We start from the raw sequence: 72,089 nt of genomic DNA on the forward strand, positions 1-72,089 counted from the left end.
GTTGTCTAACAACATGATTTCCATCACAGGGTTGCCATACCACTCTTGTGCGGAACGTACCCTTGTGGATCTTCGTGGTTCAGTAGCAACTTGATCCGAAGCTTCATGATCATCATCATTAAATTCCTCTTCAGTTGGCGTAGGCGCCACAGGAACAATTTCCCGCACTGCGCTACTCTCCGGTTCGAGAGGGGGTACAATTATCTCATCAAGTTCTACTTTCCTCCCACTTAATTCTTTCGAGAGAAAATCTTTCTCTAGAAAGGATCCGTTCTTGGCAACAACGGATTTACCTTCGGATCTAAGATAGAAGGTATACCCAATAGTTTCCTTAGGGTATCCTATGAATACGCATTTCTCCGCTTTTGGTTCGAGTTTTTCTGGTTGAAGTTTCTTCACATAAGCATCGCAGCCCCAAACTTTTACAAACGACAACTTAGGTTTATTGCCAAACCATAATTCATACGGTGTCATCTCAACGGATTTAGACGGTGCCCTATTTAAAGTGAATGCTGCAGTTTCCAATGCGTATCCCCAAAATGATAGTGGTAAGTCAGTAAGAGACATCATAGATCGTACCATATCTAATAAAGTGTGATTACAACGTTCAGACACTCCGTTACATTGCGGTGTGCTAGGCGGCGTCAGTTGTGAAACAATTCCACATTTCCTTAGGTGTGTGCCAAACTCGTGACTTAAATATTCTCCTCCACGATCAAATTGTAGACACTTTATTTTATTGTCACGTTGATTCTCAACCTCACTCTGAAATTCCTTGAACTTTTCAAATGTTTCAGATTTGTGCTTCATCAAGTAGATATATCCATACCTACTCAAGTTGTTGGTGAGAGTGAGAACATAACGATAGCCACCGCGAGCCTCAACGTTCATTGGACAACACACATCAGTATGTATTATTTCCAATAAGTCGGTTGCTCTCTCCATTATCCCTGAGAATGGAGTCTTAGTCATCTTGCCCATGAGGCACGGTTCGCATGTGTTAAATGATTCAAAGTCAAGATACTCTAACAGTCCATCAGTATGGAGTTTCTTCATGCGCTTAACACCGATATGATCAAGGCGGCAGTGCCACAAGTATGTGGGACTATCATTATCAACTTTACATCTTTTGGTATTCACACTATGAATATGTGTAACATCACGATCGAGATTCATCAAGAATAAACCATTCACCAGTGGAGCATGACCATAAAACATATCACTCACATAAATAGAGCAACCATTATTCTCTGACTTAAATGAGTAGTCGTCTCACATTAAACAAGACCCTGATACAATGTTCATGCTCAAAGCTGGTACTAAATAACAATTATTAAGGTTTAAAACTAATCCCGAAGGTAGATGTAGAGGCAGCGTGCCGACAGCGATCACATCGACCTTGGAGCCATTCCCGACGCGCATCGTCACCTCATCCTTAGCCAACCTCTGTTTATTCCACAGTTCCTACTTTGAGTTGCAAATGTGAGCAACAGCACCGGTATCAAATACCCAGGAGCTACTACGAGCGCTGGTAAGGTACACATCAATAACATGTATATCACATATACCTTTGACGTTGTCGGCCTTCTTATCCGCTAAGTACTTGGGGCAGTTCCGCTTCCAGTGACCTTTTTCCCTTGCAATAGAAGCACTCAGTCTAAGGCCTGGGTCCATTCTTTTTTCTTCTTCCTGGCATCTGGCTTACCTGGCACGGCAACAGCTTTGCCGTCTTTCTTGAAGTTCTTCTTACCCTTGCCCTTCTTGAAATTGGTGGTCTTGTCGACCATCAACACTTGATGCTCTTTCTTGACTTCTACTTCTGCAGATTTCAGCATCGACTACAACTCGGGAATGGTCTTCTCCATCCATTGCATGTTGTATTTCAGCACAAAACCCTTGTAGCTTGGTGGGAGAGACTGGAGGATTCTGTCAATTACAGCGCCATCCGGAAGTTTGACTCCAAGCTGAGTCAGACGACTCTGCAACCCAGACATTCTGAGAATGTGCTCACTAACAAAACTGTTCTCCTCCATCTTGCAGCTAAAGGACTTGTCGGAGACTTCATATCTCTCGACCCGGGCATGAGCTTGAAAAACTAGCTTCAGCTCGTGGAACATCTCATATGCTCCGTGTTGCTCAAAACGCCTTTGGAGCCCCGGTTCTAAACTGTATAGCATGCCACACCTAACCAGAGAGTAGTCATCACTCCGTGCTAGCCAGACGTTCTGAACATCTTGGGCTGCCGCGTGAACGGGGGGGGGGGGTCACCTAGCGGCGCATCAAGAACATAAGCCTTCTTGGATGCAATGAGGATGAGCTTCAAGTTGCGGACCCAGTCCGCATAGTTGCTACCATCATCTTTCAGCTTGTTTTTCTCTAGGAACGCATTGAAATTGAGGTTGACAGGTGCGTTGTCCATTGGATCTACAATATTTGTAAAGACAACTTTTAGACTAAGTTCATGAAAATTAAGTTCATCTAATCAAATTAAGTATGAACTCCCACTTAAATCAACATCCCTCTAGTCATCTAAGTGATACATGATCCATATCGGCTAACCCGTGTCCGATCATCACGTGAGACGGACTAGTCGTCGATGGTGAGCAACTTCATGCTGATTGTATTCAACCATACGACTCATGTTTGACCTTTCGGTCTCTCGTATTCGAGGTCATGTCTGTACATGGTAAGCTCGTCGAGTCAACCTAAGTGTTTCGTGTGTGTAAATCTGGCTTACACCCGTTGTATGCGAACGTTAGAATCTATCACACCCGATCATCACGTGGTGCTTCGAGACAATGATCCTTCGCAATGGTGCACACTTAGGGGAATACATTCTCGAAATTTTTATGAGGGATCATCTTATTATGCTACCGTCGTTCTAAGCAATAAGATGAAAAACATGATAAACGTCACATGCAATCATATAGTGACATGATATAGCCATTATCATCTTTGCTCCTTCGATCTCCATCTTCGGGCATTGCATGATCATCATCGTCACCGGCGTGACACCATGATCTCCATCATCTTGTCTCCGTGAAGTTGTCACGCAAACTACTACTACTACTACTATAGCTAAGCGTTAGCAATGAAGTAAAAGTAGTAAAAACATGGCGTTGCATCTCATGCAATAAATTAAGACAACTCCTATGGCTCCTGGCGGTTGTCATACTCATCAACATGCAAGTCGTGAATCCTATTACAAGAACATGATCATCTCATACATCACACATGTAACATCACATCCTTTGGTCATATCACATCACATGTCAAACCCTGCAAAAACAAGTTAGACGTCCTCTAATTGTTGTTGCAAGTTTTACGTGGCTGATTTGGGTTTCTAGCAAGAATACCCTCTTACCTACGTGACAGCCACAACGATGATATGCCAAAGATACTTACCCTTCATAAGGACCCTTTTCATCAAATCCAATCCGACTAGAGTGGGAGAGACAGACACACGCTAGCCACCTTATGCACCTAGTGCATGTTAGCCGGTGGAACCTGTCTCACGTAAACGTACGTGTAAGGTCGGTCCGGGCCGCTTCATCCCACTATACCGCCGAAAAAGAGTAAGGCTAGTAGCGGCAAGCAATTGACAAAATCAGCGCCCACAACCTTTTGTGTTCTACTCGTGCAAAGAATCTACGCATAGAAAACCTGGCTCGGATGTCATTTTTGGGGTAACGTAACAAAAATTCAAAATTTTCCTACGCCATATTCAGAACTTCCTATGGAGAAACCAGCAACGATAGAGCGGTGAGTGCATCTTCATACATTTGAAGATCGCTAAGCGGAAGCGTTGCTAGAACGCGATTGATGGAGTCGTACTCGCTGCGATTCAGATCGCGGTGTGATTCCGATCTAGTGCCAAACCATGGCACCTCCGCGTTCAACACACGTGCAGCCCGGTGACGTCTCCCACACCTTGATCCAGCAAGGAGGAGGGAGAGGTTAGGGGAAGAGCTCCGGCAGCACGACGGCACGGTGGCGATGGAGCGACGAGGTATCCCGACAGGGCTTCACCAAGCACCATGGGAGAGGAGGAAGAATAGAAGCAGGGCTGCGGCGAGAGAGAGAAATTGTCGTGTCTCCAATGGCCAAAAACCCCACTATATATAGGGGGAAGGGGAGGGTGGCGCCCCCTTTAGGGTTCCCACCCCTAAGGGGTGCGATAGCCCTAGATGGGGGGACAGGGCGGCGGCCAGGAGGGGAGGAGGGGTGGCGCACCCCCTAGTGGGCCTAAGGCCCACCTGACTTAGGGTTTGCCCCCATCCCTCACCCTTGCGCCTTGGGCCCCTGGTGGGAGGCGCACCAGCCCACTTTGGGCTGGTTCTCTTCCACCTTTTGGACCATGTCACCTTTTGGGGTTGGTGGCCCCTCCAGGTGGACCTCCGGAACCCTTCCGGTGGCCCCGACACTTTCCGGTGGTGCCCGAAACATTTCCGGCATCCAAACCCATCCATCCTATATATATCAATCTTTACCTCCGGACCATTCTGGAGCTCCTCATGATGTCCGGGATCTCATCCGGGACTCCGAACAACCTTCGGTAACCTCGTATAACAATTCCCTATAACCCTAGCGTCATTGAGCCTTAAGTGTGTAGACCCTACGGGTTCGGGAGGCATGCAGACATGACCGAGACACCTCTCCGACCAATAACCATCAGCGGGGTCTGGATACCCATGGTGGCTCCCACATGTTCCACGATGATCTCATCGGATGAACCACGATGTCAAGGATTCAATCAATCTCGTATACAATTCCCTTTGTTTGTCGGTATAGAACTTGCCCGAGATTCGATCGTCGGTATCCCTATACCGTGTTCAATCTCGTTATCGGTAAGTCTCTTTACTCGTTCCGTAGCACATCATCCGGTGACTAACTCCTTAGTCACATTGAGCTCATTATGATGATGTTCTACCGAGTGGGCCCAGAGATACCTCTCCGTCACACAGAGTGACAAATCCCGATCTCGATTCGTGCCAACCCAATAGATACTTTCGGAGATACCCGTAGTGCACCTTTATAATCACCCAGATACGTTGTGACGTTTGATACACCCAAAGCACTCCTACAGTATCCGGGAGTTGCACAATCTCACGGTCGAAGGAAAAGATACTTGACATTAGAAAAGCTTTAGCATACGAACAGCACGACCTAGTGCTATGCTTAGGATTGGGTCTTGTCCATCACATCATTCTCCTAATGATGTGATCCCATTATCAATGGCATCCAATGTCCATGATCAGGAAACCATGATCATCTATAGATCAACGAGCTAGCCAACTAGAGGCTTGCTAGGGACACATTGTGATCTATTTATTCACACATGTATTACTGTTTCCTGTTAATACAATTATAGCATGAACAATAGACGATTATCATGAACAAGGAAATATGATAATAACCATTTTATTATTGCCTCTAGGGCATATTTCCAACAAAGCAAACCTTGCAAAAACAAGTTAGACATCCTCTAATTTGTTGTTGCATGTTTTACGTGGCTGCTATGGGTATCTAGTACGATCGCATCTTACTTACGCAAAAACCACAACGGAGATGTGCAAATTTCTATTTAACCTCTCCAAGGACCGCCACGGTCAAAACCAATTCAACTAAAGTTGAATAAACCGACACCCGCCAGTCATCTTTATGTAACGAGGTTGCATGTCAATCGATGAAACCAGTCTCTCGTAAGCGTACGAGTTATGTCGGTCCGGGCCGCTTCAATCCAACAACACCGCCGAATCGAGAAAAGACTAAGGAGGGCAGCAAATCGAACATCACCGTCCACAAAACCTTTTGTGTTCTACTCGATATAACATATACGCATTAACCTAGCTCATGATGCCACTGTAGGGGAACGTTGCATGTCAATCGATGAAACTTTCCTATGCACACGAAGACCTATCATGGTTATGTCCATCTACGAGAGGAGATTTGGATCTACGTACCCTTGTAGATCGCACAGCGGGAAGCGTTAAGAAACGTGGTTGATGTAGTGGAAGATCTTCACGTCCCTCGAACCGTCCCACGAACCGTCCCGCGATCCGTCCCATGATCCGTTCCGATCTAGTGCCGAACGGATGGCACCTCCGCGTTCAGCACACGTACAGCTCGATGATGATCTCGGCCTTCTTGATCCAGCAAGCAAGACGGAGAAGTAGATGAGTTCTCCGGCAGCGTGACGTCGCTCCGGTGGTGGTGATGATCTACTCATGCAGGGCTCCGCCCGAGCTCCGCAGAATTCTGATCTAGAGGTAGAACTATGTGGTCTAGGGTTGAGATGCACGTGGCAAAAGTTGTCTCAAATCAGCCCTAAAACACCACTATATATAGGAGGGAAGGGGAGGGGCTTGCCTTGAGGGACAAGCCCTCAAGGGGTGCGCCGGCGCTAGGGAGGAGGAGGACTCCTCCTCCAATTCGGTTTGGGGAAGGAGGAGTCCTCCTCTTCCTTCCCACCTCCCTCTTTCCCTTTTTCTTTTTCTTTTCTTTTGGTATTTCCTTATGTGGCGCCATGGCCCCTTGGGCTGACTCCACCAGCCCACTAGGGACTTGTGGCGCCACCCTAGTGCCTTGGGCTCACTCCCGGGTGGGTGGGCCCCACCCGGTGAACTCCCGGAACCCATTTGTCACTCCCGGTACACTTCCGGAATTGCCCGAAACTTTCCGGTGACCAAATGAAACCATCCAATATACCAATCTTCGTTTTTGGACCATTCCGGAAACCCTCGTGACGTCCATGATCTCATCCGGGACTCTGAACAACATTTGGTAACCACACATATAACTCAACGATACTAAAACATCATCGAACCTTAAGTGTGCAGACCCTGTGGGTTCGAGAACTATGTAGACATGCCCCAAGGCACTCCTCGGTCCATATCCAATAGCGGGACTTGGATGCCCATATTGGATCCTACATCTTCTCCGAAGATCTTATCGGTTGAACCTCAGTGTCAAGGATTCATATAATCCCGTATGTCATTCCCTTTGTCCTTCGGTATGTTACTTGCCCGAGATTTGATCGTCGGTATTCGCATACCTATTTCAATCTCATTACCGGCAAGTCTATTTACTTGTTCCGTAATACAACATCCCGTGACTTACACTTAGTCACATTGCTTGCAAGGCTTGTGTGTGATGTTGTATTACCGAGTGGGCCCCGAGATACCTCTCCGTCACACGGAGTAAAAAATCCCAGTCTTGATCCATACTAACTCAACAGACACCTTCAGAGATACCTTTATAACACCTTTATAGTCACCCAGTTACGTTGTGACGTTTGATGCACACAAGGTATTCCTCCGGTGCCAGTGAGTTATATGATCTCATGGTCATAGGAACAAATACTTGACACGTAGAAAACAATTGCAATAGAACTACACGATCAATATGCTACGTTCATAGTTTGGGTCTAGTCCATCACTTGATTCTCCTAATGATGTGATCCAGTTATCAAGTGACAACACTTGCACATAGCCAGAAAACCTTGACTATCATTGATCAACTCGCTAGCCAACTAGAGGCTTGCTAGGGACATTGTTTCGTCCATGTATCCACACATGTATCTATGTTTTCATTCAATACAATTATAGCATGGATAATAAACGAGTATCTTTAAACAGGAAATATCATCATAACTATTTATCATTGCCTCTAGGGCATATTTCCAACAACGTTTTTCTTTTCTTTTGATTTTTAAAACAGATCTGACCAGAACTTTGATTGCATATAACTTTTTATAGAAAACTCCAAATGAGTTGATTCTTTTTCTCACCTCTTTCAAATTCTGCCTAGTTTATTTTAGTATTTATTTGAAAAATTTCTATGATAGTTTTATGTGCTGTTTTTAAATCGTGTGTTAATTAGCATATATTTTTAATTAGCCTTGAAGAGAGGAGTTATAACTTGCAAAAGTTGGTGATGAACCCCACCTCTCTAAAAACCCACTTTAACTTGGTTGCATAAGCTTGCTTGGTGAAAGTATTATAGGGATATATTTTGTTTGTGGTGATATTTCATGTGGTAAAACATGCATATGGTTTCATGATTTTGAAAGTAAAGGTTTCTATGATTGTGGTGCATGGACAGTGGTCACTCTTTCCTAACCTACGTGCCTACCGGACGGGATTCGGTGAGAGTCGGTGTCTTGTGGAGATACGACCCTGGGATTGACACCTCATGGACGAGAGTGGTCAACAAGGCATGTTAGGTAGGTAGAGACCCTGTTTGCACATGGTATGTGCTGATCATAGAGGTAATACTTGAACCTCCTAAGTCGACCATAGATCAAGTCTTGTCAGTATGTCTCCTTATTTGTGTACTACCGTAGTTTCCTAGATAATGGATTCGGCATAGTCAGTTGCAGACCTATAATCACTCACACACTAGTAGAGGGGCCGGGATGAAGGTATCCACGACCGTGGTATAATTCTAGTCATCCGATCAGGGGGCATGGGTGTTTCCGGTCTGGGATCGAAAGGGAGGGCACTCCCCATAACGCGTGATATAAATATTGTTGATCCTATGCTAGTCAAGGTCGGAGCCTCCCCGTCTTATGGTTTTACCTTGGCAGCGTAGTCCGGGTGAATCCGGGCTTCGCGGAGGTAAAGTGGGTGTGTGATGATTCTGAGTGTCCACTTCTAAAATGTCGTACGCAGAATTTGTCATAGTGACTATTGAAAACCGCGGGCTATGGGTAAAGAGTACACCCTCTGCAGAGTCAAATCTATTCGAGTAGTCGTGTCCACGGTCAAGGATGTTGGTTGACTAGTCAAGTGTCGGTCTAAGTGTCGGTCTTCGGAGGTAGTTAACGGAGTATGAGACTAATCAGGAAATATGATGGATGATTTAAAACATTATTTTCTGTGAACTAACCATTATGATTTTTATTGTGAATATCCCTGGGACGGTTCTACCTCCTCGATATTCTCTATTATTTCATATAAGCCCTTTATGTGGTGTCGCTAAGACGCCCGACTGTGGCATGTTTGTTATTATTTCATATAAGCCCTTTATGAGGTGTCGCTGAGACGCTCGACTGTGGCATCTTTGTTATTATTTCATATAAGCCCTTTTTGTGGTGTCGTTGAGACACCGACTGCGGCATGCTTTATTTTGCCCCCCATGTTAATATTCCTAATTATGGCTTAATAACTTTTAGTATGATTATTGCTTCACTACTAATGCTTGAGTAGTAAACTGAGCTAAGGTAGTATTACGATATCAATATGTGTGCATGAATAACCCTGCAAGTTATATGTTTGCTTCATGATGTTTGCGAGTACATTCAAAGTACTCACTGGCTTGTCCCTGGCTATTGTCTTGGCCAGATTGCTAGCTTGGAGAGGAGGTGCTTGACGATAAGCTTGAAGGCTTCAAGAGTGAGCGAGATAGGAGTTAACCCGGTCAGTTGTTCTTCTGGGAAATGGAGTCCCAGAGGGGTTGGAGATCCCAGTAACGCTTCTGCCATCAACCACTAGAAACCTTTTTGATGTACTCATTAGACCACTTTGGTCATGTACTTCAATGTGTATTTTGCTTGGACATTTGTATCAAGGAAAGGTGTGCCCCCTAGCAGTATTCCTAGGGCTGGTATACTCAAGGGCCGTTTGAAGGGAAATTATAATCCCCGAAAATCCGGTCCCTACAACCTTGGTATCAGAGCGAGGTTGACCGTTGGCTAATCCTATCTTAGTCGGGTCAATGAGCACTAGAAGACCACCCATCAAACCAGTGCCATAGCCACCAGTCAAGTTTGCCCTAACCAGTAGCCGAACAGTGTTCGCCAACACTTTTAGGCAAGGCGGTGCCCAACCTCTCAGACTAGCCCTATGGTCACATGCAAGTGACCACGACCCTTTTATCCTTCTCGCAATCTTGCGAGAGAAGACTTCGTTCTCCTTTCTATAAAGGGAGCGATTGTTATGCACAGCACAGCACGACCACAGCCACCCAAGATGTCAGGCCCCATTGTCCACAATGAAACCACTGCTACGGACCAAGGAGGTTTCATAGCCATTCTGGCCAGCCTAACCCATCGCGCCTTTGCCATGGAAGAGCCTCCGGAGTATGTTGTGTACCAACAGCGCACAAGTGGTGACATTCGTCACTTCTGGGCCACAATACATGTCTACGGCAGGAGTATCACCCAAGAGCGTCCCCATCGGTTCACCGGAAGGTCAACTTCCTATGAGCCCGAAGCCATCCAGCTGGCAACTCGAGAGGCAATAGTTCAACTCCGGCACCTGTCGCTAGGAGTTAACTGCCGCTCGTTCTACTACTACCCTAGCCGTGAAGGTTATGGTAGGCCGATCCAGGTTGCCAGCACAGACCATGAGACCGACCCTGCCTTGTTGCACCTTGTGCGCTATGTAAGGGCATAAGAGGCATTATACGATCAGGTCACCCTCGACCTGATTGCAGCTCGTGCAGAGCTGGCTCGTCTAAGGAGGAGAGAAGTGGAGCCCAAAGCCAGTAACCGTGTAGTGTTGTTTGGGAGACCGATTGAGCTCCAACGGTCTGTCCCAGCTGCCGACCCAAGTCACGCGCCTATCTTCCCCGAGGAGCTTCGCCGCATTTTGGGGATTTCCTCCAATGGAACGGTAGCTACAACACCCCGCAATGGACACCCCCGCTACCCCGATCTTGTAGCTCCACCCCCTTCCCCGAGCAACCGTGACACCGTAGTTCCAGCAGACTCGACGTCCGCAAGACCTGCTCACCTAGATGTAAACGAAGTAGACTAAGCCGTGACCCGATTGTGGAATTCGCTTGCATGTAATATATGAGCTAGTATGGGCAACTGTTTTTTGTTTTATTATTTTTAAGCACTGTAGGTAATCACCTGTATATGCTTTTAGGCAGCATAGCTATAGTTGGACATGACCATGACAGTCTATCTTAGAAAAGTGTCACGTTTCGTAAACTTTTAACGGTAGGTCTTGACCAAACCCTCTTGAATGAAGACAAACACCGAGACCAGCCCAACCTACAGTTGTGTCCCCAACCCCACCTATATAAGGATCACCCGTGATCTTCCCAACAACACTCACCTTGTGCACTACCTTCACAGCCTTCCGCCATGCTACCCCAAGGGAGTTACCTCAGAACTCCGGATGCAACTCCGGGCTGTTTTGTTAAAGAATTGTGGGATTTTACCCGCAGTACCATGGGTTCTTCCTTCCCACCCTGATACGAGCTATTTAAATCGAGGATCACTCCCACTACCTCGAAATATTGGGCAGTTGTGCACATTTTCCCAGTAGAACCTAACCAGGACCCCACGGAAATCTGCTTCAGCGGAAAATTTATCCCTACCCTAGAAATGGCCATAGAGGTTGCTGCCTACGAAGCGGTTACTCGCCTCCGTTATGCAGTACCATATGCCAGTGAAAGGGGGTACTGTTATTTTCCGAGTCGTGCAGAACCCGGAGGAGCAGCATCTTTTCCAGGGACCCGTTCGGAGAGAGACCCCGTGTTGGTCAGGCTCGTGCAATTTGTCATCGCTCAAGAGCATTTGACACAGCACGTGATGGAGTTTCTCCAGAACCTCGCCATCCAAAACCCTCAGATCGCCATTGGCGAACCCGTGAGGACAAGCCCAGCAGGACGCATTCTACGAGTCCTCCAGCCTCTCGCCCCCAAAGACGAAGTGGATATTCCCCTGCCAGGAATATTTCCCATGACCATTAGGACTTTACTTTGCGTGCGTTGTAAATACCTTGCCATATAGTCATGTGGTGTAATGTGATGATTGTGCCATGTATTTTTATTACTACATGCATGTGTTTTATTTTGGGTGATCTTGCCTTCAACTGTTTTCTTGCAATGACCTTTGCATGATCAATTTTTCCTACTGCAGTAAATAGATCACTTGACAGAGATTTTATTCGCATGCCAGGTAGCTCTCAACCACACGCACTCTGCCAATGCACTAAGAGCAGAACCACACACACCGGACCCTAGCTAGCTACCTTCCTAACATCGCAGTTCCTCCGAGAGGAATGCGCTATTTATTTTTGCGGGAGTGCTACCAACAGTGGCAGCCACCCCCGCATTTTTGCTCGCGCTTAGTCTTCGTGTTCCTCGCCCTTGCAGAGAGCCGCCACCCGTGCAACAGTGTCACGACAATCATCTTGGATCATCGCGCACATCAGCGCGGAGAAATCGATCAGCGTCGCCACCCCTCCGACCAGCACGATGATCAGCCACCCCGGGTACTCCTCCGCCATTGGAGCCTCGTTTTGAGCTCCTGCAAGCGGAAAGGAGGAAGAGAAGGAGGCAGGAAGAGTGAGTTTGAGAGTGAGGTAGAGGAGAGAACGACGCAGCCGTTTTATACCCCGAAGTCAGTGCGCAATGGACGCAGTCCACCGATCGCCGATGTTCGGAAATGAATCCGCGAGCAGTGCCGACAATGCACTGGCCCGCGATGTGAGTGCTCGTTGCGCCGGCAACTAGTACGCCGCGCGCTAGCACGGTACGGCCCTAGACGCCTACGAGCTAGACGCCACACGTGGAGAAAGCGGCGCAAAGCACGGGAGAGAGAGGAAAGAGGAGAGACGGAGGAAGAAGAAGAGACTGACCGTGGGTCCTGGGCCCACATGTCAGCGAGAGAGAACACTATGCACTCGGGTACGACAAGCAAATTCGGAATTGGGGTATTTTCCTTTTTCGAAAAAAATTTATCGTAGACATTTATGGCAACGCCTCGTTTTGCCAAACCATAGCTTTTGCATGTATCACCAATGCCGCAATGTAGCTGCACCGATTATTGTTTTTACTGTGATTCCCTTGCTCTGTTTAAAATACCACTTGAGGTTGTTTCCAACAAATCTCGAGGACGAGATTTTTCCTTAAGGAGGGTAGAGTTTGTAACACCCCAAATATTTTCCAAGATTTCTATTTAATAAATTTGGCCTGAATATTGTTAAATTTTTATTTTTGGGTTTTCTGTTAACTTCAAAACTTCTCTTATTCTTTGTTTTGGGAATAATTCCTCTATGAGCTAAAGCTTTTGACGACTCTTATGTGACTTGAGGGTTTACTCAAATACTTTTTCTCCACTGATTATTTCAGAAAAGAACTTTTTGTTAAATATTACCTCCTAACTCAATTATTCAAAACTGGTTTTTATTTTCTTTGTGTCCAATTTTGAACTGCAGCTACTTGCTAAACTCTTGTAAAAATTCCACCATAAGCTTGACAATTTCCTACTATGTTTCTGGATCAACTTTCTCTAATGATATAGCCAATTGTTTTGCCAGGATTAAGCAAATTAATTAATCTTGCTTTCTGGTCCAATTGTAGATTTGCACTACAACCCCTTAAATTAATTCCCCAAAAATTATGTAAAAATTTATAGCATCCAAGGAGTTCATACAAATGAGTTTTATGCAAAAACCCAGCTGAGCGTTTTGGAAAAATATTGCTTTTTGCTATCTTTTCTGTTCTGGTCCAAATAGGTGCTTTACACTATAACCTCTTCATTAAAGTCTATAATAATTATGTAAAAATTTGGAGAGGTCCAGATGTTTATATGAATAAGTTTTATGCAAAAATATATGTTGGTCTTTTGAAATATTTGAGCATCACTTCTTGTTTTGTGTTCTGGACAAAATTGGCCTTTTAAACTACATCCCCACTTTTTCCTTCTCCAATGCTCTTGAAAAAATTTGTGCTTGTAGTCCACCCTGAGAAACCCTTAAGTATAAATTTTCAACCCAGTGGAATTGTTTTGACCCCTGTTGCATCATCTTCTTGTTTATGTCCAGGACTGAACTTTTGCTATAATTGCATTGTGAAGTTGTTGATTTGTTAAATCAAACCATGCCATGTTTTTGGCCACCCAATGAGGCTTATGTCTGGAAATTTTCATGGCTAGCAAGTGCCCCTAGAGGCCATTGGCATTCTGTCAAACACCTTGGTGTCCTTGACCAAGATTGGCATGGAGTTTGGTTTATATGGTGAAGTTGAGCCCCAGGCTGGAAGAGTATGTCTAGCAGACCCGTAGTAATGCCATTAGTCGATCTGGAGCGTTTCACCACCAACCCAAGTCCCTAGCTAGACATGGCATTTCGTCGAGCATCTGGCAGGCATGCCAGAGCATGCTCTGGAGCGCGCGTATTGCAGCTAGCAGACCGAGCCGCCGCATCGCAACCCCTGCCGCCCCCTCGTCACCCGCAACATCCTCAGCACGTAGGCACACTCGCACGAGCTCCTCGTGCGCCCCTGTTGCTCCTGCTGCCCGTGCTTCGTCGTAGCTACGCCGCCCATCGATAGCTGCAGCGTCGGCACGGTGCCGCGGAACCGCCCAAACACCCCCCAGCACGCCACCTACACCTTGGACCACCCCTTCATCGAGCGAGAGCCTCCCCTTGACCCGTCGCTGCATCGGCCCCGTCCATGTGCCCTCGACAGAGACTGTCCCCGGCAAGCTTATCCTCCGTCGCGGGAACCGACAACCCCGGCTATAAATAGGAGCCCCGAGGTCGTGCGTCGACTCAAGCCACTCCCCCGAAGCCTTAGCTGACGTCCCAAGCCCCAATTTGAGCCAAGACGCCCTTTGTCCCCAACTCTAGTGATCTTCGGCCACCGTAGCCCCTCGGGTCGATTCGGTCCTATCAGTGAGCTTTTCCCCTGCCTGAGCCTACCTCTCGAACCTCCTAGACCTAGCGGAGCTGCCCTAACCCTCGTCGTGCACCTAGGACCCCTCCTAGCCAGTGCCCCGTCGGAGCCGAAGCTCCCTCCACCGTGGAGGAAGGGCTGCTCGGTTCCGGCAGCCGCCGCAGCCCCAAGGCAGTGAAATTGATGCGCCTCGTTCCTCGAATGGTGGCTCCTGTCGTCGATGAGCCTCGTCGGAGTTTCCCCTTCCTTCGGCCAGAGGAGGAATAAGGAGACCCGAGTCAAACCTGCTCGTGGGGCCCGCGCATCAGAGTCTCTGTCCCAGCCAGAGCTCCGCGCTGGTGAAAACGTCTTCGGTCAAGTACGTTTTCTCTATTGCGCTAGCGTGTTTTCATCCGAAGCGTTTTTCTTTTCTTTTGATTTTTAAAACAGATTCTGACCACAACTTTGACTGGATATAACTTTTTTATAGAAAACTCCAAATGAGTTGATTCTTTTTCTCACCTCTTTCAAATTCTGCCTAGTTTATTTTAGTATTTATTTGAAAATTTTCTAGGACAGTTTTTTGTGTTGTTTCTAAATCGTGTGTTAATTAGCATATATTTTTATTAGGCCTTGAAGAGAGGAGTTATAACTTGCAAAAGTTGGTGATGAACCCCACCTCTCTACACTTGGGAGGCAAGCATCCTGAACCCACTTTAACTTGGTTGCATAAGCTTGCTTGGTGAAAGTATTATAGGGATATGTTTTGTTTGTGGTGATATTTCATGTGGTAAAACATGCATATGGTTTCATGATTTTGAAAGTAAAGGTTTCTATGATTGTGGTGCATGGACAGTGGTCACTCTTTCCTAACCTACGTGCCTACCAGACGGGATTCGGTGAGAGTCGGTGTCTTATGGAGATACGACCGTGGGATTGACACCTCGTGGACTAGAGTGGTCAATAAGGCATGTTAGGTAGGTAGAGACCCTGTTTGCACATGGTCTGTGCTGATCATACACGTAATACTTGAACCTCCTAAGTCGACCATAGATCGAGTCTTGTCAGTATGCCTTCTTATTTGCGTACTATCGTAGTTTCCTGGATAATGGATTCGGTATAGTAAGTTGCAGACCTATTATCATTCACACACCAGTAGAGGGGTCGGGATGAAGGTATCCACGACCTTGGTATAATTCCAGTCATCCGGTCAGGGGGCATGGGTGTTTCCGGTCTAGGATCGGAAGGGAGGGCACTCCCCGTAACGCGTGATATGAATATTGTTGATCCCATGCTAGTCGAGGTCGGAGCCTCCCCGTCTTATGGTTTTACCTTGGCAGCGTAGTTCGGGTGAATCCGGGCTTCGCGGAGGTAAAGTGGGTGTGTGATGATACTGAGTGTCTACTTATAAAATGTCATACGCGGAATTTGTCATAGTGACTATTGAAAACCGCAGGCTATGGGTAAAGAGTACACCCTTTGCAGAGTCAAATCTATTCGAGTAGTCGTGTCCACGGTCAAGGACGTTGGTTGACTAGTCAAGTGTCGGTCTAAGTGTCGGTCTTCGAAGGTAGTTAACGGAGTATGAGCCTAATCAGGAAATATGGTGGATGATTTTAAACATTATTTTCTGTGAACTAACCATTATGATTTTTATTGTGAATATCCCTGGGACGGCTCTACCTCCTCGATATTCTCTATTATTTTATATAAGCCCTTTATGTGGTGTCGCTGAGATGCCCGACTGTGGCATGTTTGTTATTATTTCATATAAGCCATTTATGTGGTGTCGCTGGGACGCCCGAATGTGGCATTTTTGTTATTATTTCATATAAGCCCTTTTTGTGGTGTCGCTGACACGTCCGACTACGACATGCTTTATTTTGCACCCCATGTTAATATTCCTAATTATGGCTTAATAACTTTCAGTATGATTATTGATTCACTACTGATGCTTGAGTAGTAAATTGAGCTGAGGTAGTATTACGATATCAATATGTGTGCATGGATAACGCTGCAAGTTATATGTTTGCTTCATGATGTTTGCGAGTACATTCAAAGTATTCACTGGCTTGTCCCTGGCTATTGTCTTGGCCAGATTGCTAGCTTGGAGAGGAGGTGCTTGACAATAAGCTTGAAGCGTAGGCTTCAAGAGTGAGCGAGATAGGAGTTAACCCGGTCAGTTGCTCCTGTGGAAAATGGAGTCCCAGAGGGGTTGGAGATCCCAGTAATGCTTCCTCCATCAACCACTAGAAACCTTTTCGATGTACTCATTAGACCACTTTGGTCATATACTTCAATGTGTATTTTGCTTGGACATTTGTATCAAGGAAAGGTGTGCCAGCTAGCAGTATTCCTGGGGCTGGTATACTCAAGGGCCATTTGAAGGGAAGTTATAATCCTCGAAAATCCGGTTCCTACACCACGCCGCCGGTCAGCTTCCCCGACCCCAATCCACCGTCGCCGGTCAGCTTCGTAGACCACACCCACAAGTTGTTCGACAGTTTGCCTCAAGGTACAAATGGACTGCGCCGACGAGTTCATTTTCCACAATGTTCTATGCGACTTCGACGATTCCTCATCCGATGATGAGGAGATGTTGCTTGCCATGTTGGTCCATGACCACATTAATAAGCAGCGGCCATTGTTCCGGGGCATGTTCCGGCGTTGAATCGCAACCAGGAGAGCGGTTATTTCCTTCTATGGAATGACTACTTTGACACAAGCAATCCGTTGTTCAAACATCAGAAATTCCGGCGCCGTTTCCGTATGGCTAGACATGTTTTCAACCGGATTTGAGAGGGGGTGGTCGGATACGATGACTACTTCGAGTGCAAAGAGGATGTCATTGTAAAGATTGGCTTCTCATCTTATCAGAAATGCATTGCATCCATCTGGATGCTTCCTTATGGAAGTACTCGGTGATCTTATCGATGAGTGCATCCGTTTGAGTAGGTCTACGTACCTAGAGTCGTTGTACAGATTCTGCAAGGTTGTGATTGAAGTGTTTGGCCCTGAGTACTTAAGAGAGTTGACTGCTACACACACAACCCGCTTGTTGGCGACCAATGCCAATCGGGACTTTTCAGTGATGCTTGGCAGCATAGACTGCATGCACTGGGTGTGGAAGAACTGTCCTTCTGCTTGGCAAGGCCACACAGACAAATATGGGTCGACGCGTTGGACGCGCTGCCGACCCAAATCATAAACCGGGCGAACACTGGGCCGGTGAATGACCCAAACGGACGAAAAGCGGACGAAATCGCCGTTCGTTTGGGTCAGACGGTTGGAGTTGCTCTTAGATCATAGAAGGCTAGCCATACACCACAGTCATCCCCATAGTCAGCGTGTGCACACATGATAGAATAGGAATCAAAAGCGTATTAGGGAAACTGTAGGAAACCTCACGTCGAGATATATGGCTAACAGTAATTAAGAAAACCTAGTTGTAGAGATAGGCAAAAATTAGTTTGTAATAGTTTATGGGCTACTCCTACGGATTGCGAAAGAAGTTGTACCTTGATCGATTAAGAATTGGTTTTTTCTATGTTACAACATTTAAAAAACCAACCGATGTAAACTTGTTTTCATGTTCGATTGTAAATCCAATTCGATAGTTGCAGGCTATGCCACTCTTGTTCGTAAAATGGGGATTAACATTATTGTGTCAAATTGCCGGCAAAATGCATATCGTGTGTGAACACGATTTTATTTGGGATTTCATTATAAATCTGGCATCGGAATTTTAGGGTCAAAAAACTGAGAACCTCGGGTACGTGGGATCCCGATGAAACACATAGCAATTAGTCATTGGGCATGACAATTTTTCGTTGATTCTTTTACGTTGCATGGCAATGTTCACCGTAGAACATGGCAAAGTTTTATACGGAGGCATGCAAATTTTATCCGTTTTCGCACGGCAAATATTGTTAGCGCTAAAAATCTGATGTCAAATTTTCAACATATCCGTTTATTTGTAGTTTTGTCCCATTTCTGAAACTTGTTTAACAAAAAATTAAAACCAAAACTTTTAAAATAAAAATTCTTTTTTAGAAACTTAAAATACAGTTTCTGAAAGGAAAAAAAAAGGTTACTGGGCTGTGGGCGCCCGGTAGGCGTGTATTTGACGCTCAGGGTGGCATTAACCGCCTGAGACCGCGTGCGCGTAATTATTAAGCAGCGCTGCGCTTACATGCCAAGCTAAAAAAAAAACACCTCACGCAGCACCAATATAATCAATCCCCTCCCAAATCGGGAGGAACCCGCAAAAACGCGAACCGACTCTAGCTGAAGCAGCTCTCGTCGCCGTCGATCCTTCTCGATCTGCTCCGATGGCCGACGCCGGCGCCGCCAAGCCCGAGCCGGAGAAGAAGTCCTGGGCCGACGTCGAGGAGGAGGAGGAGGCCAAGGCCAAGGCGGAGGCCGAGGCCGAGCTCGCCGCCGCCTCCGCTTCCTCCTCCTCCTCCGCCCCCATCGAGCCGGTGGTTGAGGCGCAGGCGAAGCAGATCGAGGCGCTCTCGCTCTCCGTGCCCGAGGACGACGGAGGCCCCGACGGCCCGCCCCTGCTCGATGACTCCGACGACTCCCAAATCCAAGCCGTACGCGCCCCGCTCTGCTCCCGCCGCCGCCCCTGTCCGGTGGTCCAGATGCTGGCCGGCTGATCCTGTGCGCTTTGCTTCTCCAGGTGACCTCGGGCGGCACGGTGTACGAGTCGGCGACGACCTTCGAGGACGTCAAGCTCACCCCCGAGCTGCTCAAGGGGCTGCACGACGAGATGGGCTTCAGCCGCCCCAGCAAGATCCAGGCCATCACGCTCCCCATGATCCTCACGCCGCCCTACAAGGACCTCGTCGCGCAGGCGCACAACGGCTCCGGCAAGACCACCTGCTTCGTCCTCGGCATGCTCAGCCGCGTCGACCCCAACCGCAAGGTCCCCCAGGCCATCTGCATCTGCCCCACCAGGGAGCTCGCGCAGCAGGTAGCTCTCTTGACTTGATCCTCTACACTCCCACGCTCTGCTATGTGCTCTCATCTGCTTATTCTATTGGATATAATAACAAACTGCAGCGCGGACCCTGATTCTGCTACTTTTATACCCTGTAATGTACTGATTTTAATTGGTTGGCCTGTGCAGAATAAATCTGTGCTCATGAGGATGGGCAAGTTTACCGGCATTACCTGTGCCTGTGCGATCCCGTCGTCTCAGAAAGAGTATATGCCCATCAGCAAAATGGCTCCGGTGACCGATCAGGTAGTGATTGGCACTTCTGGGACGCTCACCAAGTGGATTACCCATAAGAAGCTTGCGACCAGGGAGATCAAGATTCTTGTGTTCGACGAGGCAGACCATATGCTTGCCGAGGTACAGTTTAGTTATCTTGCCGTCGATCTCTTTCTGTCCTTGATACACCCAGTGTTTTCCGGACTACTTGCCGTAAGTTGAGTGTAAGACAAATGCTAACAGTGAAGCAAGAAGGATAATAAGGCGCATACTCATTACACCCAGTGTTTTCCGGGTGACTTACTGTTAGTTTAGTGTAAGACACATGCTAATAGTAAGGGAGAAGGATAATAAGGTCCATACTCGTTACAGGAGTTATTTCTCAGCTGCAAACAATAATTGCATTGACAGCGGTATTCATGAGTCTATATGTCCTTGTAAGAAACAGACAGATGTTTCTTAGCAGCAAACGATGAGGGTGTTTTGAGGTTAAGTCCCTTAGACCTTCCCCTTCATAGCAAACAGACTATCCGCAAGAAGCAGAGCAGTGGCACTTACTTGCTAGGCTTGCCACTAACTTGCTTCCTCTGGAGTTGGTAACTTTCTTGTGGCTTAATTGAAATTGAATAACCTTTAGTCTAGTATGAGTCAATGAATCAGAGTATGAAAGAATGCGGCCTGTATAGTTTGTAATCCTGATATCCTAGTGGGCATTAAGGTGTGTCATCATGGTGCAGTCGTGTTATGTTAGGTGTGATCTGTGATGACTGAAAACTCTTGATATCTGTTTGATCTGAGTGGATAAAAATAACAGAAAAAAGGTGTTAGAGTATGTGATAGGAGTGTTAGAGTATGTGATAGGCCTGGGTCCGTTAGTCTTAGGTTTGCTTAGGGGTCAAGTAAGCCTTACTTGGGAGTCAAGTAAACCTCTCTATATATGGAGAGGAGATGTATTAATCTAATCAGGCAAGAATTAAGAAGGAAAACCCTTTTTCCTCTTGCCCGGCCGTGGGAAAGGACCCCCACGGCCGGCTCTCTCGCGCCCTCGCAGCTCTCTCTCCCGCTTAAACCCTAGCAACCATAACAAAAAGCATCTGTTTTCAAGGATTTAAATTATTATGGAGTTCCCATCAGTAGAAATATTCATATAACTGGAACCAAAATTTGAGGCACTCAAAATTCCGACATAGCGGGCTCATGTAAATTAGTTGCTTTTATGATTGAATGAGTCTGGTTTCTTATCCTGTTGAATACTTCTTGCAGGAGGGCTTTAAAACTGATTCTTTAAGGATCATGAAGGATATACAAAATAGTGCTGGTGGCTGTCAGGTAAAGTTTTTTTTAGTAAATTGACTACTTTTGACTGTGGCAATAGAATCACACACAACAGCTTGCACCTTTGTTACATTTCAAAATCAGATGCGAGTATTTTCAATGTTGGGACTTTGTAGGCTATTAAGGGAGACAACCTGTTCCTATGCTTTGTATGTGCTCATGTGCTGCTTATTGAACTTATTATCAATTGCTAATGATAGGTAGAGGCATTGGAGAAGGGTCATTTTCTTTATGCAGTGGGTTGCATTCAATTTGCAAGTTTTTTCGATTGTGTTATTCATTTTCTTTATTTTTGGAAGGCTGCATGTTCATGCATGGGGCATCTCGAAGTTGATAATTTTAGGAGTAGAAAGAATCATATACTATGGTATGTTCTATGTAATTGGTTAATGCACATTTGGGCACTCCTATTATCATATTCTTATAGCCAATCCGCTGCTGTTATCGCCCTAGTTTTTTCAAGTTCATCATTGATGGTGTTGATATACTTTCAGTCCTCAACTAGCCTTGTCCATGTGCTGGATAACCTTTTGTGATGCTTGTAACTGTCGGCGTAATTCCATGCAACTAGTCTTGGCTATATAAATTCTAAATTCTTGGTTAGATGTGATTGTTTCTGTTTCCATATGGTGCCTCTTTTACTTATTTTAATTCTATTTAAAACAGGTGCTTCTCTTCTCTGCGACCTTCAATGAGAAAGTGAAGGAATTTGTTACAAGGGTCATTAAGGACGGAAACCAAATATTTGTGAAGAAGGAAGATCTTACTTTGGAAAAAGTAAAGCAATATAAAGTCCGAGTCCCTGATGAGGCGGCCAAAATAGAGGTTATAAGGGACAAGATCTTTGAGTTTGGGCAAAAGGTTGGACAGGTTATCATCTTTGTGAGAACAAGAAATAGTACTAAGAATGTACATAATGCTTTGACAAAAGAGGACTATGTGTGCTCCTCAATTCAAGGATCCCTTGACCAAGCAGAGAGGGAAAAAGTAATTCAGGAATTCAAAGATGGGTACACCAAGGTTCTTATATCAACTGATGTTCTTGCTCGTGGTTTTGACCAAGCACAGGTACCATGCGCGCCGTGCTATTTCGACACACCAGTTAAAATTATCCTTCTAACACTCTTCCTTTGAAAGGTTAACCTGGTCATCAACTACGACATGCCAATCAAGTATAACACGAGAGATGAACCTGATTATGAGGTGTACCTGCACAGAATCGGCAGAGCTGGGCGATTTGGCCGAAAAGGTAAATTTATGTCTATCAGTCTATGTACATACACCATTGTAAGCATATTGGTCAACACCGTGACAGACATTAACGGTGTCGGTAGGAATTTAAATGGCTTGGGGATAATGGCAGATTGAACCTGTTATCATTGATAAGCAAGCATGCTACAGTTAGTCAAGCCCAAGAACGCTACAGTTAGTCAAGACTAATGCTTGTTTGTCCTAGCCTAAGGTTGAACTTGTTGGCAGAACCAGTCTTCTGCGAGTAGGATTTTTGGCTTCCTTTATCAGGACAAGATAGAACCTGTGACCATTGTTTGATGATTATGGAGTCATGTCTGTTTGTTCATTTTCATTGTTTCTTGAGAGGTTGTGATTTCTTATTTCTGGAGACTGTAAATTGATATATGTTTTTCATGATTTGTCAGTTTGACACATTATTTTTTGGTGGTGACAGGAGCCGTGTTCAACCTGCTATGTGGTCAAACTGATGAAGTTGTGATGACAAAGATCGAGGACTACTTCCAGCACAAAGTGCCCGAGGTCCCCAACTGGAAAAGCGAGGACAATTTTGAGACTGCTCTCAAGGATGCGGGTTTACTCGAGTAAACATTCTCAGAAATAGGTGGCGCTTACGGTGATTATGTTGCCACCAGCACCACTTGGTTCTTTTGTAGTACCAACAGATGATTGTGTCTGGAGTTATGTGGATTATGTTGAGCCGATACAGTGAATTCTATCAGGGAGAGTGTACATTCTTATGCTTGTTATTTTCAAAAGCATAACTTCCTTTTGAGGTTTTCGAGTCTTCTTCACACGCCCGTGCCCATGTAATCTTCTTGAGAATTCATCTGTATGTTACACTTGTACCGGGAATGTGCAAGTAATCTACTGCATGTGTACATATAGATCGCAATGGGTGGTTACAAGATTCATCCCCCATGTGTGAGAATGTACATGATTTCTCGTGCAACTCTGTTGGCACCCCCAGAAAAAGAGTTACAAGTTGTCGTGCTCGATGACCTGCGCCCCCCTCCACTCCTCGCCGGGGCCGACGACGACGGGCACGAGGATGGACGCCGGCCCGGTGCAGAGGAAGTAGTCGTTGCCGAACTTGTCGTACATTCCTCCTGGGCTGCCCAGGTACATGTCCTCGAACCCCATCCTCACCAGCCTGAACCCCAGCCCGCTAGACTGCACAAACCATATCATCAGTGGGCAAATTGATCGATGAATGACGACGATCATTCATCCAAGAGACGAGCTAACCTGGTCGATGGTGGTGAACTTGGAGGGCGCGGTGTTGTAGATGCGCTTCTTCCTCTCCTCCGGCGGCGCCGCGTACACCCTGCTCACCTTCTTCTTGAGGATGGTGTAGAGGTTCTCCTCCACGGTCCAGGCGCCCTGCCGGGGCTCCTCGCCGCCGCCGCCGCCGAACCAGCCGGACTCCTCCCGCTTCATGGCCTCGGCGGGGGTGAGCAGCGCGAACCCGGACGCCGGCGGCGGGTGGGAGCAGTAGGGGCAGCCGCGGAGCCCCTCCACGGCCGTGCCGCGCCTCTTGTCGAACTTGATGTGGCTCAGCACGGCGGCCGTCAGCTCCACGGGCCTGGCGCCGTTGTTCTTGACGATCACCGCCGTCGCCATGCTCAGCGGGTACAGCGTCACCACGTACGACACCTCCAGCTTGCTGGCCACGCACCCGAGCTCCACCTGCACCGCGTCGTACGAGTCCGAGTCCACGTCCGCCACGGACCACTCCGACGCGCCGAGCAGCGACGACGACGACGACGACGAGGAGGCCGCCTCGTTGAGCACCAGCCCGACGCCGCCCCTGACGGCGCCGGCGCCGGCGCCGACCACGGTGTGGAGCAGCTCCCGGCAGCCGTCACCGCCCTCCCAGGACACCTTGGGCCGGTAGGAGGTGACCAGCCCGTCGTTGAGCCGCAGCTGCAGCGAGCTGCCGTTGCGCACACTCAGCTCCGCCGTGGGCGCGCCCGTGGCGTCGGTCCCGAACCGGAGGCCCTTCCGGCCGAACGCCTCCTCCAGCTGCGACGCCTGCGCGGGCACCGTCGACGCGACGCCGGAGGCTGCCCTCGCGGCCACGGTGGCCGGCCTGGGGGAGGCCGGGAGGTGGAGGGGGAGGAAGGAGGCGGCGGCCATCGGAGCGCTGGAGGTGAGTGATAGCTAGCGGAGGCTCAAGGCCGATCGTGTGTCACTGCAGCCTCATATCCAGCGGCTTCAGGATAGGTGGTGGTTTCTCCTTTGCCCTTGTCCGTGTCCTCTCCTTGCTCTGCTGCGAATGAGAGCCTGCCAAGGTACATAGCAGTATCTACGACAGGAACGAGCGTGCGATGATCTTTTTGGTCTTGCAATTCAGAAGCATGTATGGTTCAGGTTTTGGTGTTTTCTATTCTGAATTTGTTCACATGGTGAGGAGTTTACTTGCGTGAAAGGATCTCGATATATTTACAGTGATATGTCTGCTGAATAAGTTGTTGTGCACTAGCAGAGAATGGCGTTTTGGATCTCCCTAGGCCGAATTTTCGGGGAGAAAAACGAAATTCGAAAAATTCGGTTTTAAGAAAGCTCTGAAAAGATCTGCATAAGTAACACCAGCGTGTCTGTGTAAAATTTTAAAATAAAATACGTTGAAATACGATCTATACAGAAAAAAGATAAATTCTTGGTTTGGGAGGATGAACAGTACCTTATGTCAAGAAAACCCGAAATTTTTTTCTTTGCGCAGACCTCATTTTCAACGTATTTCATCCTGAAAATTTACACACTGCATTATGCTTTCATCTATCTCTGTATTTTCTTCAAAAAAAATAAACATAAAAATATGAATTTTCGTGAATTTTGCATTTGGAGGCCTCCACGAAGCTCGGCCTTCAAAACCAATTCCCGTTGGTGCACTATAAATACTTCAACTTACGCAATGTTGGGGTGGTGCGAAGTTGTATCTTAACCTTTACTAGGAGAGTAATCCACAATAGGGCACACAAGTCAGGATGGCCGAGTGGTCTAAGGCGCCAGACTCAAGTTCTGGTCCTCTAACGAGGGCGTGGGTTCAAACCCCACTTCTGACAATGATTTTTCTATTAGCCTCAGTGGTTTGACAACATTTGCACCACTTCGTAACCATATTTTCTCTCTCTTCTTGCACCTCGAAATTTACCATGGGTGGAGCGACTCGTGGAGGAGCACTGGGACCTTCCGCTTCTTGCACTTCGAAATTTAACATGGGTGGGCGACGGCGAGCGACTCGTGGAGGAGCACCGGCAGCTTCCGGTGGACGGGGTTTGTGCTCTGCTCTTGCTGTTGAGGTCCTCGTGGTCGTGGATGAACTCGTAGGGGGCGCCGCGGCGCGCCAACCTCTTCTTCACGCATCTCAGACTACTGCACCGTCCTGATTTCTCCGCTCCAATTGGACTCCCTGAATATACTACTGCTTCCTAATACTTTGGCCCCGTGTACATGTTTCCGAGAAACTTCCACGCGATATCTTCTCTCCTCCCGCCGCTGAAAGCTATACGTACCTACCGGGAGTCTTAATCGTTCAGCTACATTAAACAACCAAGCAATTGTTACCTAGCTGCTGGCTTAGTGGTGATGTGTATATTTTTTTGTTATTTCTTGTCTTGGATGCAATGGCTAGAGCCTCTCCAACCAAAGAAAGCTTTATATTTTCGAAGAGGTCAAAACAAGAGCGGGGGTGGGTATATACCCTCCGCTTGTATCACAACCATACGAGACTGACAAGGTGCATGTTAGTCGTCCCAAGAGACTTGTGGTGGTGGCAGGATGCTCCTGAGTCTGGTAGAGCTTCTGGCTACAGATTGTAGCCCTGTCTTGCCAACTCCCCCGGAAGATAAACGTAAGGCCGCCTTGGAATTCTAACGGATAGGGGTTCTATAGAAAAAATATAGTATTAAATTGGAGCCTTGCAATTTGTAGGAATGGGTTCTTATTTCTATGTAGAGTAGGAACCAACCCTTCACAACAATTCAAAGGAAGGAAGAAAGCACTAGCCTATACTAAACCAAATGACAGCGATATATGTAAAACATTTTTTGTTTATACAATAGTGATATTCTTTGTTTCACCCATTATCCTTGGATTCTTATCTTTTTTTTTTATTATTATTTTTTTAGAAAAGGAGGATGACCCCCGGCCTCTGCATCTGGGAGATGCATGCGGCCATTTTATTGATTATTCTCGAGGACCTTACAAAGCAGTACAACAATATGCCTGAATCCGTCATCTTGTCAACATCTGCCGCTACTCCTATCCATATGATGAAGGGGTGCAAGCTAGACCAAATACCCAGACCTCTCACCTAAGCCTAACATCTAAAGCCGGGACCCTGACCGAGCCACATACCGGGTTCGGGGCACAAACCGGTCCGACGCACTCACATGTGTCGTCGCCGCCATCTTCCACTGGTCCATCTTCAGATCAGATTAAGGTACCAGCCTTGGCAGGTGCCTCCGCCATCGACGCCATCATGACGCCAAACGACGACCTTCACCTATGCGAGTTCATCTCCAAGCAACGGACGAAGATCCATGCTAGGATAGGGCCGCACCACCGCCGTTGCCCACCACCCACAAGCGCCACCTAGCCCCAAGGTTCCTAAAGCGGTGCCTTCAAGAAGGGAACGGCGCCGTGAGCGCCGCCGCCGCCCAACAAAGTTAAGGCTTTCTCCCGGGAGACCTAGGGGAAGGGGAAGTGAGGGGATCAGTCCATACCGACGCCTCCAAGGAGGGGAACGGCGCCCTCAGGCGTCGCCGTCGACGCGGCCGGCCATGGCCGATTAGGGATTTCGCCCGAACGAGGCGCTAAATCACGCGCACCGGCCACCGTAAAAGCCGCCGCCAGACGCCAACGACCACTAGATCCCGCCACCCGCGCGGCCGAGACACCAGATCCACCTCCCGCACGGCTGCTAGCCTGCCGTGCCTCGCCAATGGAGCCGCCGCTCCAGATCTGGGACTCCGCATGCAGAGGCAGGGCAGCCTAGGCCCCGCCACCACCATCCTTGGCGCCCCGGGCTTGCTCGGCGGCTGCCTCAGGCGGCGGCGAGGAAGGGATGGGGAGGGGAGGCGGCTAGGGTTGGGAGGGAGGGAGACGTGCGTGAGAGTCAGGAAGGGAGGGGGAGCGCGATCGGTTTCCCTCGGGGATTCTTATCTAATGACACAGGTTCACCCTTTATCCTTGGATTCTTATCTAATGACCCAACATGGAGTCTTGCACGGGAGGAGTAAAAATTCAAAAATAATTTATCCTTACAAACTGGATTTGTTTTGTACATTTATTTACGAGAAAACCAAGGGGTCGGAACCAAGGGAGTAGAAAGAGAGGGATTAGAATCATCGGTGCAAAAAATTATACGACAATATTCCTATCGTCTGAACCAAAGGAGGCCTAAACCATGTACTCCCGCCATTTTATAATATAGTGCATCCTCATTCTCTATGATTTAAATTTAACCAACAAAACAGAACGCGGCAGAAGAAAAAAATTAAACCACTAAATATATTTCTATCGTTGATTCAAAGGAGGCCTAAACCATGTACTCCCTTCATTTTGTAGTATAGTGCATCTTCATTCTCTGTAATTTAAATTTGATCATAAATTTAACAATAAGACTGAACGTGGCGGAAGCAAAAATTAAACCATTAAATATATATATATCGTCTGAACCAGATGAGGCCTAAACCAGGTACTCGCTTCATTCCATAATATAGTGCATTTTCGTTTTCATGATTTAAATGGCCATAGTTGTTTGTTCTTCTGTGCTGTTCGGTGTCAGTCGACACGCAGTGCTTTGTTTTCTATCGTGCTATACTCGTTGGTAGCATCGAGTGATAGCTTTTTTGTACTGAAATTCTGCATACTCCCAAGAAAATGACTACAAATTTAACCAACACGCGGCGGGAGCAAAAATTAAACCATTAAATTTGTATCAAAAATATGAATTTAATGATATAATTTTTGACTCCGCCGCAATCGGTCTCGTTGGCTAAGTATATAAGTTAAATTGAAACGCGGGCACACTACATTTGGAGTAGTAGTGTGAGTGTCATGCCGGTGCTGCCACCACCGTGACATAGCAGCTCATTCGATTTAAGCCGAGCTTGACACCTCTCCAGGATACAAACCAGTGGCCCACTGACCAAAACAGGCATCCAAAACCTCTGAAACATACTCATACATGTCGAGTGGACACCATCCACTACACTAGCAGTGAGGCAGCACAGCACTCAACAGCACACAACTGCTTTTCCCAAATCGGAACCACAAGCAAAGCACAGATGCAAACGGCCTCCAAAAGAAGCCACCTTTGCCTATGTCTTTGCCCAGTCACCTTCGCACCAATCTATCCATCCATCACCTAGTGGAGCACCCAAAAAACAGAGGCCTCCACATCAGCAAGATACGAAACCAAAGCAAGATTCCGATGTAATATAATCTTAATAAGACGCAAAAAAAACAGCTCCAATCTAGAACCCACTTTCAGATCCACACACCCAACACATAGTACTTACTCAAACACCACCGAATACCGAAAACAGACGCACAACGCGACGCAAACACAACCGCAACCAGGCCACCGGGTACGGCGGCCCGGCGACACTACCTTTGTCTTGCCACAGGTTTCCTTTTCTCTTTTTCTGCCGATTCCGATGATACCACTATAGGGAGGAGTCTTTAGAGCTAAGCAAACTGAAACAGGGATGATGATAGTACGACGACAACAAGAGAAAAAGGAGGAGCTAGGGGAACCTAACTATCTGACCCGCTTTCCAGCACCCGCCTTTGGTGATCGCTCCTTCATGAACCCGCATGTCTCGCCTGATTCGCCAGGACCATTACGTTTGTTCCTCATGGCTAGCTGGGAGGATCGGGTATGCGATCAAGCAGCTACGCCGGTCTTGACAGCACCGTTGGCAACGGCAGGCTTCTTCTCGGTCACCGCAGGCTTCTTCTCGGCCGCTGCTGTTTGGGCCACCTTTGCCGCGTAGGTAACGGCTGGAGGACCAGCAGCAGGGGCGGCTTTCTCTGCCGGAACCTTCACGCCCCCGTTGACACCGTTCGCTACAGGAGACTTCGGCTTCCCATTGATGGCATCCTGTTGTTTCTCTCCATTGACACCATTCGGTACAGTTACCTTCGGTTCCTGTTGTTTCTCCCCGGCAACAAGATTCGGAGCCCTACTGTCCCACACCTACATACATGGTTGGACAATAGATTCAGAGTCACTATAACAAGACCAGAACAGTAGAGAGTAGTAACGAGAAAGTGATGATTCACTAGAGCCATCTGCTGTACCTGCTTTTGGATCTGCTGTTGTTTTATTCTCTTCTCCTGCATCAATTTCTGACGGTTCTCGTAGAAGGTGAAGTCTTCCAGGATAGAGGTCTTGCTCACATGCTCTTTGAATATCTTGAGCATCTGAATACCTTGCTCAAGGTTGATCTGAATTTTGTTGACAAAGGAGAGTTAAACAAAAGACCAAGGCACAGCATATCTGGAAGTCAGTGAACCAAACAAAAATAAACATTCAGTGACACTTACATCCTGTGTGTCACGGCTGTTTGTGACTGGCTTGCCTTCGTTGTTCTCTAGGACGATGTGCTTGAGAATGTTGTTGGGAACATCCTTGACAATGTGCCACTTGACAGAGAATGAACCATTCCACTTGTCTTGTTGCCAGTACTCCAGAGTTTTCTCAAAATCAACAGGACCAGTCATTTCAGCAACACCAACAAACTGTCCACTTGTATTCACCTGAAAGTTTGTAAGGAAGGAGATTCAATTAACCCAAGGAAATCAAACTGAACATTCCTAAAGCGATAGCAAGCGTGGAGAACGTCCTTACCGAGAAAAACAAGAATATAGGGCAGCTAGAGCCCTTTGCCTGAGCTTCCTGATAAGCAGCATCAAGCTTCTTGTTTCCATTGGTGGTACTTGCCCACACATTGTATTTTATACTCTTATGGATATCATCCTCGCTGTACGATTTGATGACAAAAAACTTTGCATCATCATATTGGACAGGGAAATCCTCTAGGTTGAACTGAGCCTTGTCAGCTACGTCATCCGCATTCTTGTTTTCACTTGAAGGGAGGGTCTGCCCTTTCACAGCGATGGTAACAGTATGGCCAAATGCTTTCTGGTTCTTGAAACGACCTGACCTAGGACCTCTGTTGAGCTCAATCGTTCCATCCTGACTCTCATTGCCAAAACCATAATATCCGTTGCCACGTCCTCTGGGCCTGTTGTATCTGGTATCCATAGAAACACCCCACCGACCATACAACCTGGAATCATACCCGCTGCTTCCATAGCCGCTGCTTCCGTAGCCATTGCTTCCATAGCCGCTGCTTCCGTAGCCAGTGCTTCCGTAGCCGCTGCTTCCATAGCCATTGTTTCCATACAGAAGACCAGTTTTGACCGAATTTCCATACTGGTTGTAAGACTGGGTGCTCGAGTACATCCTGTTTGGATATGTAGGAGTAGCTGACCCTGTTGTAGTCGTTGGTCTCCTGTTGCCCTGCATACATAACAATAACAGAAAACATATACTTCAGTATGCAAACTATTTATAGCACAATCAAGGTAAAACTTCATAAACAGGTCAAAACGATCAAACGTGCCTTCTACAAAAGGAATCTCCACTATGTTCCAGCAGAAGAAAATTGATATGGAAGTTCATTGAGATCTCATCCTAAGTTCCTAACAAATAGATTATAACTTCACTACAAGAATAATTATATACATTCACATGCTACTGTTACTAGGAAGCTGTGTAGTGCCTTAGCGTGTCAGGAAACATGCATGAGCAGAAAATAGTGACCACTAAATGCCTTTGATCCACACTAACAGAAATATTAACACAATTTCTCTGTACTCACCGGCTGCTGCGGTGTGGGGCTCTTGGTCTGATACCTTGCGGAAGAACCATTGCCATTATACGCTGAAGACGGCACGTAATTAGCTGTAGTTGGTCTTTGCTGTGCATTGGTATAGGCAGAACCATCATACCAAGCATAGTGTGCTGCGGTGGTGTCATACCCATAGGTCGAGTCCACATAACCAGTAGAAGGGACTCCACCTAGCAAGGGTGCCCTATAAGTTCCATCAGGGGTCGGTGCTGAATTCTGGTAGCTTGACCCAAGGGGTGCAGTTCCACTGTTGCTGTGAGCAGTGCCATTAGGAACACCATTTGTGGTTGTTTTGGTAGCATCTGCCTTGGCTGCTGGCTTATTATCAGCATTGGCCGAAGGCTGCTGGTCACCTTGAGTGGTAGAAGAAACCGGGGTAGGAGGCTGATAATAAGCTGGATACTGGTAATGTTGTGCGGCAAACATCTGACCATCAACTGTTGGGACTGGGGAACTAGCTGGAGAGTATGCGCCATAAGGAGCATACCCATATCCATAAATATCTCCATATACTGCCTGTGAAATTCAAAGATCAATTTGTATATCTAATTCTGATATCCATGGAAGTAACACAAATATAAAAGTACAAACAAAATGAGATACAAGATGTTGACATTCTGGATACAAGATATTAGTGGCAAACAAACAACACAAATATTACTTTTGAAGAACAATCAAGAGGAAACTCTGCACAGGGCATAATAAGGAGAAGAAAATCCCATCGAAGGTACAAACCATACCAAAGGAAGGCTGAATAGCATTCCACTCATTACATATATATCAATATAGACTTGACATGATAGCTCCAGTAGACAATAATAGCAAAATTCCTGAAGCTTTATGTACTAGGAATATGACTCATGGTGCAAATCCAGATAAGCAACAAGACATGAAAGCTAAAAGATAATGCCCTCTGGGATAACTTACCGGGGCAACCTCTACTCCATCTTGATTTACATATCTAGTATATTCATCCCACTCGCTCATGGTTCCGTCATAACCTGGAAGACCCAATTCTGTTAGCTTGCAAGCAAGTATGAACACCTAGAAGAAGCAGCGAGCAAACTGATTGTCGTTCCCTCACCTCCATAGTAATATGCTGGCAGATAGAACATGTTGGGATCGGTAAAATCTTGAACCACCGGCGTGATGGACCGGTCCTGCGGGATCGACACGCTGAGCGGCTGGCTGGCCACAGGCCCCTGCTGAATCAAGAGGAACACCAGGCATATCAGAATCACATGTCACCTGGAGCAAAGCCATGACCCTGCACGAATTGGAGAAGAGCAAGGAATCTGTACTGTTCTATCCATACCTTGGTGGCACCGGCAAGCTCGGCTCCGTCGGCCGCCGCCTTGGGCTGCGATTCCAGCGACATCTTCTGCAGCAGATCTGTGGCTTCTTTGCAGATCAAAAACGTCGAATTAAGGAGTCACACGGTGTAAAAAAAAAAAAGATCCCAAACCTCGCAGCTGACTAAATCTCGCCAAGCAAACAGGAGCAATCCTATACACGCTACTCAATTAAAAAAAATTGCTTCTTTTGGACCCCTGCAGCTCGCAGCCGGCGTACGAATCCGGACCACAGTAAAAAACGCATCGATCTGGATAAGTCAAAGCAAGCGCGGCCGCAAGGACGGACAGAGCGCACAGCGCAGATGGGGCCGGCCGGCCGGCGCAGCACAGTCACCGCAAACGGCGCAGCGAAGCGCGCCCAGCCCAATCGATAAAACCAACCATGGAAAGCAAAGGTAGCAAGCAAAGGATACGATCCGCGGCGGGGGCGGCGGCGGGTGCTGGAGCGGCAGGAGCGGCGGCGGCGGCGGGCGCCGGCGCGGCGGGCGGGGCGGGGGTCGACGCGACGACGGCCATGGGGCGGGCGAGATCCCAGCTGACGGGAGGCGAGATCCGACGGAACCAACCGGAGCGCCCGGGCCTTGTCCCCTCTCCTGTCTGTCCTTGTACGGCGGATAGCTAGCAAGGCCCGAGCTTGAGGTAGAGGGAGGGAGGGAGGCGAGCCGCCACCAGGGGGAGACGGGCAGCAGCAGCTGCAGCAGCAGGCCGGGGGGGTAGTGGTGGTGGTGGTAGTGGTACAGTGGCGTGCTGCGAGGGGAAAAAGAGAGGGGGTTTAGGGTTAGGGGCCGGGGATGATATAGGGGAGGAGAGGGGACGGACGGGGGGTGGGTGGGGTGGGAGGAAGCGCGGACGACCACGCCTCACCGGGCGGCTCTCCTTGGGATTCCTCTCCGTCTTCTCCTTTTCCTCTATTTCATTTTCTTGGAATTTATTTCCTCTATTTTTCTCCTTCTTATAGTTTTATTTTTTATTTATGTGACAGCCTGAGGGGGTGAATTGATAATATTGACAATAAATATTAAATGGTCCTTTTTTCGATCCTTTTCTTAGCTCGTGGGTTTAGAGGCGATTATCCACCGTGGGTGGGTTTTATTAGTCATCATCGGTTAGCCATTTCTGAAATTTATTATGTGATGGAGGCACACTGGGGTTTCGATGTTGTTTTATGTCATACTAAAGAATACGCCTAATTTCTATCTTGGATCCTAATTTAGATGGTAAGATATCATAATGATGTTATCGTCGCAACAGTTAGAACGAGCATGTGGGGGCAATATAACACGAGGGTGTCGTTCTCGTGGTGGTACTAACTCGCGATACAGCTGTTGACGACTAACACGATGCTCTGCTAATAACGCCATACGTAGAAAGCACGCCAATGAAATAAAGGAGTAGCATGCGGGTTACCAGCTCATGGATACATCCGTTTATGAGAAAAGCACTACGAGTAATGTCAATGTAGCGAGTGCTTTACGGGCGGTGCCAGCTAACGATACAACTGTTAACGAGTAAAGACAGTGCGTCGCTATTAGTGATATGTGTAAAAGCACAACAGAGTGAATGAAAAGGGTATTTTTCACGTGTTATCGACTCATAAGGCAACGGTTAACGAGTAACGGCAATGCTTCGCTAATGATGCTATATGTAAAAAACACGATAAAAGTGAGGTAAAGGGGGTAAAGAAGTATTGCCCGAGTGTTATCAACTCATGATACAACTGTCGACGAGTAATGCCAATGCTTTGCTAATAAAGCCTTATGCAAAGGCACACACATGACGTAAAGGAGTAATTGTGTGGGTGTTACCAACTGGCAATATGTTTGTTTGTCTCCAAATAGACTTTCGCGCCGCTATATACATATAGCAACCATCAGATACAACCAAGATCCCACTGCTGGCGCAGTCAGCACAGGAATGCCCCAAAAAAAGAGAAATTAAAAGAAAAGAATGACAACAGAGTCGGATCAGCGAAAACGATGATGCCCCGCACCGCTGCGCCCTCCAAAGATATCCACCACGCTCCTATCACTTTGGACCACCGCATAACAAGCAACACCTTCAGAAAGGAAAGCGGCAATGGTGACGCTGCTGTCCAGATTGCTCCTAGGGCTTCCCCCGTGCGCGGTGGGGCGAGAGTGAGTGGGAACCCTGACGCCCTTCAGGAAGGAACGACGGTGTCCACGGGCGTCGCTGCGTCAGTGCCAACCACGCTTGACAAGGATTTCTCCAGTCTGCCACACACCCCACCCCCGATCGATCCGTCGCGCACCACCAAACTTGTCGCCCCACCAACATGCGCCACCACAGTCTAGGAGAAACCATTGCCGTCTCATCATGGAGAACGAAGCGGGACCGACGGGGCCGAGAGGAAGTAGACGGGAACGAGGAGCGGCAGAGTCACCATCCACACAAGAGGGGACAACCTCCACCGCCCTCTCAACGGTCATCGACCGGACACAACAGGGGGAACACACCGGACACGTAGGCCCGCTTGAGCCCTTATCTTCTCGTGAAGCTCTTATTGTCGCGCTGCAATGGCGTGTTGCCGTCTCCGCAACCCCTCGCACGAGCCACCCCCTCCGCCCGTCGGAGCCCGCGCAGGCGTTGCCGAGCCAGGGACACCCAGACCCAGATCGGGCCCCAAAGGGCCCAAACTTGGGTCGGGAGAACGTCGCGGCCAACCGCCGTGCCATCCCACTGCCAAGTGGCTGCGCCACCACCTCCTCACCATCTGGAGGAGCGTCGCCCGAGGTAGGGCCGCCGACGGAATCACCGCTTCCCCGAGGAGCACCGCCGCACACCCACGACGGGACGACCACCTGCAGCCGCCGAGCCCAAAGTCGGACCATAGCAACCGCCCACGCCGCCCGCAGCCCACGCCGCTAGGAGCCAGATCCGGCCGTCGGTCGACCACGATCCGCGCCAGGCGCGCCCCACCATGGCAGGCACCACGCCACCACAAGAACTCCCGGATCCGGCGGGCCACCGCCATCCGGAGTGCTCGCATTTGCGCCGCCAAGCTCCGTCATAACCCAACGCCTTAGCGGCAAGCTGTCCCACACCGTCTAGGGGGTCCGCGAGGAGGGGAAGGAGTGACCCCGCCGCCGCCCACGCCGGCCTGGCTTCGCCCAGTGGCGACTCAAGGCGGCGGCGAGGGAGGGAGAGGCCGGAGGAGGAGGGACTGGAGGCTGGCGGCTAGGGTTCCTCCCGTCGCCGCGCGGGAGTGACGAGGATGTAGGAGAGACCGGGGCCGGCGGCTAGGGTTCCTCATATCGTCGCCCGGGAGCGGCGAGGGAGGAGGAGGGACTGGGCCGGCGGCTAGGGTTCCTCCCGTCGCCGAGCGGGAGCGACGAGGGAGGAGGAGGGGAAAAGGGGGGTCTGTGAGCAGAGCAATATCACTGTAATGACAAGTTCACTAACGATGCCGGCTCACAATACCATTTTTACCAGGGAAAGGACGTGTTTTTTCTAATAATGTGATATGTAAAAGCACAACAAATTCGATGCAAATGAGTATTGCATAGGTTCGTTCGCTAGCCCATGATACAACTGTTTTGCCAACAAACAAACAGCTCGACCCTTAAAGCGGTGCTGGCTTAGTGTAAAAGAAAGCAGTGGTTTTACGAGCGACACGACACCGCCTGACTAACAATGCTACATCTAAAAGCACGTTAATAATATTAAACAAGCTAAATGAATGTCGTCGAGGGCATTAGCAGCTCATGATACAACTGCTGAAGAAAATCAACGCCCCCTGTCCATTGAAAACGGTGGCTCTAGAATAACATCGGTCAAACAAATGGTATATGAACGACATCACTCACAACGGTCGTTAAGAAGCAAGGGCAAAACAATGTTTGATGTAAAACACTTACTCCCTTTGTTTGAGAATAATTATTAATATTTTAGTTTAAAATTTGAGGAAGTGGCAAGCAAATGTGCTTTTGGTGGAGCCTACTCGCTCGACACAAGAAAAATAGTCCCTTTATCCAAAATTAATTGTTGCAAAAAAATAAATTTGATGTACATCTAAATTTAAAATTCATGTAGATGCATCTATTGCTCCGATAAATATTTTCGGACGAAGCGAGTACATATATAGGGGCTGTTTGGTTCCGAGCCTAAGGTTGCCATGCCTAACCTTAGTCATGTCATAATACTTTAGGCATGTATTTGATTCATTACCATAATTGTGGCTTGCCATATTTTTGTAAGTATATGGTCCACATGTCATAGACTTATTTTTTTGCCAAGTCTTGCCACATTTGTGGTGTTCATTTTATTAGCCACAATTTGACTAAGGTTAGTTGTGACAAAGTTATTCATGAACCAAACAGACCCGTAGCGTTGAATCGGCGGTCTTCTCTCTCTTCTTTTCTTTTTTTGCCTGAGACGAGAACATGGCAGGCGTGCAGTGGCATGTAATTGTGGTGCTTTCCGCGCCCGTTCGTGTGTTGTCCGAACCCTTCTCCATGCCCTCGCAGCGAACGTGTAGTGGCAGCCGGCACACACAATACGTGACCCCGCCATCGATCGGCCTCCCCCCGGCTGCGATGCGATGCGAGCCACGCACGCACGGAATGGGAAAGGAAGGGCCCAGAAGCTGGCGCAAGTGGAAAAGGCAAAGGAAGGAGCCAGAGCGCGAGAGCTTGGCGAACGCGCACCGCACGCGGCCACGCACCCACGCCGTTAATTGCAGTCTATTTTCCTCCCCCTTCCAAGGGGGCCCCTTGTATTGCTACAATATATAATAAATAATGATAATAATTAAATAAAAGGACGTCCTTCCTTTTTTTTCTTTCTCTCCTGGGATTTCAGGGCAAGGAGTAGTGCCTGTTGCTGAAAAAAGAGAGGTTAAGTTCGTGTAGATAAGGCGTGGCACGTGCCGTGCCCGCTCCTCCGGCGCGGGTGCGGCCACTTGCGGGGCGAGATCGGGCGGGGGCGGCGGCCCCCCACGACGGACGGGGAGAGATGATAGAAAAATGAAGGGGATGGAATTGTGTTCCCGGGACGGATCTGGCCGGCGTCGCCCAGATTCTCGATCGCCCGCTCCCTCTCCCTCTCTCGTTGCCGTGATGGTTGGTCGCATCTTTTGGTCTGAGATGAGATTCCACGCACACCATCGGCAGGGGAAGTCGCCGTGTCGTGCGCCCCCGCTCTACCCATGGTCCATCCGATCCCACGTCGCCGTCCGCTCCACGGCTGGGTCGCGGCTCGGCACGGCTCTGCTGTAAGCAGCACCAGTCGTAGCTGTTCGTTTTGTGCCGCACAACAGTTTGACCCTGTTGGGTTGGGCCACACGTCGGTACATAGGACGTGGGATTGCTGTGCAGCCTATGTAACTTGTTCATCTGAGACTGAGACGGAGACTCAGACTCAGACATGATTGGCCTGCCTCCTTGGTGACCAAGGATCGCATCTTCAACGCTACACTGCCACTGTACCTGGCCGCCTAATCCCAACGGCCTGTCTATCCTCAACGCTTGCTGACGCGAAGCAGCCGACGAGTAACCAAGCTACTATAGTACTACTGATTTTCTCAGGGGGGAGTGAAGGGTGATTGATGATCTGCACACGCACACACCGTCGATCGGTCCATCGTCGCCGGTTGCTGTCTGACGCCACCTCATCGGCGCGTCCGTCCGCGTCACAGATCATCCCGGACAACGACCGCAATTCCAGATTTTACATGGTTTGACCCACTGCTCCCTCGCGTCCTGCACGATGCATCTCAACCGTCCGAATTGGCTGGCTGGCTGGCTGGCCGTCTCGGCTTGGCCTGGCTTGGCTTGCCGTGCCTTGCCCGAATTCCCTTGCTCGCCCGCTCGCTTCCCGACGCTGACGGCTCCCCCAATCAGTGTAAACCCCAGAGGTCGAGGTGGATACATCATCCAATTTTAGCTCATGGCCTGCTACGGTAACAATTCCTGAATGATGGTAGTAGTAGCTCTCGCTCGAGCCTCGAGATGTCTGTTATCGACCGAGGATAGAACGTCGCAGCCGTACTATATTTTAATCATATTGAGCAGATACCGTATATTTGCCACCTGTAAAACCGTTTTAGAGTTTGTTATAGTTGAATTTTGCTAGACGAAATGTTACGCTGCAGATCAAACTGCATAATTTGAAGAAAAAAAGTATTCAGGGGAGAAATTGGAAGCACACTCTATTCAGAGTTTATTGATCATACATACTGGATGGGTAGAGGTAAGCTATCCTACATGAGCTCACCGACGCAACTATCTTACCGCACTCCGCAAAATTGAGCTCACTGGAGTCGAGCTCGTGCGGTAGCAGTAGATGCTCCCATCACTCAGTCGTTGTCCTCGTCGGAGGAGAGCGACGTCGGCGACGTCATGCCCCATTGCGTGTACCGGCGGACGGCGCGCTTCCGGGCGGCAACAGATCTGACGCGACGAGCCCTCTCGGGGGTCGTCGTTCCTACGGCCTTCGGAGTTGGCCATCAAGGGCGGTGGAATGAAGCGGCTAGGCGGCGGAATGGAGGCGTGCGTCGACGGATTTGAGGCCCCGGCAGTGAGGTGGGGGGGGGGGTACGCGACGGCGGATTTGAGGCCCCAGTAGTGAGGTGGGGGGGGGGGGGGTCGCGGCGGCGGAGGGATAGGGTTTCGACTCGCATCCAACGGCTGAACCCGCAGATATAGCGTTCGAGCCGTCGAGTTTACAGGCCACCGTAAAAGTTTTACGGACCGGGCCGCGTTTGCAGTATCTGGTCTGGCACGAAAAATAGCCCAAACCCGTATAGTCGCCGAAATTTTACAGTTCCGGCGATTATACGGGGTCTGCTAGAGATGCTCTTAGGACGCTGAAAACGCCCACACGTGTGGTGAGAGCAACATGTGTCCACACGTCTATAACACACAGATTGCAGTCACGTCACCGCATGCATGCATGTAAAAATCTTTTTAGATTTCGAGTTTTAAAAATGTTTTATCTTTTAAATAAAAAAATCGATTGAAGATCCGTTTTCATCATTAAATCCATCGCAACGAGATCTTCAAAACTAGATATCATATCAATATGTTTCCACGACTTTTTTGGGGTTAAAAGTTGCCATGTCTATTACTCATGAATTGCCATGGTGTTTACATTAAAATTGTCATGATATGTTTCAGCTATTTTTTCTTCTACCTTTAAAAGTAAATTTTGATATATTATAAAACGGAGAATTAAGAAACTAGACTTGTCATGAATCATAAACTAAAATTGTCATGATAAATTACTTTTTTTGACAGAGTACACAAGCAAGCGCTCATACGTACGTGCATACACTCACATGGTAAATTATTTAAATTTGTCATGATACATGCACTTAAATAAGCCATGATTCATACAAAAAATAATTTTCATGGTGAAAGTGCTGGAATTGCCATGGTCAAATTACTAAAATTGTCATGATATATAAACTAAATTTCTCATGATGGATTACTAAAAATTACCATGATCCAATTTGCCATGTTTAATTACTAAAAATTGCCATGGTCAAAATACTAAAATTGCCATGATATATAAATTATATTTGTCATGATGGATTACTAAAAATTACCATGATCCAATTTGTCGTGTTTAATTACTAAAAATTGCCATGATCAATTAATAAAAATTATCGTAAAAAGGTAGTTGAAAATATAAACGGTAGCTTTAAATCTAGAAGAAAAAACATATAAAACATGACATGGCAATTTTAGTGTAAACACTATGACAACTAGTGTGTAAACATCATGACAACGTTTGGCCACAAAAAGAATTATCGAAACATATCAACATGCGATCTAGTTTTGAAGATCTCGTCGAGATGGATTTAATGATGAAAACAGATTTTTAATTGGATTTTTTAATTAAGAGATAAACATTTTTAAGCCGAGACCAAAAAGATTTTCGCTCATGTCATCTGTTTTAACGTGGCAAAATGAATGGTAATGTAGGCGTTTGAGCCATGTTGGTTCGTTCCACACGTGTGGACGCTAAGATTTTTGATAACTTATACTTCCTCCTTTTCGTTTGTAGGGCTCAAATCTAAAATCCCATCAACCAAACTAAATTGTAAGTGGATGACATTAGTTTTAGTTAACCAATGAATTATTTCTCACATATTTAATTTTCAAGACAATAAATATAGCATCCTCCTTCTTATTGGACTTGCATGATGGATGTAGAAAAAGATGCATGCATAGTCACTAATTTCTTTACTCTAATCTCTATGAATTAAATATGACGCGAGACTCAAAACAATTTAACTCAATTAGATCAAAATGAGCCTAATATAATAAAAAACTGAAATTTTTAAGATGAGCTCTATAAACCGAAAAGGAGGAAGTAAGTATTATCATGTGCATCATCTTCCAACTTGACCAATGAGCAATGTATGGATTGTGAATATTTGCATTGATCGTATGTCTTAGATCATCTATAGTTGGACCCCTTAAACGCCCGCGAACGCGCCCGGGCGCGTCCGCAGACACTGTCCGGTCACGCCTCAAATTTCCCTCTCCACATCCAACTCTCTCATATTTCATCGCTCATATCCATACAAAAGAATGCAAACTACTCCCTCCGTCCCGTAATATAAGAGCGTATTTGACAGTACACTAGTGTAAAAAACGCTCTTATATTACGGGACGGAGGGAGTACATCCTACGTACTAACTACTACTGTACTAAGCTTATTCCTCGTCAAAAATGGCCTGCATCGCGTGCACCGCATGCGCCTCCTGCACCTCCTTGTGCGCCGCCTCCTCAGCCGCGCGCGCTTCCTACATTTGACGCCTTGACACCCACACGACTCGGAGTGGATGTAGTTGAGGATGGCTAGCTCCTCCGGCCACAAATCGACCACCATTGGTGGCTCCTTCTCTGGCTCCTGCGGCAGCGACTCCTTCTCCGGCTCGTGGGGCCCCGCCTCCTCCTTCAGCAACTGTGGTTCTTCCTCGGGATCCTCCCCCATCTCGTCCCCTCCTTGAAATCCACCTACGGTTCCAGAGGTAGCCCCGCTACTCTTCGGATTCGGACATACTCCAGTAGGAAGAGATGGTGTTGGATCGTGTAATGCCAGCGGCGTGGTGGCATGGCTGATGGGCTCGAAGAGGGAAGTGCTCGGATGGCGGCAGAGAGAGGGAGGAGACGTATGTGCTAGGGCTGGGGGCATCGGACGGCTTAAATAGCCGGCCCCGACCCCGGAGTGACGCCACGCGACGTTCAGACCGTGCCGACGGTTGAGGCGTCCGTTGGACCGTCGGGGTTTCCAAGTGAGTCCGCGTGGGGTCAAGCCGTCAGTCCAACATGGCGGTCGTGCCCGGGCGTGCCGGGCTCCTCCATATCCGCCCCATATTTCGGCTGCAAATGATGGGTGTCGGTGAGCCCGGGCGTTTGAGGCCGGTTTGAGAGGCCAGTCTCGGTCGATTTTTTTGTGACCGGTTAGTGATCGCGCGGCTTGCCCGGGCATTTGAGGAGGGCCTGAGGGACCGGCTATGGATGCTCTTAGCATATAAAGTACATGGGCAAGAATATCTCATCTGTATCCGCTATATAAGGAAATGATCAGAAGATATCTATAGACCACGAAATAATAAACGAAAACCCAACTGCCTAATGTACACGTGATGATCATGCTCAACACCTCCCATAGTTGATGCATCACGAGTGACACATAGATTGGAGTGGAACTCCTCGAAGGTAGACATCGGTAACCCCTTGGTCATAACATCGGTAAAATATTGCACAATCGGCACGTGAAGGACGCGAATGCGTCCAAGAGCCACCTGCTCACGCGCGAAGTGGATGTCCAACTCGATGTGCTACACGGCGATGATGAACGTGGTTGGCGAAGAGGTAGACGATAGAGACATTGTCACAATACACAAGTGTAGCCTGTGAGACATCATGATGAACCTCCGGAAGAAGTTGTCCTAACCAGGAGCACTCAGCCATGGAATTAGCACCGCCCTATACTATGCCTCAACACTAGAATGGGACACCGTCGGCTGTCGTTTCGACGACCAAGAGATGAGGAATGGCCTGAGGTAGACGCGGTAGCTGGATGCAGAGCGACGAGTATCCGGGCAGCCTACCCAGTTAGCATCAAAATATGCGACCATGTCGGTGGAGGTGATGTTGTTAAGGTGAGCCCAAGGGCCATTGTTTTGGCGGATGTATCGAAGAATTCGCGTCACCAAGTTTGAGTGGTTGTCGCGAGGAGCATGCATATGGAGACACGCTTGTTGGACTGCATACTGTAAATCCGACCTAGTGAGGGTCAAGTACTGAAGTGCGTCGATGATAAAGCAAAAATGGCCATTTGGCGCTCGAGATCCCTCAAGGGCGGAGTGATTTGCCTTCATATCAATGGGAGTGGCAACATGCTTGATGTTAAGCATACTGGCACGCTCGAGAAATTCATGTGCATACTTCTGTTGATGAAGGAAAAAGCCATCGGGATGCCGAATGACCTCAGTGTGAAGGAAGTAGCGAAGCAGACCCAGATCCTTCATGGCGAACTCGAAGCTGAGGCGAGAGGCGAGTCTCCAAGAAGCTCAGTCGAGGATGTCATGAATATGATGTCATCAACACAGAGTCGTAGGTAGGCGGTCGCATGACCGTGAGAGAACACGAACAAGGAGGCATCACAGTAGCTCAGAATCCCAACTATTGGAGAAAAGCAGCGATGCGCTGGTACCATGCTCGGGTGCGTGCTTCAACCCATAGTAAAAGTGCTAGTTATAGACTAGAGGGGGGGGGTGAATAGGCAATTTTTATGAAAAGTTTCAAAACAGTAAATGTATTCAAAGTAAGAAAAAGCAAAACATGATCAAGTATGGATATCAATTGAGGATCTAAGCAAAAGCATGGAATACTATGAAGACATTCAGGTAGGTATAGCATAGTCATCATGCTCACTAAGATGTATCGGAGATAAACTTAGGTATAATGAAGATAAATGGAAGTTAAGGAATTTCTTTAGAGCATGTCTTCAGATAGACATAATCAAGCAATGGTTTCATAGTACAATACAGAAAAGTAAGAGAGTGAATAACAGAACCAGTAGCTTGGGTCAACTATTCGTCTGGTTGGGGAGACACACAATTTGTTGGACCAAATCGAGTTGCTGCGACAATTGTACGTCTAGTTGGGGAGGCTGAGGCTGAACTGTGAAGACCACGTCTTCACATTGTCCCCCTTGAGCCAAAGTCACTTAGACCACGCTCAATCTGTTAGGTAAGTCTTCAAGGGAGACTTCTGAAACCCGTACAAACTATATCACCCAACAATCCACAATGACTCTTTAATGCTCTAGATTACGACACCTAACCGTCTGGAAGATTACAATCTTCAAGTGTAACAAGTCTTCGGTTCACTCAGAAGAGAATGACTTCAGTGATGCTCAAATACCATGGATCTAGGTGTTTATGTTTATCCTCGTAGGATAGTTCTCTCTCAATGTCTTTGAGATGGGTTGCTCCAAAACGACAACAACCGTATCTAACTCTGAGCAGCCACCAACTTATGGTGGAGGGGTGGGCTATTTATAGCTAGCAGACAACCCGACATGGTATGACCAAAATGACCTTGGGTCAATGGCCAACCAACACATGTTCTAACAATGGGATTTCAAAGACTCATGCAACAACATTACTTGGGTTGCAAGCAATGCTGACTCAACCAACTCTGGAAGAGATTTCCTCTCATTGTTTTCACTCGAAGACATATGTGTTTTCGGTTCATCATCATGTAAGTATCTAACTTCGATCACATAGACCCCACTTAACAGTATGGTGATTCCTACGACTCATGAAAGAAGAAACAAAACAACTGAAAGACTTCGCCTTAGCATTTCATTATCTTCAAGCGATTATCTTCACGTACAACCAATGGCTTCGACCATCATCAATGTCTTCACACATTTTTAGGGGTCGTCTTCGACGGTTAAACCGATATCTAGGGACTTCTATTTGTGTTAACCCGTGAACTCTCACATACACATTAGTCCCTCAACCACGTTTGTCTTCAATACTCCAAAACCAACAAGGGGTGGCACTAAATGCACTTACAATCTCCCCCTTTTTGGTGATTGATGAAAAACTGGTTTAAGTTTTCAACGGGGATAAAATATATGAAGATAAAGAATTGAAGATTATGGTTGCAAGATATAGAGAGCTCCCCCTCAAGATGTGCTTATGAAGATTCTGCTTTGAATTCAAAAGCACATGGCAGGTTTTAATTTGTGGAGATCTCACCCTATATCTTAGATTCCAATCACTATGCATTTTAGAGGTTTTATGAAGATAATGAAATGCATAATGAAAAATGGGCGTCTGCTGAATGACTTCGGACACAAATGATAAGTTATAGAGTAGCGCCAAAAGTAAGCTAAACATAAAATGTGCACACGTCCATGTAGACTTAAGTTTTACAACACAAAATAGCACATGTTCAGAATCAGAGTTGTAAGCTTAACAAAAATAGAAGCACGCAGCCCTATAGACATGTTTGAAAACTATCAACCCAATGCTTATCCCCCTTTGTCATTGAAAAAGCAAAAATGGTGAATACATTGGGCACTACATGCCCCCCGGCATGAGTTGAAGATGGTGGTGCAGCAGGGTCGTCGTTTGTTGGTGCAGATGTGTATGTTGTAGTGTCGTTGTGCTCTGTTGGTGTTGGCAAAGAATTGACATCTTCAACTTCATCATTAGCAAGATTGACGTTGATGGACGGTGCTGAAGAAGAATAATCACTGTCTTCGAGAGATGGCGTCTTGCTCCACTTCTCCGTGCGAGGAGGAGGAGCAGAGAATCTGAAGTATTTCTCGAAGCCATTCTCACGAAGATCAACTTCAGGAGCCATCATTGTCATTGTCTTCTAGGAATGCCTGCAAGTTTCATTGGACACAATGGTGTTCTTGGTGGAGAGGTTGCGAATGCGATTGATATATGTCACAAGGCATTACATTTGTCTTCTTGTCCACTCATGGTGTTGATCCTGCTTCTGATGAAGAGACACCAGAAGCTCTCGATCATTCATGGAAGGTTCCCTTCTGGCTTGGGGATGTTGAGGCTGAGTGCTGGCAGTGCCTTTAGTGACAATAACACTTGGCTGTGGATGGTGAAATGACCCAATCAACCTTGATCTGACTAGATCAGATGGAATGAGAAGCCCTTCAGTGTTAGCACTGCCACTTGTGCCTTCAATAATGGAGTTCTTGCTCTTGGATGGGTAAATTTCTTCGTGAATGGCTTCCACGCCTGGGAGGTATATACCATGGTTGCGAGTAGAGGACACATACCTTGTGTTTGTTTTGCGCTTGATAAAGTGCATGACCCATGGAGCATAGATCTTTGGTTCAAAGAGATCGATACCATTAGCTGCAAGGTTGCGCAACAATAAGTCTTGAAAATTAAACCTTAATGCCATAAACTGTATTATAAATTAATGTCTTTAGTGCGCCTTCTAGCTTGCGTGAAGGTGAATGCCCTTTGATCGACCAGATGGTATGTCAAAGAATATGATACATAGTCTCCGGCAGATATTGAAGATCATAAACAAAGAATGTTGTGGGCAAGTCTTTACCTGGTGCCAATGGCTTCATGAGTATCAAAATTTTAGTTATGTTGGGCTCAGGAGTTGGAAAATACTCTTGTAGCTTCAACATAAGCAGCAGATTGCGGCTGAAGGTGTTTGCTACCTCTTGAGCTTGCATTGGTTTTTCCCTTGAAGAGGAAAGGGTGATGCAACACAGTAGCAGTAAGTATTTTCCTCAGTTTGAGAACCAAGGTATCAATCCAGTAGGAGTATCAAGACAAGTCACCAATGTACCTGCGCAAAAACAAACAAACTTGCACCCAACGCTATAAAGGGGTTGTCAATCCCTTCACGATTAATTGCAAGGTGAGATCTGAAGGTGGAAAGTGCAACAAAGTAAAAGTGTAGAGCTAAAAGTATGATGTGAAGTAGACCGGGGGGCCATAGTGTTCACTAGAGGCTTCTCTCATGATAGCAAGTATTACGGTGGGTGAACGAATTATTGTCGAGCAATTGATAGAACCACGCAAAGTCATGATGATATCTAAGGCAATGATCATACATATAGGCATCACGTCCGAGACAAGTAGACTGGTACTGTCTGCATCTACTACTATTACTCCACACATCGACCACTATCCAGCATGCATCCAATGTATTGAGTTCATAACAAACAGAGTAACGCCTTAAGCAAGATGACATGATGTAGAGGGATAAATTCATGCAATAGATATAAACCCCAACTTTTTACCCTTGATGGCAACAACACAATGCGTGCCTCGCTACCCCTTCTGTCACTGGGTGAGGACACCGCACGGTATGAACCCAAAACCAAGCACTTCTCCCATTGCAAGAATTATAGATCAAGTTGGCCAAACGAAACCCACAACTCGAAGAGAATTACAAGGATACGAAATCATGCATATACTAGATCAGAGGAGACTCAAATAATATTCATAGATGATCTGATCATAAATCCACAATTCATCGTATCTCGACAAACACACCACAAAAGAAGATTACATCGGATAGATCTCCATGAAGATCATGGAGAACTTTGTATTGAAGATCCAAGAGAGAGAAGAAGCCATCTAGCTACTAACTATGGACCCAAAGGTCTGTGATGAACCACTCACGCATCATCGGAGAGGCAATGGTGTTGATGAAGAAGCCCTCCGTGTCCGAATCCCCCTCCGACGGGGCACCAGAACGGTCCCCAGATGGGATCTTGCGGAGACAGAAGCTTGCGGCGGCGGAAAAGTATTTTCGTGGCTCTCTCAGGTAGTTTTGGATTTTTAGGGAATTTATAGGCGGAAGAAGTAGGGAAAAGGAGCCACGTGGGGCCCACAAGCCTGGTAGGCGCGCCCCCCAGGCCGCGGCTAGGGGGCTTGTGACCTCCCCCGGGGTCCTTTGCCTTGGTTCTCAAGTTCCATGCGTATCTTTTGTTACGGAAAAAATCATTCCGAAGGTTTTATTCCGTTTGGACTCCATTTAATATTCTTCTCTAAAAAGGGTCAAAAAGACGGAAAAAACAGAAACTGGCACTTGGCACTGAGTTAATAAGTTAGTCCCAGAAAAGATATAAAATAGCATATTCATGCATACAAAACATCCAAAGTTGACAAGATAATAGCATGGAACCATAAAAAATTATAGATACGTTGGAGACGTATCAGTGTTCGCCCCATGCAACAAGTGGAGTTGTGGCAAAGAATTCCATAGCAGGAGCTTTGATATGCTCATCACGTGTGACGCCCCCATTTTGATCGTACGCTAATCATACACGCAAATGCGTATGACCAAGATTAGGGACTCACGAGAAGATATCACGACAACTCTCTAGACACAAATTAAATTCATACAAGCTTCATATTACAAACGAGGGGCCTCAAGGGTTCGAATACATAAGCTCGAATACAAACGAGTGAGCATAAGCAAACAATATGTGAGTACGCACATAAGTCAACAAGTTTTGCCTTAAGAAGGCTAGCACAACCATAAACAACAGATAAAAAAGGCAAGCCTCCTACCTCGGAACCTCCTAACTTCTGCTAATCATCACCGACCTCACGTAGTGGTAGGCTCCGTCTGGGGAGTAGTAGTCATGAGTGGGATGAGCCATCTACTGGGCTCCGTCATCTGGCCGCGACAAGTCATATCGAAAGGGAAAGGGGAACAAAGCAGCACTGAGTATGTTGGAAATATGCCCTAGAGGCAATAATAAAATAGTTATTATTATATTTCGTGTTTCAAGATGATCGTTTATTATCCATGCTACAACTGTATTGAATGGAAATACAAATGCATGTGTGGATACATAGAAAAAACATTGTCCCTAGTAAGCCTCTAGTTGACTAGCTCGTTGATCAAAGATGGTTAAGGTTTCCTAGCCATAGACAAGTTTTGTCACTTGATAACGGGATCACATCATTAGGAGAATGATGTGATGGACAAGACCCAAACTATAAATGTAGCATGTGATCGTGTTATTTTATTACTACTGTTTTCTGCATGTCAAGTATACATTCCTATGACCATGAGATCATGTAACTCACTGACACCGGAGGAATGCCTTGTGTGTATCAAATGCCGCAACGTAACTAGGTGACTATAAAGGTGCTCTACAGGTATCTCCACAGGTGTGTGTTGAGTTAGCATGGATCAAGACTGGGATTTGTCACTCCGTATGACGGTGAGGTATGATTCATCTCCGTCGTATCTATAATTTTTGATTGTTTCATGCCAATATTCTACAACTTTCATATACTTTTGACAACTTTTTATACTATTATTGGGACTAACATATTGATCCAATGCCCAGTGCGAGTTCCTGTTTGTTGCATGTTTTTGTTTCACAGACTATCCATACCAAACGAAGTCCAAATGCAATAAAAAGCCTACAGGGATTTGTTTTTGGAATATTTATGATTTTTGGGAAGAAGAATCACCGCGAAACGATGCCCGAGGGGATCACAAGCCCCCTAGCCGCGGCCTGGGGGTGGGGCCATGCCTGGCAGGCTTGTGACCAATCCCTAAGGCGGTTGGTGCCCTTCTTTCGCTGCAAGAAAGATAATATCCGAAAGAAAATCGTGTTAAAATTTCAGCCCAATCGGAGTTACGGATCTCCAGGAATTTAAGAAACGGTGAAAGGCAGAATCTGGGAGCGCAGAAACAGAAGGACACACACACACACACAGAGATCCAATCTCGAAGGGGCTCTCGCCCCTCCTCCGCCATGGACACCATGGACCAGAGGGGAAACCCTTCTCCCATCTAGGGAGAAGGTCAAGGAAGAAGAAGAAGAAGAAGGTGGGCTCTCTCCGCCTCTCTCCCGGCGGCGCCGGAACGCCGCCCGAGACATCATCGTGTGACGGCGATCTACACCAACACCTCCGTCATCTTCACCAACACCTCCATCACCTTCCCCCATCTATATTCAGCGGTCCACTCTCCCGCAACCCGCTGTACCATCTACTTGAACATGGTGCTTTATGCTTCATATTATTATCCAATGATGTGTTGCCATCCTATGATGTCTGAGTAGATTTTCGTTGTCCTATCGGTGATTGATGAATTGCTATGATTGGTTTAATTTGCTTGTGGTTATGTTGTTGTCCTTTGGTGCCCATCATATGAGCGCGCGCGTGGATCACACCATAGGGTTAGTAGTATGTTGATAGGACTATGTATTGGAGGGCAAGGGTGACAGAAGCTTTAGCCTAGCATAGAAATTGATGCATACATGATTGAAGGGGGACCAATATATCTTATTGCTATGGTTGGGTTTTACCTTAATGAACATTAGTAGTTGCGGATGCTTTCTAATAGTTCCAATCATAAGTGCATAGAATTCCAAGTAAGGGATGACATGCTAGCAGTGGCCTCTGCCACAAAAAACTTGCTATCGGTCTAGTAACGTAGTCAATTGCTTAGGGACAATTCCGCAACTCCTACCACCACTTTTCCACACTCGTTAGACTAACGTAATTGTTCCTTTATCTAACCAGCCACTAGTTTTTATTTACGTGTTCTTTCTTTTCTTGCAAACCTATCCTATCACTCCTACAAAGTACTTTTAGTTTCATACTTGTTCTAGGTAAAGCAAACGTAAAGTGTGCGTAGAGTTGTATCGGTGGTCGATAGAACTTGAGGGAATATTTGTCCTACCTTTAGCTATTCGTTGGGTTCGACACTCTTACTTATCGAGAAAGGCTACAATTGATCCCCTATACTTGTGGGTTATCAAGACCTTTTTCTGGCGCCGTTGCCGGGGAGACATAGCATGGGGTGAATATTCTCGTGTGTGCTTGTTTGCTTTATCACTAAGTCAATTTATTTGCTGTTCTAAGTTGTTCTCTATCTTTAGTTATGGATATGGAACACGAAATACCAAAAAAATTAGGTGTACTTGCTACTCATGGAGATGGGGAACCTCCTAAAACCCTCGATGCTCGTTATGTGGAAAATATTATGCACTTCTTTAATAATCCTGAGAAAACCCCATTAAATTATATAATGGGATACACGTTGGATCAACGTGAATACTTTAGGGATTATCGCTTGACTCAAAAAGGGAAACTATTATGGGATCAAATTCATTTGTTGAAATGGTATGCTTGGGAGCTATGCTCGAGATATGATATTACTTGTTGCTCTAGGATGAAGGCTAAACACCTTCCCTTTCCTTGCAAATTTAATGCTAATGAAACCTTGGCTTCTTATGCTAATGGTATATATGATTACTATGATGTGGAACAAATAGAAGAGTTTGTTGCTTTTATGGGTGCTTATGAAATTGAAGCTCTATTTAAAGGGTGTGATGATAATGATGCTGCTGCTTACCGATCTGAAAATTTGGTTATGCTTCGTTATTGTTATACTCATTATGAATATAATGCCCATATTTACCGATTTATGGAGAAATTCTACGCTGCCCAAGAAGAGATTAATATTTTGTAGGAAAGTATGGAAGAAGAAAATGCTGAAAGTGTGAGCTCATTAGATGAAAAAGATGACGAGGAGAGCGAAGAACAAAAGGAGGAAGAGCGGACTAGCTACCCGTGCCCACCTTCTAATGAGAGTAACTCTTCAACTCATACATTGTTTAATTTCCCTTCGTTCTTACCGAAGGATGAATGCTATGTTGATTTCTATGATCCCTTGGATTGGTTTGAAATATCCCTTTTTGATGAACTTGATGCTTGCTATGCTTGTGGCCATGATGCCAATATGAATGATGCTTATGAAGATGAACTTGCTATAGTTCCTTATGTTAAACATGAATTTGTTGCTATCACACCCACTTATGATAGTTCTATTATCTTTTTGAACTCTCCCAACTACACTATATCGGAGAAGTTTGCTCTTATTAGGGATTATATAGATGAGTTGCCTTCTACTATTACACATGATGATTTTGATGAATATAATATGCATGTGCTTGTTGCTCCTACTTGCAATTATTATGAGAGAGGAACTACATCTCCACCTCTCTATGTTTCCAATACGATAAAATTGCAAGAAACTGCTTATGCTATGTATTGGCCTTTACTTGATGTGCATGAATTGTTCTTTTATGACATACCAATGCATAGGAAGAGAGTTAGACTTAGTCATTGCATGATATATGTTACCTTGTGCTCACTACTAAATTACAAATCATTGTTATTTAAAATTGTCTTTGATATACCTTGGGATCCGGGTGGATCCATTACTTGAGCACTTTATGCGTAGCTTAATGGCTTTAAAGAAAGCGCTTCCTGGGAGACAACCAGGAATTTTTAGAGAGTCATTTATTTCTGTTGAGTGCTTTTATTTAGTTTAAAAACAAAAAAATATAGAGGGGAACTTAAAACTTTTTCAAAAAGAGAAGCGATTGAAAGGTGATGCATTGCGGAAGTGAGGGTCGACCTTGAACACTTGTGTTCATGCTCATGGAAACAATGTAGAGTTTTTCATGGAAATTTCTTGCAAAAATAATTATACCCTTGTACAATTCCATTGTATTATAAAAATAATGTGCCAAGTAAAGCCTTTATGATTAGTTTGGGTGATAGTTGTTTGATCATGCTGAAAAAGACAGAAACTTTGTGCTCACGAAATTATTTTTAGTTCCTATACAGAAAGATATTTTGAGTTTATTCTTTTTGCTGCTGATTGATATGCAAATTTACCTAATTTTCATAATTTTTCAGAATTTTTGGAGAATCAGAAGTATGGTATAAGTTCAGATTACTACAGACTGTTCTGTTTTTGACAGATTCTGTTTTCTATGCATTGTTCTCTTATTTTGATGAATCTATGGGTAATATCGGGGGGTATGAACCATGGTGAAGTTGGATTACAGTAGATATAATGATAATATGAATTTGGAATGAGTTCACAACAGTACTTAAAGTGGTGATTTACTTTATTATACTAACGGATCTCACGAAGGTTTTGTTGAGTTTTGTGTGATTGAAGTTTTCAAGTTTTGGGTGAGACCACGATGGATGAAGGAATAAGGAGAGGCAAGAGACTAAGCTTGGGGGTGCCCAAGGAACCCCAAGGTAATATTCCAGGAAGACTCAAGCGTCTAAGCTCGAGGATGTCCTGGAAGGCATCCCATCTTTCGTCTACAATCTATCGGTAATTTTACTCGGAGCTATATTTTTATTCGTCACATGATATGTGCAAATGCTAGGAGCGTCTTTTGTGTTTATTTTTTCTTTTTCTTTTATGCACCATGCTGGTATGAGATAGTCCTTGGTTGATTTATAGAATGCTCTATGCACTTCACTTATATCTTTTGAGTATGGCTTTATAGTATGCTTAATGTGCTTCACTTATATCATTTGAAGTTTGGATTGCATGTTTCCCTACACATAGAAAACCGCCATTTGTAGAATGCTCTTTTGCTTCACTTATATTTGTTAGAGCGGGGCATATCTTTTGTAGAAATAATTAAACTCTCATGCTTCACTTATACCTATTTAGAGAGTTAACATGAGTTGGTCATTCACATGGTTAGTCATAAAATCCTACATAAAACTTGTAGATCACTGAATATGATACGTTTGATTCCTTGCAATAGTTTTGCGACATGAAGATGTGATATTAGAGTCATGCTAGTGAGTAATTGTGTATTCGTAGAAATACTTGTGTTACGGTTTGTGATTCCCGTAGCATGCACGTATGGTGAACCGTTATGTCACGAAGTTGGAGCATGATTTATTTATTGATTGTCATCCTTTGTGTGGAAGTCGGGATCGCACGATGGTTAAATCCTACCAACCCTTCCCTTAGGAGCATGCGTGTAGTACCTTGTTTCGATGACTAATAGACTTTTGCAATAAGTATGTGAGTTCTTAATGAGTAATGTTGAGTCAATGGATTATACGCACTCTCACCCTTCCACCATTGCTAGCCTCTCTAGTACCGCGCAACTTTCGCCGGTGCATTACACCCACCATATACCCTTCCTCAAAACAGACACCATACCTACCTATTATGGTATTTCCATAGCCATTCCGAGATATATTGCCATGCAACTTCCATCGTTCCGTTTATTATGACACGCACCATCATTGTCATATTGCTTTGCATGATCGTAAGATAGCTAGCATGATGTTTTCATGGCTTGTCCGTTTTTGATGTCATTGCTACGCTAGATCATTGCACATCCCGGTACACCGTCGGAGGCATTCATATAGAGTCATATTTTGTTCTAAATATCGAGTTGTGAGTAAATAAAAGTGTGGTGATCATCATTATTAGAGCAATGTCCCATGTGAGGAAGTAATAAAAGAGGCCAATGAAGCCCAAATAAAAAAAATAGGCCCAAGAATCCCACCAAAAAAAGAGAAAAAATAATAAAAAAATGAGAGAAAAGAGAGAAGGGACAATGCTACTATCCTTTACCACACTTGTGCTTCAAAGTAGCACCATGATCTTCATGATAGAGAGTCTCCTATGTTGCCACTTTCATATACTAGTGGGAATTTTCATTATAGAACTTGTCTTGTATATTCCAATGATGGGCTTCCTCAAATTGCCCTAGGTCTTCGTGAGCAAGTGAGTTGGATGCACACCCACTAGTTTCTTTTTGAGCTTTCATACATTTATAGCTCTTGTGCATCTGTTGCATGGCAATCCCTACTTACCCACATTTATATCTATTGATGGGCATCTCCATAGCCCGTTGATACGCCTAGTTGATGTGACACTATCTCCTCCTTTTTTTCTTCTCCACAACCACCATATTCTATTCCACCTATAGTGATATGTCCACGGCTCACGCTCATGTATTGCGTAAAAGTTGAAAAGGTTTGAGAGTACTAAAGTATGAAACAATTGCTTGTCTAAAACCGGGGATGTGCATGATTTAAATACGTTGTGTGGGGAAGATGGAGCATAGCCAGACTATATGATTTTGTAGGGATAACTTTCTTTGGCCATGATATTTTGAGAAGACATGATTGTTTTGTTATTATGCTTGAAATATTATTGTCTTTATGTCAAATGATAGATTATTGCTTCGAATTACTCGTGTTTTAGTATTCATGCCATGATTAGATTATATGATCAAGATTATGCTAGGTAGCATTCCACATCAAAAAATATCTTTCTTATCATTTACCTACTCGAGGACGAGCAAGAATTAAGCTTGGGGATGCTGATACGTCCGTCGTATCTATAATTTTTGATTGTTTCATGCCAATATTCTACAACTTTCATATACTTTTGATAACTTTTTATACTATTTTTGGGACTAACATATTGATCCAGTGCCCAGTGCGAGTTCCTGTTTGTTGCATGTTTTTTGTTTGCAGATTATCCATACCAAACGAAGTCCAAGCGCAATAAAAACCTACGGTGATTTTTTTGGAATATTTATGATTTTTGGGAGGAAGAATCAACGCGAAACGATGCCCGAGGGGGTCACAAGCCCCCTAGCCGCGGCCTGGGGGTGGGGCCGCGCCTGGCAGGCTTGTGACCCATCCCTAAGGTGGTTGGTGCCCTTCTTTCACCGCAAGAAAGATAATATCTCGAAGAAAATCGTGTTAAAATTTCAGCCCAATCGGAGTTACGGATCTTCGGGAATTTAAGAAATGGTGAAAGGCAGAATCTAGGAGCGCAGAAACAGAAGGACACAAAGAGAGAGATCCAATCTCGGAGGAGCTCTCGCCCCTCCGCCGCCATGGAGACCATGGACCAGAGGGGAAACCCTTCTCCCATCTAGGGAGGAGGTCAAGGAAGAAGAAGAAGAAGAAGAAGGGGCGCTCTCTCCCCTCTCTCCTGGCGGCGCCGGAACGCCGCCCGGGACATCATCGTGTGACGGCGATCTACATCAACACCTTCGTCATCTTCACCAACAACTCCATCACCTTCCCCCATCTATATTCAGCGGTCCACTCTCCCGCAACCCGCTGTACCCTCTACTTGAACGTGGTGCTTTATGCTTCATATTATTATCCAATGATGTCTTGCCATCCTATGATGTCTGAGTAGATTTTCGTTGTTGTATCGGTGATTGATGAATTGCTATGATTGGTTTAATTTGCTTGTGGTTATGTTGCTATCCTTTGGTACCCATCATATGAGCGCGCGCGTGGATCACACCATAGGGTTAGTAGTATGTTGATAGGACTATGTATTGGAGGGCAAGGGTGACAGAAGCTTCAGCCTAGCATAGAAATTGATGCATACGTGATTGAAGGGGGACCAATATATCTTATTGCTATGGTTGGGTTTTACCTTAATGAACATTAGTAGTTGCGGATGCTTTCTAATAGTTCCAATCATAAGTGCATAGAATTCCGAGTAAGGGATGACATGCTAGCAGTGGCCTCTCCCACATAAAACTTGCTACCGGTCTAGTAACGTAGTCAATTGCTTAGGGACAATTCCGCAACTCCTACCAGCACTTTTCCACACTCGTTAGACTAACGTAATTGTTTCTTTATCTAACCAGCCCCTAGTTTTTATTTACGTGTTCTTTCTTTTCTTGCAAACCTGTCCTATCACTCCTACAAAGTACTTCTAGTTTCATACTTGTTCTAGGTAAAGCGAACGTAAAGTGTGCGTAGAGTTGTATCGGTGGTCGATAGAACTTGAGGGAATATTTGTCCTACCTTTAGCTCCTCGTTGGGTTCGACACTCTTACTTATCGAGAAAGGCTACAATTGATCCCCTATACTTGTGGGTTATCAAGGTATCTCGGGACCCACTCGGTAATACAACATCACGAACAAGCCTTGCAAGCAACGTGACTATAGAGTTAGCCACGTGATTTTGTATTACAGAACGAGTAAAGAGACTTGCCGGTAACGAGATTGAAATGCGTATAGATATACTGACGGTCGAATCTCGGGTAAGTAACATACCGAAGGACAAAGGGAATGTTATACGAGATTAACTGAATCCTTGACATAGAGGTTCAATCGACAAAGATCTTCGTAGAATATGTAGGAGCCAATATGGACATCCAGGTCCCACTATTGGTTATTGACTGGAGAGTGTCTCAGATCATGTCTGCATAGTTCTCGAACCCGCAGGGTCTGCACACTTAAGGTTCGGTGACATTTTGGTATCATTGAGTTATGTTTGTTGGTGACCGAAAGTTGTTCAGAGTCCCGAATGAGATCTCGGGCGTCGCGAGGAGCTTCAGAATGGTCCGGAGGTAAAGACGGTTATATATATAAGTTGCATTTGGCTTCTAGAAAGATTTCGGGCATTATCGGCAAAGTACCGGGAGTGACGAGTGGGTTCTGAGGTTTTACGGCGGGGGGCCACCCACCCGGGAGTGGACCTAATAGGCCTAGAGGTGGCGCAGCGGCCTCTAGTGGGCTGGTTTGGCCAACCCGATAAACCTATTTTCGGCCAGGGTGCAAAAAGAAAAGGAAAAGAAAAAAGGAAGGAGGTGGCCAAGTAGGAAGGGAGTCCACCAAACCGAATTGGAGGAGGACTGTCCTCCCTTGGCTCGGCCGAACCCTCCTGCTTGGAGCAGGAGGCAAGGCAGCCCTCCCTCCTATTCCTCCTATATATAGTGGAGGTTTTGAGGGAAAACTACAACAGAAAAGCCACGTGCTGCCCTCTCCTCCATAGATCGTCTCCCTCGTCTAGATTAGTCCAACATAGCTTGGCGAAGCCGTGCTGGATTAGTTCACCACCACCCCCACCATGTCGTCGTGCTGCCGGAGAACTCATCTACCTCTCCGTCCCTCTTGCTAGATCAATAAGGCGGAGATCTTCATCGAGTTGTATGTGTGCTGAACGCGGAGGTGTCGTCCGTTAGACGCTAGATTGGGATGGAGTTTGTGGCACGGCTTGCGATTTGGATCCTGAAGACGTTCGAATACATCAACCGCGTTTCTTAACACTTCCCGCTTAGCGATCTACAAGGGTATGTGGATCCAATCTCCCCTCTCGTAGATGATCATCACCATGGATAGGTCTTGCATGTGCGTAGGAAATTATTTGTTTCTCATGCAACATTCCCCGTGGAATCATGAGCTAGGACTATGCGTAGATGATACCTCGAGTAGAACACAAAGGAGTTTGTGGGTATTGATGTTCAATTTTCTGCCCTCCTTAGTCTTTTCTTGATTCAACGGTATTGTTGGATGAAGCGGCCCGGACCAACATTACTCGTACACTTACGAGAGACCGGTTTCATCGACTAACATGCAACTTGTTGCATAAAGATGACTGGCGGGTGTCTGTTTCTCCAAGTTTAGTTGAATTGGATTTGACCGAGGCAGTCCTTGGAGAAGGTTAAATAGCAACTTGCATATCACCATTGTGGTTTTGCGTAAGTAAGATGTGATCATACTAGATACCCATAGTAGCCACGTAAAATTTGCAACAACAAATTAGAGGATGTCTAACTTGTTTTTGCACGGTATGATGTGATGTGATATGGCCAAAGACATGATATGATATATTTGATGTATGAGATGATCATGTTGTAATAGTTAAATATCGACTTGCACGTCAATGCTACGGCAACCTGCAGGAGCCATAGGGTTGTCTTTAATTATTTTGCGCTTGGAGATGCTTTGCTTTATCGCTAGTCAGTAGCTTTAGTAGTAACAACATAGTTAGCGTGACAACCTCGATGGCAGCACAATGATGGAGTTCATGATGATGGAGATCATGGTGTGGCACCAGTGACGATAGAGATCATGTCAGTGCTTTGGTGATGGAGATCAAGAATCACAAGTTCATGGCCATATCATGTCACTTATGATTTGCATGTGATGTTAATCCTTTTATATTTTTCTTACGACGGTAGCATTATTAGGCGATCCCTCACTAAAATTTCAAGATAAAATTGTGTTCTCCCCAAGTGTGCACCGTTTCAACAGTTCGTCGTTTCGAGACACCATGTGATGATCAGGTGTGATAGACTCTACGTTCACATAAAACGGATGCAAAACATTTGCACACGGGGAACACTCGGGTTAAACTTGACAAGCCTAGAATGTCGTACATGGACTCGGAACACAGACCGAAAGATCGAACATGAGTCATATAGTGGATATGATCAACGTGGATATGTTCACCATTGAAGCTAACTCAACTCACGTGATGATCGGACTTGAGTTAGTGAATTTGGATCATGTGACACTCGAATGACTAGAGGGATGTCAATTTGAGTGGGAATTTATTAGTAATATGATTAACTAAACTCAATTATCTTGAACATAGTCTAAGTAATCTTTTCAAAATTTTATGTTGTAGATCAATGGCTCGCGCAGTAGCAACCCTGAATTTTAATGCGTTCCTAGAGAAAGCTAAGCTGAAAGATGATGGAAGCAACTTTGTTGACTCAGCCCATAATCTGAGGCTTATCCTCACGGCTGCCCAAAAAGCAATATGTCCTTGATGCACCGCTAGGTGATGAACCACCCCAACCAACATTGCCAGAAGTTATGAATGTTAGGCAGACGCGCAAGGATGATTACTCATTAGTTCAATGTGCAGTTTTGTATGGCTTAGAACCGGGACTCAAAGATGTTTTAAACGTCATGGACCATATGAGATGTTCCAGGAGTTGAAGTTTATCTTTGAGAAGAATGCCTAGATTGAGAGGTATGAGACCTCCGATAAATCCTATGCTTGCAAAATGGAGGACAACGGGTCTGTCACTGAACATGTGCTCAGAATGTCTGGGTACTCTAACCGTGTGGGTGAGCTCGGAATTGCTCTCTGATACGTCCATTTTGCATCATGCTTTTATGTTGATATTTATCGCTTCATGGGATGTTATTACACTTCATGGTACAATACTTATGCCTTTTCTCTCTTATTTTGCAAGGTTTACATGAAGAGGGAGAATGCCGACAGCTGGAATTATGGCCTGAAAAAGGAGCAAGTTTGAGATACCTATTCAGCGCAACTCCAAAAGCCGTGAAAATCAACGAGGAATTATTTTGGAATTTATAAAAAATACTGGGCGGAAGAAGTACCAGAGGGGAGCCACGAGGAGGCCACAAGCCTGCTAGGCGCGGCCTACCCCCTGGCCGCGCCTAGGGGGCTTGTGGGCTCCATGTTGGCCCTCTGGCTCCCCTCTTTTGCTATAAGGAGGGTTTCGTTCCAGAAAAAAATCAGGAGGAGGCTTTCGGGAGGAATCGCCGCCGCCACGAGGCGGAACTTGAGCAGAACCAATCTAGAGCTCCGGCAGGGTTGTCCTGTCGGAGAAACTTCCCTCCCGGAGGGGGAAATCATCGCCATCGTCATCACCAACACTCCTGTCATCGGAGGGGACTGATCACCATCAACATCTTCATCATCACCATCTCATCTCCAAACCCTAGTTCATCTCTTGTAACCAATCTCTGTCTCGCGACTCCGATTGGTATTTGTAAGGTTGCTAGTAGTGTTAATTACTCTTTGTAGTTGATGCTAGTTGGACTACTTGGTGGAAGATTATATGTTCAGATCCTTGATGCTATTCAATACCTCTCTGGTAATGAACATAATTATGCTTTGTGAGTAGTCACTTTTGTTCCTGCGGACATGGGATAATTCTTGCTGTAAGTAGTCATGTGAATTTGGTATTAGTTCAATATTTTGATGTGTTGTATGTTGTCTCTCGTCTAGTGGTGATGTGAACGTCGACTACATAACACTTCACCATTACTTGGGCCTAGAGGAATTCATTGGGAAGTAGTAAGTAAATGATGGGTTGCTAGAGTGACAGAAGCTTAAACCCTAGTTTATGCGTTGCTTCGTAAGGGGCTGATTTGGATCCACTAGTTTAATGCTATGGTTACACTTTGTCTTAATTCTTCTTTCGTAGTTGCGGATGCTTGCGAGAGGGGTTAATCATAAGTGGGATGTTTGTCCAAGTAAGGTCAGCACCCAAGCACCAGTCCACCCACATATCAAACTATCAAAGTAGCGAACGCGAATCATATGAACATGATGAAACTAGCTTGACAGAAATTCCCGTGTGTCCTCGGGAGCGCTTTACCTCCTATAAGAGTTTGTCCAGACTTGTCCCTTCTACAAAAGGGATTGGGCCACTTTGCTGCACCTTTGTTACTATTGTTACTTGCTACTTGCTACGAATCTTCTTATCACACAACCATCTGTTACCGATAATTTCAGTGCTTGTAGAGAATACCTTGCTGAAAACCACTTGTCAGATCCTTCTGCTCCTCGTTGGGTTCGACACTCTTACTTATCGAAAGGACTATGATAGATCCTCTAGACTTGTGGGTCATCATGACTCTTTTCTGGCGCCATTGCCGGGGAGTGAAGCGCCTTTGGTAAGTGGAATGTGGTAAGGAAACATTTATATAGTGTGATGAAATTTATTGGCACTTGTCACTATGGAAACTAATCGTTTGAGGATCTTGTTCGGGGTATATTCACCTCAAACGGAAGCACAAAGAGTTGCTGCTCAACCTGCTACACCTACTGAAAATACTTGCTATGAATTTCCTTTGGGTATGCTAGAGAAACTGTTGGCTAATCCTTTTACAGGAGATGGAACATCACATCCCGACTTGCATCTAATCTATGTAGATGAAGTTTGTGGTTTATTTAAGCTTGCAGGTTTGCCCGTGGATGAGGTCAAGAAGAAGGTCTTTCCCTTATCTTTGAGAGATAAAGCATTGACATGGTATAGGCTATGTGATGGTACTGGATCATGGAACTACAACCGATTGAAATTGGAAATTCATCAAAAGTTTTATCCTATGCATTTGGTACATCGTGATCAGAATTATATTTATAATTTTTGGCCTCGTGACACAGAAAGTATCGCTCAAGCTTGGGGGAGACTTAAATCAATGTTACATTCATGCCCCAACCATGAGCTCTCGAGAGAAATTATCATTTAGAACTTTTATGCTCGGCTTTCTCATGATAATCGCACCATGCTTGACACTTCTTGTACCAGTTCTTTTATGAATAGAGATATTGACTTCAAATGGAATTTATCGAAAATAATTAAATGCAACTCTGAAGATTTGGAGTTTGAAGAAGGTAAGGAGTCAGGTATGAATCTCAAGTTTGATTGCGTTAAATCCTTTGTCGAAACAAATACTTTTTGTGATTTTAGCGCTAACTATGGACTTGACTCTGAGATAGTAGCTTCATTGTGTGAATCATTTGCTGCTCGTATTGATCTCCCTAAAGAGAAGCGGTTTAAATATCATCCTCCCTTAGAAGTCAATGTAGTTAAACCCAATCTAGTTGAAGAGAAAGTCATTGCTTATAATGATCCTACTGTTCCCAGTGCTTACATTGAGAAACCACCTTTCCCTGTTAGGGTAAAGGATCATTCTAAAGCTTCAACTGTGATACGTAGAGGCTACATTAGAACATCTACACCCCTGAGCAAATTAGAGTTGAACCTAGCATTGCTATTATCAAAGATCTCCTGTCCGACAATGTTGAGGGCCATGATATTCACTTCTGTGAAGATGGTGCTAGAATTGTTAAACCTCATGCTAGAGACAAACATAGGCTTGTTGTTGGCACACCTGTTGTTTCTGTTAAGATAGGAGATCATTGTTATCATGGTTTATGTGACGTGGGTGCTAGTGTTAGTGCAATACCTCAATCTTCATATGATGAAATTAAAGACGAGATTGCACCTGTTGAGATGGAACTTATTGATGTCACTATTCAGCTTGCCAATAGAGATACTATCTGCCCTTTGGGAATTGTTAGAGATGTTGAAGTCTTGTGTGGTAAAACGAAGTATCCTGCTCATTTTCTCGTTCTTGCTACAACACAAGATAGCTTTTGTCCCATCATATTTGGCAGACCTTTTCTCAATACTGTCAATGCTCATATTGACTGTGAGAAGCAAACTGTCATTGTTGGCTTTGAAGGTGTGTCACATGAGTTCAATTTCTCCAAGTTTGGTAGACAACCTCATGAAAAAGAGTTGTCTAGTAAGGATGAAATTATTGCTCTAGCTTCTATTGCTGTGCCTCCTACCGATCCTTTAGAGCAATACTTGCTTGAGCATGAAAATGATATGCATATGGATGAAAGGAATGAGATAGATAGAGTTATCTTTGAACAACATCCTATCCTTAAGAATAATTTGCCTGTTGAACTGCTTGGAGATCCACCCCCACCAAAGGGTGATCCTGTGTTCGAGCTTAAACAGTTGCCTGATACTCTTAAGTATGCTTATCTTGATGAAAAAGAGATATATCCTGTTATCATTAGTGCTAGCCTGTCACAACATGAAGACAAGAAATTATTGAAAACTCTGAGGAAGCACCGTGCTGCTATTGGATATACTCTTGACGATCTTAAGGGCATTAGTCCCACTCTATGCCAACACAAAATTAAAATCGATCCTGATTCCAAACCAGTTGCCGATCATCAACGGAGATTAAATCGTAAGATGAAAGAGGTAGTAAGAAAAGAAATACTAAAGCTCGTGGAAGCAGGTATTATCTATCATGTTGCTCATAGTGATTGGGTAAGTCTCGTGCATTGCGTCCCTAAGAAGGGAGGTATTACCGTTGTCCCTAATGATAAGGATGAATTGCTCCCACAGAGGATTATTACTGGCTATAGGATGGTGATTGATTTTAGGAAATTGAATAAAGCCACTAGGAAAGATCATTACCCTTTGCCTTTTATCGATCAAATGCTAGAAAGATTGTCTAAACACACACACTTCTGCTTTCTAGATGGTTATTCTGGTTTCTCCCAAATACCAGTTGCACAATCTGATCAGGAGAAAACCACTTTCACCTGCCCTTTCGGTACGTTTGCTTAGAGACGTATGCCTTTTGGCTTATGTAATGCACCTGCTACCTTTCAAAGATGTATGATGGCTATATTCTCTGACTTTTGTGAAAAGAATGTTGAGGTTTTCATGGATGACTTCTCCGTTTACGGGTCTTCTTTTGATGATTGCCTCAGCAACCTTGATCGAGTTTTGCAGAGATGCAAAGATACCAATCTTGTCTTGAATTGGGAGAAGTGCCACTTTATGGTTAATGAAGGCATCGTCTTAGGACATAAAATTTCTGAAATAGGTATTGAAGTCGATAAGGCTAAGGTTGATGCGATCGAGAAAATGCCATGCCCTACAGATATCAAAGGTATAAGAAGTTTCCTAGGTCATGCTGGTTTTCATAGAAGGTTCATTAAGGAGTTTTCTAAGATTTCTAGGCCTCTTACCAATCTCTTGCAAAAGGATATTCCTTTTGTTTTTGACGATGATTGTGAGGAAGCCTTCGAAATACTTAAAAGGCCTTGATAACTGCGCCTAGTGATTATGTTGTTGGCGCTGTTCTAGGACAAAGAGTTGATAAGAAGTTGAATGTTATTCACTATGCTAGCAAAACTCTAAACAGTGCCTAAAGAAAGTATGATACTACGGAAAAGGAATTTTTAGCAGTCGTGTTTGCATGTGAAAAGTTTAGATCTTACATAGTTGATTCCAAAGTCACTATTCGCACTGATCATGCTGCTATTAAGTACCTCATGGAAAAGAAAGATGCTAAACCTAGACTTATCAGATGGGTTCTCTTGCTACAAGAATTTGATTTGCATGTTGTTCATAGGAAGGGTGCTGAGAACCCCGTAGCAGATAACTTGTCTAGGTTGGAGAATGTTCTTGATGACTCACAACCTATTGATGATAGCTTTCCTGATGAGCAACTGAGTGTCATCAATGCTTCACGTAGTACACCGTGGTATGCTGTTTATGCAAATTATATCGTTGCCAAATATATACCACCTAGTTTCACATACCAGCAAAAGAAGAAATTCTTCTTTGATTTGAAACATTACTTTTGGGATGATCCTCACCTTTATAAAGCAATAGATGGTGTTATTAGACATTGTGTACCTAAACATGAACATGGACAGATCCTACAGAAGTGTCACTCCGAGGCTTACGGAGGACACCATGCGGGAGATAGAACTGCACACAAGGTATTGCAATCAAGTTTCTATTGGCCCACTCTCTTCAAGGATGCCCGCAAGTTTGTCTTGTCTTGTGACAAATGTCAAAGAATAGGTAATATCAGTAAACGTCAGGAAATGCCTATGAATTATTCACTTGTCATTGAGCCATTTGATGTTTGGGGTTTTGATTATATGGACCTTTTCCAAAATCCAACGGTATACTCATATCCTAGTTGCTGTTGATTACGCTACTAAGTGGGTAGAAGCTATCCCAACTAGTAATGCTGATCACAACACCTCTATCAGGATGCTTAAAGAAGTTATTTTCCCTAGATTTGGAGTCCCTAGATATCTAATGACTGATGGTGGTTCACATTTTATTCATGGTGCTTTCCGTAAAACGCTTGCTAAGTATGATGTCAACCATAGAGTTACATCTCCCTATCACCCCCAGTCCAGTGGTCAAGTAGAGCTAAGTAATAGAGAGATTAAACTAATTCTGCAAAAGACTGTCAATAGGTCTAGAAAGAATTGGTCTAAGAAGCTCGATGATGCACCGTGGGCTTATAGAACTACTTATAAGAATCCCATGGGCATGTCTCCGTACAAAATGGTTTACGGTAAAGCATGTCATTTACCTCTTGAGCTAGAGCATAAGGCTTATTGGCCAATCAAAGAGCTCAACTTTGATTTCAAACTTGCTGGTGAGAAGAGGTTATTTGATATTAGCTCGCTTGATGAATGGAGAGCTCAGGCATATGAAAATGCCAAGTTGTTTAAAGAAATGGTTAAGAGGTGGCATGATAAAAGGATACAAAAATGTGAGTTCAACGTAGGTGATTATGTCTTGCTATATAATTCTCGTTTAAGATTTTTTGCAGGCAAGCTTCTCTCTAAATGAGAAGGTCCTTACATTATTGAGGAAGTATATCGTTTCGGTGCCATCAAGATCAACAACACGGAAGGTAATTTTCCGAGAGTGGTAAATGGGCAAAGAATCAAGCATTATATCTCAGGTACTCCCATAAATGTTGAAAGCAATATTATCAATACCATAACTCCGGAGGAGTACACAAGGGATATTTATCACCCTGTTTCAGACTCCGAAAACGAAGAGGTATATGATTCGGTAAGTAAACCGACTCCAAAACTTTTCCAGTAGGATTTTTTTTCTCCGTTCTGGAATTTTTAGAAAATTAGAAAAATTTAAAGTAGTCCGGAAAGCGCACGAGGAGGCGACAAGCCTGCCAGGCGCGGGCCACCCCCTAGCCGTGCCTGGGGGGCTTGTGACCACCTCGTGTGCCTCCCGGACTCATTTTTCTTGCGGAGTACTCCTTCTGGTCGGGAAAAAAATCATTATATATTCCCCCGAAAGGTCTGACCCTCGTATCATGCATTTTTCCTCTGTTTTCGTTTCGAGCTGTTGTGCAGACAGATCTAGATCGCTATGGCGTCCCCAAAAGCTCCGAAGGACAAGATCTTCGAGAAGGTCATCAATCCCTACCTCGCGGGAGTGCTGCAACACCCTCAGTCTATCGAGATGCGTGAGGGGGTGTTATACGTCTCCATCATAACTACTTTTCCAAACTCTATTGCCCATGTTTTGGACTCTAATTTGCATGATTTGAATGGAAGTAACCTGGACTGACGCTGTTTTCAGCAGAATTGCCTTGGTGTTATTTTTGTGTAGAAATCAAAGTTCTCCAAACGTCCTGAAAATTTACGGGGAGTAGTTTTGGAAAATATCAAAACTATCTGCGCCAAGTTCCACCTCAGGGGGTGGGCCAGTGGGCCACAAGCCCTTGCTCCGACACCACCCCTGGTGGCGGTGGGCAGGCTTGTGGGGCCCACACGGCTCTACCGCCCCCAATCTCAGGTCTATAAGATCCCTTTCGTCCCAGAAAAAAAGAGAAGTTTTCATCGCGTTTTTGATATGGAGGCGCCGCCACCACCTGTTCTTCATCTGGAGGGCAGATCTGGAGTCCGTCTTGGGCTCAGGAGAGGGGAAATCATCGCCATCATCACCATCAACCTTCTTCCCTCTCCAATTCCATGAAGCTCTTCGTTGTTCGTGAGTAATCTATTCGTAGGCTCGTTGGGCGGTGATGAGTAGGATGAGATCTATCATGTAATCAAGTTAGTTTTGATGGGGATTGATCTCTAGTATCCACTATGTTCTGAGATTGATGTTGCTACTACTTTGCCATGCTTAATGCTTGTCACTAGGGTCCGAGTGCCATGATTTTAGATCTGAAATTATTAGGTTGTCACCAATATATGTGTGTTTTAGATCCGATCTTGCAAGTTGTAGTTACCTACTATGGGTTATGATCCGGCAACCCCGGAGTGACGATAACCGGAACCACTCTCGGTGATGACCATAGTTTGAGGAGTTCATGTGTTCACCAAGTGCTAATGCGTTGGTCCGGTTCTTTATTAAAAGGAGAACCTTAATATCCCGTAGTTTCCTTTTGGACCCCGCTGCCACGGGAGGGATGGACAATAGATGTCATGCAAGTTCTTTTCCCTAAGCACGTATGACGACACACAGAATGCATGCCTACATCACATTGAAGAACGGGAGCTAGCCACATATCTCTCCGTGTTATAGCTGTTGCATGATGAATATCATCCAAACAAATCACCGACCCATTGCCTACGAGTTTGTCCTACTGCTGCTGCTACTACTGTTGCTACTGCTGTTACTTGTCTTGCTCTGCTGCTGCTACTACTGTTGCTACTGCTGTTACTTGTCTTGCTCTGCTACTACTGTTGCTATTAGTGTCGCTTGCTACTGTTGCTACTTGCTACTGTTGTCACTACTGCTGTTCCTTGCCACTGCTATTGCTCGTTACACTGCTGCTACCTGCTACACTTTTGGTTCATTGGCCGTTGACGGGAGTTGACAACTTCCGTCAACGCGGCAATGGAGGCGCCATTGATACAATCGTTAGGAATAGTCTGCCGTCAACAGATCGTTTCTGACATCGTTGTTATCATATTACTTTGCTGTTACTACTGTGCTTGCAGATACTAATCTTTCAGGTGTGATTGAATCTGACAAATTCAGCTGCTAATACTCGAGAGTATTGTCTCACCTCCAATAGGCGATCAACAAATTTGGGTTGAATACTCTACCCTCGAAAACTGCTGCGAACCCACACGCTGGTGGGCCATCAACAACATTCTTCTAGTTCCGTTGCCGGGGAGTGCTAGCAGCATTCTTCTGGTGCCATTGCAAGTGAAGGTTTGTTGTCATCAGCATTCGTCTAGCTATCACCAGAGATTGCAATCAGGGTGCAACACATCCGTGATGTTGAGGGGCCCAAGAAGATCGAAAGCGTGGAGGCGAGGCTCGAAGCAACGGAGCAGCAAGTCTTCAAGTGCCAAGGGATGGTGGAACACAGACTCAATGCCAACCACATGATGATCACAGAGTTCACCAACAAACACAAGATCGATGCCAATGACATCGGGAAGCACCTCTCCAGGCTCTATGACAGAATTGATCACCTCCAAGCCTAGATCTATGACGTGCAGAACCAAAACTATGAGTATGAGTATAGATTTAAATCAATACAGTTGCCTGCAGATTTGAGGATTCCAGAGACTCGATCATATTTCCATGATGGAGCACCTAGGCCTTGGAAGACGGAGGATCAAACCCAGGTTGCAACAACTCCACCACCATCACCTCCGAAGGAAGACAATTAAGCACGGGTATGGGCAATCCCCTTGGCTTGTTCCAAGCTTGGGGGAGTTGCCCCGGTATCGTATCACCATCACATCTTTTGCTTTTAGCTTTTCTTAGTTCGATCCTTTTTGGTTTTTTCTTTCTCTACTAGAATAAAGTTCTTAGTGTTTTAGGTTTGAGTTTTGCTTTGTGTCACCCCCGATGTATTCGAGTTCGTGATTCAGATAATAAAGAGTGTTTTAGTTAAGAGCCTTGCTTCATGCCATGATCTAAAGAAAAGAATGATAAAAGAACAAAAGCATGAAAGATCATGTAATGATCTTATGGGAAGTGATGGCTCCACATATAAAAAGAATGTTGATTGAAACTTGTTGTGGGTGGACAAACATAGACCTTGGTCATTGCTGCAATTAATAGGAAGTAATAAAGAAAGAGAGTTTCACATATAAATATATCATATTGGGCACCATCTATGATTTGAACACCCACTAAACTATTGCATGCTTAGAAGTAGATGTTGGACAAGGAAGACAACATAATGAATTATGTTTGCTTGGTTCCGAACAATGATTATATGACTAGAGATCCCTTAGCATGTGACTATTACTTCCACCCCATATCAGCCAAAACTCCCGCACCAAGTAGAGATACTATTTGTGCATCCATAAACCTTCAACCCACTTTTGCCATGAGAGTCCACCATACCTACCTATGGATTGAATAAGACCCCTCAAGTAAGTTGTCATCGGTGCAAGCAATAAAAATTGCTCCCTAAATATGTATGATGTATTAGTGTGTGCAAAATAAGCTTTGTACGAATTTGTGATGAGGAAGACATAAAAGCGACAGACTGCATAATAAAGTTCTTTATCACAGGAGGCAGTATAAAGTGACGTTCCTTCACACTAAGAGGTCACACATCCAAACCCCAGAAGCGCATGACAACCTCTGTTTCCCTCTGCGAAGGGCCTATGTTGCAGCTTTACTTTTTGTCCTTAAAAGTGTCATGGTGATCTACACCAATTCCTTATTTTGCCTTTATCTTGGCTAACGTCATATGCTAGGGAAAGATCTATATTCATATGTCAACTTGGAAGTAAGTATTCATGAATTATTATTGTTGACATTACCCTTGAGGTAAATAGTTGGAAGGCGAAACTATAAGCCCCTATCTTTCTCTGTGTCCGACTGAAACTTTGATCTCATGAGTACCACGTGAGTTGTAGCAATTGTAGAAGACGAAAGGATGATTGAGTATGTGGATTTGCTTTACAAGCTCTATTTGACTCTTTCTGATGTTATGATAAATTGCAATTGCTCCAATGACTAAAGGGTATTGGTTGTTAATTATCAATAAGGTTCTTGATCCATACTTTACTTTGTGAAGGAATTATCACTTTAGCATAAGAGATTATATGATGATATTGCTGTTCTGATTATGATCATGATACCTGCATGTCCATATCTTGTTTTGTTGACACCTCTCTCTCTAAACATGTGGGCATGCTTATTGATCTCGGTTTCCGCTTGAGGACAAGCGAAGTCTAAGCTTGGGGGAGTTGATACGTCCATTTTGCATCATGCTTTTATGTTGATATTTATCGCTTTATGGGCTGTATTACACTTCACGGTATAATACTTATGCCTTTTCTCTCTTATTTTGCAAGGTTTACATGAAGAGGGAGAATGTCGGCAGCTGGATGGCCTGAAAAAGGAGCAAGTTTGAGATACCTATTATGCGCAACTCCAAAAGCCGTGAAAATCAACGAGGAATTATTTTGGAATTTGTAAAAAATACTGGGTGGAAGAAGTACGAGAAGGGAGCCACGAGGAGGCCACAAGCCTGCTAGGCGCGGCCTACCCCCTGGCCGCGCCTAGGGGGCTTGTGGGCTCCCTGTTGGCCCTCTGACTCCCCTCTTTTGCTATAAGGAGGGTTTCGTTCCAGAAAAAAAAATCAGGAGGAGGCTTTCGGGAGGAATCGCCGCCGCCACGAGGTGGAACTTGAGCAGAACCAATCTAGAGCTCCGACAGGGTCGTCCTGCCGGGGAAACTTCCCTCCGGGAGGGGGAAATCGTCGCCATCGTCATCACCAACACTCCTCTCATCGGAGGGGACTCATCACCATCAACATCTTCATCAACACCATCTCATCTCCAAACCCTAGTTCATCTCTTGTAACCAATCTCCGTCTCGCGACTCTGATTGGTACTTGTAAGGTTGCTAGTAGTGTTAATTACTCTTTGTAGTTGATGCTAGTTGGATTACTCGGTGGAAGATTATATGTTCAGATCCTTGATGCTATTCAATACCTCTCTGGTCATGAACATAATTATGCTTTGTGAGTAGTCACTTTTGTTCCTGAGGACATGGGATAAGTCTTGCTATAAGTAGTCATGTGAATTTGGTATTCGTTCGATATTTTGACGTGTTGTATGTTGTCTCTCCTCTAGTGGTGTTATGTGAACGTCGACTACATAACACTTCACCATTATTTGGGCCTAGAGGAAGGCATTGGGAAGTACTCCCTCCGTCCCAAAATTCTTGTCTTAAGTTTGTCTAGAAATGGATGTATGTAAATACTAAAACGTGACTAGATACATTCATACATAGACAAATTTAAGACAATAATTTTGGGACGGAGGGAGTAGTAAGTAGATGATGGGTTGCTAGAGTGACAGAAGCTTAAACCCTAGTTTATGCGTTGCTTTGTAAGTGGCTGATTTGGATCCACTACTTTAATGCTATGGTTAGACTTTGTCTTAATTCTTTATCCGTAGTTGCGGATGCTTGCGAGAGGGGTTAATCATAAGTGGGATGTTTGTCGAAGTAAGGGCAGCACCCAAGCACCGGTCCACCCACATATCAAACTATCAAAGTAGCGAACACGAATCATATAAACATGATGAAACTAGCTTGACAGAAATTCCCGTGTGTCCTCGGGAGCGCTTTACCTCCTATAAGAGTTTGTCCAGGCTTGTACCTTGCTACAAAAGGGATTGGGCCACGTTGCTGCACCTTTGTTACTATTGTTACTTGCTACTTGCTACGAATCTTCTTATCACACAACCATCTGTTACCGATAATTTCAGTGCTTGCAAAGAATACCTTGTTGAAAACCACTTGTGAGATCCTTCTGCTCCTCGTTGGGTTCGACACTCTTACTTATCGAAAGGACTACGATAGATCCCGTACACTTGTGGGTCATCACTGTCCCACCAGAGGCTATCACTGACAGAGTTCTTCAATCACTGCCACCTAGCTACAAAGGCTTTGTGTTGAACTATAACATGCAAGGGATGAATAAGTCACTTGCCGAGCTGTTTGCGATGCTGAAAGTCGCTGAGTTAGAAATCCAAAAAGAGCATCAAGTGTTGATGGTCAATAAGACCACCAGTTTCAAGAAAAAACGGCAAAGGCAAGAAGGGTATCTCCAAGAAGAGTGGCAAAGATGTTGCCCCTCCGATGAAGAAACCCAAGTGTGGACCCAAGCCGAAGACTGTGTATTGTCATTGCAAGGGGACTGGTCACTGGAAGTGGAACTACTTCAAATATTTGGTCATAAGAAGGCGGCCAACGCAAAACAAGGTATATTTGATATATATATATGTTATTGATGTGTACCTTGATACGTCTCCAACGTATCTATAATTTTTGATGGTTTCATGCTATTATCTTGTCAAACTTTGGATGTTTTGTATGCCTTTTATATCTTTTTTGGGACTAACCTATTAACTCAGTGCCAAGTGTCAGTTCTTGTTTTTTCCCTGTTTTTGACCC

At 45.5% G+C, this 72,089-nt stretch overlaps 3 protein-coding genes and 1 non-coding gene across 5 annotated transcripts; 2 read left to right on the forward strand and 2 right to left on the reverse strand.

The window, feature by feature from the left end:
• The first annotated feature begins 18,850 nt into the window (after positions 1–18,850).
• Positions 18,851–23,304, forward strand: LOC123449488 (DEAD-box ATP-dependent RNA helicase 38). The gene is made up of 7 exons (XM_045126729.1): positions 18,851–19,214; positions 19,301–19,594; positions 19,751–19,978; positions 21,101–21,166; positions 21,839–22,240; positions 22,310–22,421; positions 22,860–23,304. The coding sequence occupies exons 1-7, from the start codon at positions 18,948–18,950 to the stop codon at positions 23,009–23,011; spliced, it is 1,521 nt and encodes a 506-aa protein (XP_044982664.1). The 5' UTR covers positions 18,851–18,947; the 3' UTR covers positions 23,012–23,304.
• LOC123449489 (photosynthetic NDH subunit of subcomplex B 2, chloroplastic) lies at positions 23,201–24,789 on the reverse strand. Its single transcript, XM_045126730.1, has 2 exons — positions 23,672–24,789; positions 23,201–23,596 (listed from the first exon to the last, which is right to left on the reverse strand). The coding sequence occupies exons 1-2, from the start codon at positions 24,560–24,562 to the stop codon at positions 23,402–23,404; spliced, it is 1,086 nt and encodes a 361-aa protein (XP_044982665.1). The 5' UTR covers positions 24,563–24,789; the 3' UTR covers positions 23,201–23,401.
• Positions 24,790–25,407: 618 nt separating this feature from the next.
• TRNAL-CAA lies at positions 25,408–25,491 on the forward strand. The gene has a single exon. It is a non-coding gene; the product is annotated as a tRNA-Leu (tRNA).
• A 3,369-nt stretch (positions 25,492–28,860) lies between these two features.
• Positions 28,861–33,470, reverse strand: LOC123449490 (YTH domain-containing protein ECT4-like). 2 transcript variants are annotated; one of them, XM_045126732.1, is made up of 9 exons: positions 33,122–33,470; positions 32,669–32,754; positions 32,438–32,555; positions 32,281–32,354; positions 31,324–31,869; positions 30,288–30,962; positions 29,984–30,196; positions 29,738–29,884; positions 28,861–29,633 (listed from the first exon to the last, which is right to left on the reverse strand). In XM_045126732.1, exons 1-9 carry the CDS (start codon positions 33,222–33,224, stop codon positions 29,322–29,324), a joined length of 2,274 nt encoding a protein of 757 aa, XP_044982667.1. In that variant the 5' UTR covers positions 33,225–33,470; the 3' UTR covers positions 28,861–29,321. The 2 variants fall into 2 exon arrangements, with proteins under 2 accessions (XP_044982667.1, XP_044982666.1); XM_045126731.1 differs by having other exon boundaries at positions 32,438–32,558.
• Positions 33,471–72,089: the final 38,619 nt, after the last annotated feature.

This window comes from Hordeum vulgare, chromosome 4H (genome assembly GCF_904849725.1).
Source record: "Hordeum vulgare subsp. vulgare chromosome 4H, MorexV3_pseudomolecules_assembly, whole genome shotgun sequence".
NCBI classification, from domain to species: Eukaryota; Viridiplantae; Streptophyta; class Magnoliopsida; order Poales; family Poaceae; genus Hordeum; species Hordeum vulgare.

Bases quoted from the DNA above. Each gene is read 5' to 3' on its own strand.
- LOC123449490 (XM_045126731.1), bottom strand. From the start codon at position 33,224: ATGGCCGTCGTCGCGTCGACCCCCGCCCCGCCCGCCGCGCCGGCGCCC. The intron at 32,355-32,437 runs GTGAGGGAACGA...TGGGTCTTCCAG, and splicing joins GCCAGCATATTACTATGGAG to GTTATGACGGAACCATGAGC. The intron at 31,870-32,280 runs GTAAGTTATCCC...TGAATTTCACAG, and splicing joins ATGGAGTAGAGGTTGCCCCG to GCAGTATATGGAGATATTTA.
- LOC123449489 (XM_045126730.1), bottom strand. From the start codon at position 24,562: ATGGCCGCCGCCTCCTTCCTCCCCCTCCACCTCCCGGCCTCCCCCAGG. The intron at 23,597-23,671 runs GTTAGCTCGTCT...TGGTTTGTGCAG, and splicing joins AGTTCACCACCATCGACCAG to TCTAGCGGGCTGGGGTTCAG.
- LOC123449488 (XM_045126729.1), top strand. From the start codon at position 18,948: ATGGCCGACGCCGGCGCCGCCAAGCCCGAGCCGGAGAAGAAGTCCTGG. The intron at 19,215-19,300 runs GTACGCGCCCCG...TTGCTTCTCCAG, and splicing joins ACGACTCCCAAATCCAAGCC to GTGACCTCGGGCGGCACGGT. The intron at 22,241-22,309 runs GTACCATGCGCG...TTCCTTTGAAAG, and splicing joins GTGGTTTTGACCAAGCACAG to GTTAACCTGGTCATCAACTA.